At 50.5% G+C, this 57956-nt stretch overlaps 2 protein-coding genes across 3 annotated transcripts; one reads left to right on the top strand and one right to left on the bottom strand.

Annotated features, from left to right (window-relative positions):
* Positions 1 to 238: 238 nt before the first annotated feature.
* UNK (unk zinc finger) lies at positions 239 to 44899 on the bottom strand. 2 transcript variants are annotated; one of them, XM_030923058.1, is made up of 17 exons: positions 44691 to 44853; positions 27252 to 27329; positions 16279 to 16488; positions 14033 to 14209; positions 13736 to 13866; positions 13111 to 13246; positions 12451 to 12568; positions 10778 to 10862; positions 9129 to 9271; positions 8511 to 8711; positions 7870 to 7935; positions 7222 to 7396; positions 6257 to 6358; positions 5934 to 6122; positions 3386 to 3567; positions 2523 to 2780; positions 239 to 1778 (listed from the first exon to the last, which is right to left on the bottom strand). In XM_030923058.1, the coding sequence occupies exons 1-17, from the start codon at positions 44792 to 44794 to the stop codon at positions 1623 to 1625; spliced, it is 2511 nt and encodes an 836-aa protein (XP_030778918.1). In that variant the 5' UTR covers positions 44795 to 44853; the 3' UTR covers positions 239 to 1622. The 2 variants fall into 2 exon arrangements, with proteins under 2 accessions (XP_030778918.1, XP_010385875.1); XM_010387573.2 differs by lacking the exon at positions 27252 to 27329 and having other exon boundaries at positions 44691 to 44899.
* A 3215-nt stretch (positions 44900 to 48114) lies between these two features.
* Positions 48115 to 50929, top strand: LOC104681297 (histone H3.3). The gene is made up of 4 exons (XM_010387576.2): positions 48115 to 48716; positions 49185 to 49322; positions 49406 to 49559; positions 49646 to 50929. Exons 2-4 carry the CDS (start codon positions 49195 to 49197, stop codon positions 49772 to 49774), a joined length of 411 nt encoding a protein of 136 aa, XP_010385878.1. The 5' UTR covers positions 48115 to 48716; positions 49185 to 49194; the 3' UTR covers positions 49775 to 50929.
* The last annotated feature ends 7027 nt before the right edge of the window (positions 50930 to 57956 follow it).

Below are 57956 nucleotides of genomic sequence, written 5' to 3'. Positions count from 1 at the left end.
CCAAGGCTAAGTGTCCCTGTGTCATCAACCCCTAGGCCTAGGTCGGAAAGCACTTGAACTGTTTTGGGGCCCAATGGGTGCAGGAAGCTTCCAGGCCTCTCCAGCTGCCCTACCACACCTCAGGGATATGGGCACCAACTGTTTCCATGGCTGAGGCAGGGCTCCTGGCCCACCTCATAGTTCAGAGGCCCTCTTTTGGGACCCACTCCCCCTCACCCCCATGTAAACAAGCTACCACTGCAAGTTCATATTTTATTTCCAATAGGTTTGGAGCTTTGTTGATTTTTGCATTTTTGTAAAAAAGGAAAAAGTTTTCACTTAACTCATTGAAAGCCCTTTCGTGCTGAGCCCAAGGGGGAGCCTGGGCCAGGACCAGACCCTCTCAGCCCTCTTGCTCCTACCCCAGACACCCAGTGCTGGGGGTGTGGCTGCTCCCCTCCGCCCACTCTGCCCTCCCGCCCCTGCTGCATCTCTCTCTGTACAGAACAATTTTTAAAATGGAAGCTAAGACACAATATACACTGGACAGGCACACACACACGCACACAGGCATCCGCCCAGAACAGGGCGGGACACCAGCTGCACTCAGAGAGCACCAAGGAATGCATACAGAGCCCCTCCGGCTAGGAGGGCAGGGCCTGGGCCCCCTTGGTCCTCAGTCTGCACTCCTCCCCGCCAATTGCCCTGCTAGCTGCCAGAGAGGGGAGGGGGCAGGGAGAGCTGGGGGCAGCTGGTAGTGGTCGGGGGGGTGGGGAGGTCATAGAATGAGTGCCAGCCTGGTAGGTGGCCCTGGGGCCAGGAGGCTCTTGTGGGGAGTCCAGGGGGAGAGGACTGAGGGTGGACCCTCAGGAACCTGAGGGCTGGAACTCCTGGGCCTTGCCCCTCGAGGAGCTTCAAGGGCCCAGATGTCGGGAGTGGGGCTGGCCCTGCAACGCTGGCCTCCAGCCCTTACTCTTCTCCCCAGGACTATACATTTGGTAAACCTAGGAGCTAAGCCAGCTGAGACCCCCAGCACAACCCCTCAGGCCTCCCTGAGGCCCTCACAGCTGGGGGCCAGGCCTGCTCTGGGGGACCCACGTCTTCCACACTCCACCCTTGCCCTGGCAAGGAGGTAGGGGGAGCAGGGCCTGCCCTGAGGGTTTCTCCCCTCCCCTTAGTGCCTTCCAGTCCCACCCTTCCCTGCTCAGGCCCCAGGAAGAAGTTAAAAATAGTTAGTTCCTACATTAAAAAAGAGACAGAAACAGATTATCTGCCAAAAGGCCAGTGGGAGAAGAAGGGATGTCGTCTCTGCGGTAGGAAGGGCAGGGAGTGGGTAGGGGAGGACTGCAAAATAGTTTCTTCTTTTAAAAAGTGCTTGGTAAGTCTTTTAAAGTGTGTGTCTATATCTATGTACAGATATACACACAGACACTGTCCACACCACCACGCATACCTGCACACATACGGAAATGTATACATATACATAATCATATACATATACATACATACATACACATATATATATATATTCATATATATATTCATATATATATATATATATATATATATATATATATATATATATATACTTTAAAAAGTCCTAGGTGAGAAGATCTGGGCCAGGCTGGGCCAGGCCTGCAGGGTCACGACTGGAGGGTGTGGGCCCGGCCAGGCTGGCAGATGGGGCACTCGCTGCCCTCAGCACAGAGCTCACACAGCGCAGCATGTTGGCACGGCAGCACTGCCCGCTTCTGTTCCTGACACTTAAGGCATTTCACCGACTGCATGTGGAACACGGCCTGCAGGGAAAGGGGCATTGTGGTCACCATCCATGGGTCTGGCCCCAAGTTGAGCAAGGAGTTCCCTTGATCCTCACTTCAGCCCCCTTGGAATGGGGAAACTGAGGCACCAAGCTCAACAGTGTGCTCCCAGACCCCTGTTGGCAGGTGAGAGAGCAGGCTGAGCGTCCACCTCTGCATGGCGCATGGCCAGGCTGCCACAACGCCCACCCCTCACAGAGGTTTCACCCAGTCTCACATTTGACCTTGTAATCCCCAAATGGGGAAAATGAGGCCCAGAAAGGGCTGAGACATGCCCAGGGCCACACCTGGGGGCCTGGCTGCCCGAGAACAGAGGAAAGACAGCTCTTCCCACCATGCCACGTTGGCCCCTGGGACCCAGCAGCAGACCTGGGAAGGCAGGGGTAGCCCTGAGGTCCTGGGCCTCACTGGAAGGTCCACTGCTCCATGGAGTGTATACAGGAGGACGCATTTGGGGCCCAGACATTTGAGCGCAGCTTGGTCAGGGCTGCCCCCAGGGGTGCTAGGGGTGGCACCGATACGCCTCACCCCCAGCCTTTTCATGTTCCTCAGTGCACTCTCCTCACCCACTCCCAGCAGGCCGGCCTTTTGAGTGCTGGCCCAGTCCTGGGCACAGGCTCTCAGGAGGGTAGCCGTCCCCGGAGCAGCCTGGACCAGGTCAGAGTCCAAGCGCTGGCTGAGGCCACCGTCCTCCCTACCCAGTGCTCCCCGACCTGGGCTGACCTTGTCCACTTGTTCCAGATGGGCCCGCAGCTGCTTCTGGAGGGAGTAGAGGGTGGAGAGTGAGAGCGCCTCCAGGTCAGAGAAGGCGGGCAGGGCCTGGGGCTCGGGCCCTGCGTGTAGCCGCTCCAGCTCCTCCTGGAGTTTCTTCACCTGCACCTCCAGTGCATCCCGCTGCTCCCGGGCCAGCTCGCACTCGGCGCCCGCTGCACTGGCCCGCTCACCAGCCTCCTCCGCCTCTTTCTTCCAGGCATCACAAGCCTGTGGGCCCAGCATATAGTCTTATCACAATGGCCCTGCCCTGCCCCCTGTCCCCAGAGAGCACCATCTCTCAGGGGGCCACTCTGGCTGTGGGGCCTGCTGGGAAGCTGGGTTGGCTGTCTAGGAGGAGAGCAGGGAGGAAGCTGATGCTGTCTGCACAGAGGTTTCAGGACCTATAGGAGACTCTCCCCTCTGTGGCCGGGGAAAGGGGCCTGGGCCTAGCACAGCAGGGGGCACAGGATAGAGCTGGGATTCTGGCCCAGCACCCATAGGGTAGCCGGCTGCAGCTGGACAGGGGGCCCATTTCAGAACCCAGAACCTTGGACTTGGAACCCTGGAGAGGCGAGGCTACTGGGAGGAGGCAGGTGGTCCTGGGACAGACTACAAGCAGCTCGCAGAGGGAATTCGAAGGCTGCAACAACAGTAACCACCCAGGGTCCTGACTGGCAAGGCAAGTCCTCCCAGGGGGAGAGCGAGCGAACAAAACTAGTTTCTGCTCTGTTCTGCAAGCCCCCGCTTTCCCCCACCCCACGCCCGCTCTGTGAAGGAAGGTCTTGGGCTGGATGCCACCAGGTACTGGGGAAGGCCGATGTGGGGCCTGCTACCTGCTTGGCCTGCTTCCAGGACTCCTCCCACTGCTTGATGGTGCTGTTGGCTTCATCCAGCTCTTGCCGAAGTCGGGCCAGCTCAGCAGCCCCTGGCCCTGATAGGAAAGCAGGGGAAGTGCCCGGGGAGAAGCTTCCAGAGGCAAAGTGCTCCCAGATGCTGCTATTCATCCCGTTCAGACCTGCCCCAGGGAGGGGAAGAACATGAGCTTCAGAGGGCTTTGGGCCCAGGCCCTGGCCAGCCCTCCCTCAGGGGTTTGAGGGACTGGCTGTCCACTGGATGGGTGTGCAAGACTCCAGCTAGTGTCAGACCAGAGAATTTTACAGGGACAGGAAGGCTGTGAAGGTGCAGGTGGCATGGGCGGAGTCAGACGTAACCTTGAGTGCCACCTGCTACTTGGTGCCACTCAACTTCTGAAGCTCAGCATTCTCATGTGGGAAACGGGACTCCCATCGCTGGCCTCACAGGGTAACTCAGGGGACTCAGGAAGTACTGCATGTGGGAGTAGTCCCAGGCCCCCGATAGTGGCAATTTGTAATTGTGGCTTCACTTTTACGCTAGGGCCTTTTTGCAGCCTGATGTGAGGCCCAGGAAGAGATAAAGGGGAAGACAGGCCAGGGCCTCATCGGATGGCAGAGCTGGGGCAGGAAGAGCTCAGGGAGCCTTGGGGCCATCCCCCTTGTTTTACAGACGAGGACCCTGGATAAAATGTGTTACCAAGGATCACAAAAATTGTTAAGTGGTAGGGCCAGGACACAGAGAGGGAGTGTGGTTCCAAAGGCCTATGCTTTCCAGTCAACCATGCCGCATGCACAGCCAACCCAGCTGTCCTCTGCTCACTCGCTCAACAGATGTTTACTAACATCAGGTCCCCTTGCTCTGGCCCCCAGGACAGCCCCTGGCTTCTGAGAAGGACCCATATCCACCTCTGGCCTCACTCTGCCCATGTGTACTTTCTGGTGACTTCTTCCTTACTCCCTTTCCCACTAATCTAACCAGGATGTTCCAGAACCAGATTTAAGATTATTGCTCGGCTCTCTGAGCCACACAAGTGCACCTACAGAGGAGGGACTTGGTCCTGTGTGGGGACCTGTGGCATGCACTGTCTGAGCCATCTGCCCTGTCCCAGAGGAAGACCTCAGGGTCACTCCACCCACATGAGACCAGCCCTGTGGCAAGCTCTCCTGTCCCACCCATCTCTCCTCCTCCCTCGGAGAAGCTCTCCTGACTCTGCTGTCCAGGTAGGCCCCTCTACAATTCTCAGGAGGATCCCAATGGCTGGACACCTCTGCGTCCCACAATGGCCACAGCTGTTGGACAGCAGGGACTGTTGCACTCACGCCTGTATCAATATACCTGTGCTCAATAGTCAAAAGGTACAGGAAGGAGTGTGTGGCCAGTAAGTGGAGCTAAGTCAAGATACCACCAGAAGCCGGGCATGGTGGTGCACGCCTGTGGTCCCAGCTACTCAGGAGGCAGATATGAAAGGATTACCTGAGCTCAGGAGTTCCAGGCTGCAGTGAGCTACGATCACGCCACTGCACTGCACTGCACTCCAGCCTGGGTGACAGACTGAGACCCTATCTCGAAAAAAAAAAAAAAAAGATTCCACCCGAGTATGGGGCAAGTCCGAAAAATGCAACACCAAGCACCTAAAGCTAACAGAATCAACGTAACAGAGAACAACAGCCTCTTCAGCACTGGAAGGTGCTAAGAAATCCACGTGCTGTTCTGGGATCAGGAATGAGATAAGGGAAGCCACCACACCCAATCAGAACTCTGAAGGGCTCAGTCCCTGGGCCTGAGCAAAAGCTGGCACTCCCAGGGAGGGAGCTCCTGGTCTCTGCAGCTGCTGGGGGAGAGTGAGAGCCGTGGTGCCATGTGCTTCTCATCCTGCCCTCAGGAACATCCCGACACACACAAGAGGAGATGCACAGCTGACCTGTGGTGGCACAGGCCTCTGTGCCATTCTTCTAGCCACTAAACCTTGAAGTGCCCTCAGAAACCCCCAGTCCCTACCATTCTAATTCTGTGGGCAGCCTTCTGGGCCAGCCCTGGGCCTCCCTGGAGCCTCTGCCTGGCAGGAAGGGCACCCGGAGCCAGGGGTTAGCCTGTCTGGCTTCTCCCTTGGTCCCCTGTGAACCTGGCTGGTGTGAGCCAGCCTCTCGGAGCCTGGGGTGACTGGGCAGAACAGAACCATGCTTTGAAAGAGACCAGGCCCAGCCCTGGTGACTCTGAGACCCCTGCTCTCTCACCTGCACTGGCCTCGTGCCTAGCACTTCAACCCCATTACTCCATTCAATGCTCGCAACAATGTTAGGAAGTGGATGCTGCCATTATACCCATTTCACAGCACAGGAAACTAAGGCACAGAGGCTCAATCACTTGTCTAGGGTCACACACACAGGAGTCTCACTCTGCATCCTGGCCCAAGGCCTCTGCCCTAACCCCAAGCCTGGCTGATATGCCATAGACGGGGTGGCCAGAGGCACCTCTTAAAGGCCCAGGTTGCTGCCCCAGTTCTCAGTGAACCACTCCCCCTCTTACCCAAAGATCCATGTGATGCTGAGGTTCCCAAAAATGTGTTTTCCGACTGGCTCAGGTGGCCCTGGGGCTGCTGCAGGAAATGTGAGGAGAGGCTGACAGGAGGGGACGGGGATGCTGAGTGGAAGGAGGCAGAGCTGCCCAGGGAGCCGGGGATGTTCACGGGCGCAGAGCTCTGCAGCAAGCTGCCGCCTGCAAGAGAGGCCCGGGGAGGGTGGGCTGGGTGAGGGCAGCGGAAGCCAGGCGGGCCACATGGAGCAAGGGGCCTGGGCCAGGCGGGAACCCGAGAAGTCCTCCAGGCTGCCCTGCCCACCCACACCCAGTACCGATGGTGATGCTTCCTGGGTGGGGCACTGTGCTGTTATCGAAAGTCTTCTCCAGGGCGGCCACGCCAAACTCATTCAGGTCCAAGTCATCCAAAGCAGACTCTAGGGACAGAGAAGAGTGGGATGTGACCTCTCGAGGGCCCATCTGACCCTGACCACCTCGTTTCCTGCCCATGCTGCATCTTCACGCCCATGCTACGCTGGGTCTGTATTCTCCCAAGTGCCCTTCCTTCAGCTGCTTCCTATGCCTATCCTGACTCTTGACCTCTGATGCCGTCTGCCAGTCATGTCCAACCCAAATGCCTCTCCTTCCTGAATCCTTCTTTGACACTTCCAGGAGGAATCATATCCCCATCCAGGGTCCCTGCCTCAGACAGGGATCTTGTCCCCTGATGTTACAACTCGAGGGTCTCAGCCCTGGGCTCAGTGGGGGTGGGCGGGTCTCTGGGCCCTCCGTGGCTGGTAGATAGCAGGTGCTTGACACATGTCCACTGGGTGGGAAGTTTCCCTCTAGAGGGCAGGGGCAGCACGTTGTCATCTGTCTCCCCAGTGCCTGCCACAGGACCTGGCACAAAGCAGGCACCTAGAAATGAGGACTGAAAGAAAGGAGCCCCAACTTCTAGCACCAGGAATTCTGAGAACGCTGTGCAGGGTGTTCACTACACAAGGACACCAGTGAGATGAATGGGGACTGAATGACACGTCTTGGGGTGAGACTGTACTCGCCAAGGGGAAAACGCACCTCTTTCTAATTTGCGCAAAGGAGCTCTAAGGGCCAGTCTTGGCCCTACACCTTGGGGTCATTTCCCCTTTAGCTCGAAGCACGCAGAGTTCCCACCCCCTGATTTTCCCAAGACAGATGTCTAAGGGGTCTGGTGTGCTGATTTGAGACTTGCTTCAGAGACTGGGGGGGTCTCTGACCCCAGACCCAGTCCTGGGCCTGCAAACAGAAATGGCCTAGTTACCTATGACTGACTCTACCGTGTCGCTGGTGGGGTAGAAGGGCAGAGCGTTTGCATTCATGCCGGGGACGCTGCTGGTGCCCACTGGGCTAGGGGGGGTAGCTGCCAGGCTGGAGGTGATACTAGAAGAGATGCTTGAGGTCAGGGGGCTGCCTGCAGGGAGGATGCCCAGCATGTCCTGCAACGAGAGAGGGAAAAGGAGAGGCAATGGGAGGCCTGCATATGGAGGCCAGGACGAGAGGCTGAAGAGGGGCTGGGGACAAGGGAAACGGCCCGTGCCAGCTCTAGTCCTGGTGCCCCCATGCCCACATGGGCCCTGGCACACCCGACACCTTGCCGAGAGCATGGAGTTGGAGGTGCGGAGGTTGCCAGGCCCGCTCACCCCTACGATCCTGTAGTAGGGAAGAAAGAAGCAAGTACAGGGCCTGGCAGAGTGCAGAGGCTCCAGGAACACTTTCTCCACTGAGTCTAGGAGGTGAGGGGCTCCAGGGCCTGACCCCCTACTCTCTCTGGATTTGTGGCTGGGACTCCACTTTAGTCCTGCCCTCAGCTTTTGGGGAAAGTGGTGCCTCCCACTCCCCAAAGCCTCCTGGGGTTCTGGGCCAGTCCTGTCCACAGCAGAGGGGAGGAAGGGGGCTGAGAGCTCTATACCTGTTTGGGCTGAAGCAGAGGCTGCTCTTGACTCCTGGGCTCTAATGAGTGGGGTTTTAATTTGGCCTGAGGGAGAAAATTCAGGGAGTGGGTGAATGTGGTGCTGGGGCATCCCTGAGTCCATCTGACCCTGAGGCCGCAGGTAGCAGGGGGCAGGTGGTGGCAGACATGCAACCCCTCTTCACATGCATGCACACACCCCCTTCTTCCTCCCCACTCCTACTCTCTTCCCCTATCCTAAGCAGGGAGCTGCCTTTCTCCTCCAGGTGACACTAGGCCTCATGTAAGCCCAGAAGGTTTCTCTCCAGGTCCAGTTAGGGACCCCTGTGTCCTGCTCCCCCAGACCCTGCCTTTCTATGAAGGCAGCTCAGGGCAGGGGAAGGACCGCACCCAGGCGGGATCCGGCTTCTCTCCTAACCAGCTCTGCGGCCCCGGGAAGGCTGTGCAGCCTCCCCAGCCTTCCTGTCTTCAGCTGCAAATGGGCTGATACTGCTCCCTCTGTTCAGTCCTGAAGAGGCCGAGGACAATGGAGTCCTAGGTCCCAATCATCCTCCCCATAGCTGGACCAGGACACTCTTCCAAGATTCTCTTGCCCCATGCAGGAGAAGGCTAACCTCACTGCTGCCTCCCTCATCCCTTACCTGGCATTTGAAATTTTTCAGGTACTCGGCTCCCACCTGGTCTTCCCTCTCGAAGCCAGGAGCCTTCTTATAGCTGCCAGGGGCCAGGCCAGACTCCCCGGGGAAGACAATGCCCTCCAGGTTTGGGGGCTTCCTGATGGAGCCCGGCGGGGAGCTGCAGAGGTTAGACGGGCTGCCTAGGCTGCTGTTTCTACAGAGGAGCTGTGGAGAAGGAGGGGAGGGAGGGAGTGGGCCCGTGGGCACAGTGCAGGCTGGTGTGTGGCCCGCCCTCCACCCTCCTCAGAGGGAGTCTTCAAGGCGCTCAGTTCCACTTTAATCTGCCAACGAGCAGCAGCGACCACTCTGGGAGCCCGAAGCTCACGAGGGAAAGGGGGGTGACCTCAGGCTGTGTCCCTGCCACCAGTCCTACAGGCTCATCAGCACAGGCTCTGGAGACTGCCCTACCCCACCCCCGTGCCTGGGCTTTTGACGAAGAATGCTGAGATGGAAAAGACAGATCCCCCTGGCCCGAGGACAAATACCAGGATGACCTCCCAAGCCCAGGCTGAAAGGGCCTAGGAGGCAAGTGTTGGCTCTGTCAGGCATGGTGCCCACCCACTCCCCAGGATGGGCACGTACGGCACTGAGGTCAGGGGCATGCGGGCTGGAGGGGCTCACAGGCACCGAGTCTCCGGCAGCAGACGGCATGTACAGGACAGGACCCGGCTGGGTGGGACTGGACACAGCTGAGGAAGGCTGCAGGTCGTCACTTAGGGGTGGCTCTGCAAGAGTCAGGGGCAGGGGTCAGCAGGCCCGAGCCAGCTCTGTCCCTCCAAAAATGCTCTTGGGTCCCTTCCAAAGGAGACCACGAATCCCCCTGCACATAAAGGGAAGGCTCCTACGACATCTCTAGTAATGCCATGTCTGTGCATTTACTGTGTACCAGGTACTGTGCCAGCACTTGGCAGTGATTGTGAATCTTCACGGTGACCAGAAGATACCAGTAACATGGTCTCTGTTTTATAGACAAGAAAACTGAGGCTCAGAGAGGTCAGGTAAACCCACCAAAGTGACAGAGCTGAAAAACAGAAGAGCTGGGACTTGAACGCTGATCCACACAACTCCAAAGCCTGAATCACTTCCTTATGCTGTCTTAACCAGGCGGTCCCAATGCCCATGGCCGGGGACCACCTCCGCATCAAGAATATGCTTCTCCCTCCCAAAGCCCTCGATTTATTTTCCATTCTCATCTCAGAAATAGGGCCTGAGCCTGGAAAGAGGTTAAGGAGACCCAGGGCAGTATCTTGGAGTGGAAAGAGGTGTTAGCAGGTACAAACTAGAGCTCTGTCTCTGAGACTGGTGGCGGCCCACAGTATCATGCTGAGGATCCAGACCCACACTGTCTCACAAGGCAGCCGAAAGCCACACGTGGCTACTGAGTACCTGAAATAGGCTGGTCTGAATGGAAAGATCCTGTAGGCATTAAAATGCACATCAGATCTCACAGACTTACTACAAAAAAAGGTAAAATGTCTTGATAATTTTGTATATTGAAATAATAACCTTTTATATTGGGTTACATACAAATATGTTATTAAAATTAATTTAACAACATACTTTCCAATTAAAAAAATTTTTTTTTTTTGACAGAGTCTCACTCTGTTGCCCAGGCTGGAGTGTGGTGGCACGATCTCAGCTCACTGCAACCTCTGCCTCCTGGGTTCAAGTGATTCTCATGCCTCAGCCTCCCAAGTAGCTAGGATTACAGGCATGTGTCACCATGCCCAGTTAATTTTCATATTTTGCTATTTTTGTTAACGTGCTTAAAGATTTTAACTTTAAAATGACATGGGGTTTATATAATATGGGGGTTGCATTATATTATAACTGGCTAGCTCTGCTCTAGAGGCCTGAGCAGCACTCAGCAGAGAAGAGCTCCATGTTCCATTAGTGATATCTGTCATGGGTATGACATGGGGTGGCTGGTGGGATTTGCCAAGTCAGCTATGGAAGGCACAGTGCCTCAACCCTCCCTGGAACCATAAGTGCCCAACCAGGGGGACAATCCCTGCAATCTCTATCTCACTACTTTGGAACCTCTAGGCCGTCGAGGCTACTTCCAGAAAGGTGGGGGAATGGAGCTTCCAGTGGGGACAAGGCCCACTGCTGGCGGGCCGGAACTCCTGTGCAGGGCGTACTGCCAGGGGCCATCCCCGGCCTGAGCCTGAGCGGGCCAGGGAGGGAGGGGTGGGAGAGGGCACTGCCCTGGGGCAATGGGAACAGCATACGTTCTACGTGGGCAAAGGCGCAGAAGGGTCCTCGGGGACAGCTGCCCGACTGCTGCATGTCGTTGCATTTGGTGGACTTGTAGATCTGGAGGGCAGAGCAGAGGCGGGTCAGGCTCAGGCCCTGAGGGAAGGCTGGGCAGGCTCCCCTTCCTCCAGCATGGGTGGGCTCCCCTTCCACCCAGCTTAGTCATCTCCTGCCCTGTGTCCCCGGCCCCTCCCCTCCCCTCCACTATGTCTCTCCCTACCAGCTTCTTACTCAGACTCCTGAGGCAGCCCACCACCACTCCCCACTGTCACTGACAGCCTCCCTTCTGGGGTCACAGGTCCCACCAGCCCTCCCAAAGGGATCCCCCAGCAACTCTCCACTCACGGGCATGGCCAGGGCTGTGCCTCTGAGTGCGCCTCCTGGGCATTAAGAGAGCCACAATCTCAGGCAGCCACCCCTGCCAATGTGACCCCTGCCAGGATACCCTGGGTTGCAACCTATACTAAGTAACCTTCCACTGTTGTCTGCAGCTACATAAGGTAGTTTCTGTCCGCAGTGTCTACTTCAGGGTGTCATGGCTTCCATGGAACACCAAGGGCAGGGACTGCAGGTGCCTCTCTGAACCCCAGACAAGACCTAGGCACACTGATATGGCCCAGGCTACCTCACTGGGCCAGAAGGCAGGGGAACTGTGTTAGGGAGGTTACTGATAATCTAGGCCCTAATATGAGACAGGACAACGGGAAGCAGCTTATTTTTTCAATCCTTTTTTTTTTTTTGAGACGGATTCTCACTCCATCACCCAGGTTGGAGTGCAGTGGTGCGATCTCACCTCACTGCAAGCTCCGCCTCCCGGGTTCACGCCATTCTCCTGCCTCAGCTTCCTGAGTAGCTGGGACTACAGGCGCCCGCCACCACACCCAGCTAACTTTTTTTTGTATTTTTAGTAGAGATGGGGTTTCACCATGTTAGGATGGTCTCGATCTCCTAACCTTGTGATCTGCCCGCCTCGGCTTCCGAAAGAGCTGGGATTACAGGCGTGAACCACTGCGCCCGGCCCTTTTTTTTTTTTTTGAGGCAGTCTCGCTCTGTCACCCAGGCTGGAGTGCAGTGGCGTGATCTTGGCTCACTGCAACTTCCGCCTCCTGGGTTCAAGCGATACTCCCACCTCAGCCTCCTGAGTAGCTGGGGTTACAGGTGCTTTCCACCAAATCCAGCTAATTTTTGTATTTTTAGTAGAGATGGGGTTTCACCATGTTGCAGGTTAGTCGTGAACTCCTGACCTCAAGTGATCCACCCACCTCGGCCTCCCAGAGTGCTGGAACTACAGGCATGAGCCACCATGCTTGGCCCTATTTTTCCAATCCTGAGTCACTGGATTACAAGCACCATGAGTGGTGGAAAGCCCAGAGTGGCCAGGTTGCCCCACTCCATCTACACCTGCCCTGTCAGGAGGCCTGGGGGACACAGAACTGGAAGCAGAGGGCTGCTTGCTGAGTATGGGCTCAGAATAGAAGATGCCAAATTCAGCGTGCGGGGTTCCTCTAGGCACTGCCTGGGGAGAGCCGGTGGCCACAAGTCCCTCTTCCAGGATGGCATCAGGATAGGTTCTGCCAACATCTCCACTGACCCCGCCTGCCTCTCCTTACTTCCCAAAGCCACCCCCCAACCCTGCTGTGGGGCCCACCTCGGGGTGGAACTGCTGCTCAGTGCGGGTGTGGCAGTACTGGCAGGCATCTCCGTTCTCACACTTGCCCGGGTCTCCCCACTCATCCCCGTGCTTGACGTTTGGACATGGAGATGACCTGGCCAACAAGAGGGTGGGGTCAGATGGAAAAAGGAGATTGGAGCCTAGTGGGTGCCACCTGGATCCACCCTTATAGGCGTGGGCACATAAATGGAAAAGACCAGCTGCAGAGGCAGGGCCTTGCTGGTGCCACAAGCCAAGCTCTTTCTCTGGCCCAGCCTGGCCACATCACCACAAAGGATACTGTTTGATTCCCCTCGGCCAGGCCCTCCCACTAGTCCCAAGTAGGGTCAGGCTACAGCCACAACCACACTGTCCACACTGTGGCCTGGTCCTCATCCAACACATTCCCCTCAAGATCAGAAGCGGTGGGGCCTCAGAGACGGTCTGACCAGGGTCCTCATTCATGCAGGAGGTGAAGCTGGGCTCCTACTGTCCAGCCATCCTCACTATGCCCTCCCCTGGGCCCTGGGCTTGCAACCCTGTCATCCCCAGGACCAGCCTCCCCTCCTCCCAGAGAGCCACAGTGGGAGCAGCCTCTATCTGACCCCTTCCCTGCCACTCCTCCCTCCCATGGCTGGCCTCCTGGGGCCAAAGGACCTGTATTTGTGCTTCCGGGGGCTCCGCCGCCGGTCCTTGCTGTTGTGGTAGTAGGGACAGGCATAGCCTTGGCGGCACAGCCGCGGGGGCTTCTTGCAAGGCTCCGTCTTATAGTTCCCCAGCACATAAGCAGTCTCTGCACAGGGGGCCAGAGGGCAGGGGTCAGGTGAGAGGAGCTGGAGCACCCCAAGACTAGCAGGACTGGAGTGGAGGGAAGGAGAAGCCACTGGGAAGGAGTCCAAGACAGGAGGCCCCTGCGAGATGTGAGTAGGGCCCCTCCTCCCAGGCCACAGCACAGCCCCAGGTGCAGCAAGGACGACAGATGCTGTCCGTCAGAGAGACACTCACAGCTCACAGCGTGAAAGGGCACTCTTGCAGAGCTGAAAACATTTGCATGTGCACTTACGTACGTGCCTGTGCACATGTGAAAGCCTGAGGGGATCTTGGGAACATGATGTGTCAGAGAAAATGCCCCTGGAGGCGCCTTTTGAATGGTGGGTGTAGGGTGGGATGTGGGCCAGGTCAGGGCTTCGGCTACAGCAGGCAGTAGGTGGTGGTGAGCCAAATCCCCAGGGCAGCTATGAGCAGGACAGGGAGGGCGCGGCCGAGGCGTGGATGCCTGTACCTTGCCACCGAGGCTCCTCGCTGAGGATCTTTTCTATCATGGCGTGGCTCGCAGCCCCAGCCGACTGGCCCTCTATGCTCCCTTCTACTGTGGTCTGGCCATTCTGCAAGGCCTCCATGGCCTGAAGCTCCCTGGGAGGAGAGGAAAGAACAGAGAGGGTGGAGAGGGGGCATGAGAGGGCAAGAACCAGAGTGCCAGCCCTCCACTGCAGTCTGAGGTACTTACCGTCATCAGCCGCCAGGCCCCTGCCCTGGACCCCAGCCTACTGCCATCAGCCCAGCCCAGCACCCAGCCCACCTGATGTCGTAGACAGGGGAGCGGAGGTCATGGGGCCCGTGGGCAAAAGCGCAGTGCAGGCCGTTTTTGGTGCAGTTGCCTTTTGAGTCTGTCTCGTGGATGCAGATTCCAGTTTTGTAGTAACGAAGGTGGTACCTGCGCTCAGTGTCTCCTGTGGTTCTGTGCAGGAATGGGCACCTGGAACATGGTAGTGGGGGTCACTCAACTTTGCTGCCTGCAGCCTAGGCTTCCCTGTTTACCCCCTGCCCTTTCCCCAACTGTTTTTTGTTGTTGTTGTTTGTTTTGTTTTCTTTTTTTTGAGACGGAGTCTCACTCTGCTGCAAGGCTGGAGTACAGTGGTGCGATCTTGGCTCACTGCAACTCCGACTCCCTGGTTCAAGCAATTCTCCTGCCTCAGCCTCCCGAGTAGCTGGAATTATAGCTATACGCCACCACGCCCAGCTAATTTTTGTATTTTTAGTAGAGACGGTGCTTCACCTTGTTGGCCAGGATGGTCTCGATCTCCTAACCTCATGATCTGCCCGCCTCAGCCTCCCAAAGTGCTGGAATTACAGGCGTGAGCCACTGTGCCCGGCCTTTCCTTAACTGTTGAACGGCTTTCACTATGGCCTGGAAGGTACACTAGGAAGAAGGCAATGGCGAGCCCTCCTGCGGGGTAAGAGAACTGCCCTGCTGCTGCCTGCAGTCTAAATGGGGCCCAAAAGGGCCTGGCATTCCTGGGCAGGACAGACATCTGGGAGAACAAATGCTGCCCAGGCTTGGGGGTCATCAGAGAAGCAAATGATCTACTCAAAACCCAAGTACAGCCTTCATCCCCTGAGTGCTTCTTTAGGCTAGGGGTAGGGTCAGCAAGCCTTGGGCCTCTGTGAGAAAGAGGTGCTAGGCCAGGCCAGTAGCTCACACCTGCAATCCCAGCAGGGAGGCTAGGCAGGAAGATCATTTGAGGCCAGGAATTTGAGACCAGCCTGGGCAACACAGTGAAGACATCCCCCGACCCATCTCTACAAATTAAAAATGTTTTAAATCATGGCCAGGCACGGTAGCTCACGCCTGTAAATCCCAGCACTTGTGGGAGGCTGAGGCGGGTGGATCACCTGAGGTCAGGAGTTTGAGACCAACCTGGACAACATGGCAAAACCCCATCCCTACTAAACTAAAAAAAATTAGCCGGGCATGGTGGCCTGCGCCTGTAATCCCAGCTACTTGGGAGGCTGAGGTAGAATTGCTTAAACCCAGGAGGTGGAGGTTGCAGTGAGCTGACATGGAAGTGCTAGTGGAGGCAGGTGCCCACTCCAGCCTGGGCAACAGAGCAAGACTCCATCTCAAAAAAAAACAAATAAAATAAATGAACGGAAGCTGGGCATATTGGCTCAAGCCTGTAATTTCAGCACTTTGGGAGGCCAAGGAGGGCAGATCACCTGAGGTCAGAAGGTCGAGACCAGCCTGGCCAGCATGGTGAAACCCTGTCTCTACTAAAAATGCAAACTTAGCCAGATGTTGTGGTGCACGCCTGTAGTCCCAGCTACTTGGGAGGCTGAGGCAGGAAAATCACTTGAACCCAGGAGGCGGAGGTTTCAGTAAGCCAAGATCGCACTGCTGCACCCCAGCCTGGGCAACAGAGTGGAGTTTGAGGGTGCAGCGAGGATGGTGCCACTGCACTCTAGCCTGGGGGAAAGAGGGAGACCCTGTCTAAATAAATACAATTATACAAATTTTAAAAAAGAAAGAAGGCTGACGTAGGGAAGGTTCTATGAGACAAGCAGGGTCAGTGAATGTTCCATCAGTGACACTCCCAGGTGTGGCACCTCCTATGTCTGTCAGTGCTGTGCCCTATTTCTCTACAGAGATTTGCAGTAAGATATTTAGGGTCAGCAAACCTGGGCACCAGTGAGGTGCTCTCTCTAAACAGCCAGTTTTGGTGGGAACTGCATGGGATGTGGCAAGTGTACCTCCCGGATAGGGAGAGGGGCCCTGTGATCCCCATGGGAGGATGAAAAAAGGCCAGGGAGCCTCCCTTAGGCTTCGTGAAAGAAAGGCGTCTTAGGTTTCCTAAAAGTGGGAAAGGGAAATGGCAACTCCCCGCAGCCCACCGCCAGGGATGGTGGGGTCTGAGCCCAGAATTGGGCCATGGGCTGGGCTGCAACCAGTCCTCTGGATGGCTTCCCAGAATCTGTCCAGCCTACCCTGAGGGCATCTGACCCAGAAGGAGACATGGGGCTCCTCTGAGGACAGCCTGGGTCACTCACTCGTCGCCCTCCGGGCAGAGGCCTGTAGCCTCGTCGTACTTGGTGCAGTAGACGTCAGGGCTGTAATTGAAGGTGCCGTCCCGACGGCGGATGGACCGGCGGCGCCGCTGGTTCACAAAGTGCCAGTGGAAGCAGGTGTAGGGCCGATGCTGCGTGCATTTGTGTTGCACAAAGAGTGGGCACTGCTCCGTGCGGAATTCCTTCAGGTATCTGCAGAGACAGCCCCACGTGGGGCAGGCCGGGAGCAGAGAATAAAGTCTCTTGCTTCCCAGCAAGAAGTTAGCTGCCAAGTCCCCTGAGGGCCCTGCTCTGGGGTGCTAGTTCCACTGGGACACCAGGAGAGACCCAGAGCTGTAAGGCTACACCTCAGCTCTAGGATCCAAACCAACACCCCAGTCCCACACCAGCCTGAAAGGTAGGAACTAGAGACCACAGGGGCCTCGGCGGTCAGCTGTCTGCTGTGTTGACCAGCTGTGGCGTTAATCAGCAGCTTGGTTCTCTGAGCCCTTTCCAAGGTTTCCCAAGCCAAACCACTAATCACAGGCAAAGGGCTGCAAACAAGAGCATGAAGCGCCTCTGCCAAACTCTACAGGCCTCTGCTACCCAGGTCCACCTGCCTGTTGTTGCAGGCCTTGCCTGTAGCATGAGCTGGGTCTGTGGGCTGAGAGGAGGAATCTGCAGATAAGCACTTAGGCTTTTCAGCTCTGAAGCTGAAAGCCCAGGTCACAAGGCATCCCTCGGGACTACTGACTCAGTAATTACCGTCCTGTCTGCCCGCCTCCGCCCAGAGACATTTCCTAGCACTACCTAGATCTGTGCTTGGGGAAAAAAACTCATACTGATGTTCTGAAGAGACCTGCCCCCAACCCGCCCCTGCTGCTCCAGCCTATTCTGTCCCCAGTCATGTCACCTCACGTTGAATACCTGCAGCAGCCGGGCTATTTATGTCCTGGGGGCATGAAGCTGTCTCCTTTTGGCCGCCTCCTCCCAACCTTCACTGGTCTCTCTCCTCTGCCCTGCATGTGTAACAGCCAAGACACTCCCAAATCTCTTCTCCCACATCCCACCCAGTGGAAGGCCCCAGACCCACTTACCCCCTTACATCTGGGTTTTTGTTCGCTACATGTGTTCAGGTTGGGGGGTCTCCTAGATGGGCACCCCCGCCCCTGGCCCCAGGAAGGACAAGCAGTTAGTGTAGTTCTCTTTAGTCTCCCCAGCCTAACAATGCAAGCAACAAATGACTTGGGATAGGGCATCTAATGCCATTCAGAAGGATGGTGCCAGAGGCTTGGAGACTGCAGAAAGAAGCATGAAGGGAACAAGTCGATCCAAAAGAGGGATCCTTGACCCAGGATGGGATGCAGGAAGGAGGAAGGGGGAAGCGGGGAGGAGAGGTACTAGTGGATGAAGAATTTGAAGGTGTTTTCGAAACAGGAACAGTATGAGCTTAGAGACAGAGTGTGTCTGGTTCTAAGAGCTCCCAGTACCTTTGTGGATGTGCATGGAATAGGAAGGGAACAGAAACGAGAAAAGGAGGATGAGGTGAGGTGCAGGAGGCAAACTGCAAATTTCAAGGGCTTCATCTCTGGGCTCCAGGTACATCCTGAAGACCCCAGGCAGAAATCTGGAAGGCTCCCTACAGCCTGATGCTCTCCCGGTCCCTTTGGCATTTGAAGCAAAGGTTCTTCTCCTTTACTGTCTGGTTAGACAGAAAACTGTGCCCTGCTGCTGCACACACGTACCAAGCCTGGCACTGAGCTGGGATACCCATTCCTCAAACTGTTAGGACCATCCCTCTCCTGGGAGGTACATCCTCTTCCTGACTTTTTGGACCCACAAAGAAACTACCTCAGGAGGTAACAGAAAATGGGAGAGAAGGAACTTTCCTGAAAGAGGGAAGCTGGGCCCAGAGCCAGCAGCACAGAAGAGTGAGGCATGGTTAGAATGGGCAGATTAAGGACAGAACACTGAGTTAAACTGGAATCTCATATAAGCAATGAATAATATTTTAGCCTAATTAAGTCTCAAATATTACATGGGACATACTTATCTTAAAGAAATTATCTGTTTCTGTCAGGTGCGGTGGCTCACACCTGTAATCCTAACACTTTGGGAAGCTGGTGGGGGGGGGGGGGGGATCATCTGAAGTCTGGAGTTCAAGACCAGACTGGCCAAAATGGTGAAACCCGGTCTGTACTAAAAATATTAAAAAATGGCTGGGCGCGGTGGCATGAGCCCATGGATGCCTGTAATCCCAGCACTTTGGGAGGCTAAGGCGGGCAGATCACAAGGTCAAGAGATCGAGACCATCCTGGCCAACCTGGTGAAACCCTGTCTCTACTAAAAAGTACAAAAATTAGCTGGGCATGGTGGCCTGTGCCTGTAGTCCCAGCTACTTGGGAGGCCAAGGCAGGAGAATCACCTGAGCCTGTGAGGCGGAGGTTGCAGTGAGCCGAGATCGTGCCACTGCACTCCGGCCTGGCGACAGAGCGAGACTCCATCTCAAAAAAAAAAAAAAAAAAAATTACCCAGACATAGTGGCATATGCCTATAGTCCCAGCTACTCACGAGGCTGAGGTAGGAGAATTACTTGAACCCAGGAGGCGGAGGTTGCAGTGAGCCAAGATCGTGCCATTGCACTCCAGCCAGGGCAACAAAAGCAAAACTCCATCTCAAAAAAAAAAAAAAAAAAAAAGAGAGAAGAAATTATCTGTTTCTAATGTAACTGGCATCTTGTTTTGTTTTTAAGAGACAGGGTCTTGTTATGTTGCCCAGACTGGAGTGCAGTGGCTGTTCACAGGCTCAATCATGGTATACCACAGCCTCAAACTCTTGGCCTCAAGTAATCCTCCTGCCCCAGTCTCCAGAGTAGCTGGGATTACAGGTATGCACCACTATGCCCAGCTGGCATCCTTTATTTGCTACACCTGGTAGTTCTAAGAGTGACACATGCCTGCCTGGTGTCAGTGCCTTATGAAAGCACAGGGAGGCAGGAGGAGAAACCTAGGATATGTTCACCCTGCCTCTGGGCACAGTCTGTCCTGGAGAAGGAAAGATCCCCGAGGACAGGAGCTAGACCTGGTGAGCCTGCTGACTTGGGGCAGACATGTCCATAGTGCCACATGCAGATGAGACTCCACAGAGGCTCTAGCTGGCAGGGCTCTCATAGATCAGGACAGACAGTGAGCCACAGATTCCAGGTTAAGCCTCTTCACTTCCATTCCCACTGCCCTGGATCAGGGACTTAGGACCTTTTCCTAAACTGACCTCTCTGTTACTGGACTTTCTCTGTCCAGATGACACTGCATGGTGCTCAACCCTCTTCCTAGAGCCCGAATTTAACTCTTTTTTTTTTTCTTCTTTCTTTTTGAGACGGAGTCTCCCTCTGTCGTCCAGGCTGGAGTGTAGTGGTGTGATCTTGGCTCACTGCAACCTCTGCCTCCCAGGTTCAAGTAATTCTCCTGCCTCAGCCTCCCGAGTAGCTGAGACTACAGGTGTGTGTCACCACACGTGGCTAATATTTTTTTGTATTTTTAGTAGAGATGGGGTTTCACCGTGTTAGCCAGGATGGTCTCGATCTCCTGATCTTGTGATCCGCCCGCCTCAGCCTCCCAAAGTGCTGGGATTACAGGCATGAGCCCCTGTGCCAGCCAGCAAACTCTTCTTGTAAAGGACCAAATGGTAAATATTTCAGACTTTAGATTTCTTTTTCTTTCTTTTTTTTTTTTTTTTTTGAGACGGAGTCTCACTCTTTTGCCCAGGATGGAGTGAAGTGGCATGATCTCGGCTCACTGCAAACTCTGCCCCTGGGGTTCAAGCACCTCAGCCTCCCAAAGTGCTAGGATTACAGGTGTGAGCCACTGCGCCCAGCGGACTTTAGATTTCTTTTTGAGGGGATAACATTTTGCAAAGTTGGGGGATCCCTTTTATCAAAATGGATTACAAATGTTCATCGTTAATTCTGATTCTGTAATACATACATATATATTTTATATATATACACACCCAAACACACACCCACACAAATTTTTCTTTCTTTAAGGCAGGGGCTTGCTCTGTTGCCCAGGCTGGAGTGCACTGGCTCAAGCAGGGCTCACTGCAGCCTTGACCTCCTGAGCTCAAGTGATCCTCCCACCTCAGCCTCTGGAGTAGCTGGACTAGAGGCACGTGCCCCCATGCCCAGCTAAATTTTTTTGATTTTTAGTACAGACAGGTCTCGCTATGTTACCCAGGCTGGTCATGAACTCCTGAGTTCAAGTAATCCTCCCTGGCTTTGACCTGCCGAAGTGCTGGAATTATAGGTGTGAGCCACCACACCTGGCCTGCAATGAGATTTTTATGTATTTCATCTTTGAAAATGTCTTTTCACATACAGAGGTATTGCTAAATGTTGATAACATTCCACAAGCACATGGGCTTGTTTTTTTTCCATTTGAGACAGTCTCACTCTGTCACCCAGGCTGGAGTGCAGTGGTGCAATCACAGCTCACTGTAGCCTCAACCTCCAGGGCTCAGGTGATCCTTCCACCTCAGCCTCCCAGGTAGCTGGACTATAGGGGCCCGCCACCGCGCCCAGCTAATTTTTTGTATTTTTAGTAGAGATGGGGTTTCACCATGGTCTCGATCTCCTGACTTTGTGATCTGCCCACCTCAGCCTCCCAAAGTGCTGGGATTACAGGCGTAAACCACCACGCCCAGCCAAGCATATAATTTTTATTCAGGATATCCATCTCTTAGATGACAATTATAAAATTCTACTAATTTTTTTTTTTTTTGAGACAGAGTCTTGCTCTGTCGCCCAGGCTGGAGTGCAGTCGCACGATCTTGGCTCACCGCAACCTCTGCTTCCCGGGTTCAAGCGATTCTCCCTGCCTCAGCCTCCCGAGTAGCTGGGATTACAGGTACCTGCGACCACACCCGGCTAATTTTTGTATTTTTTGGTAGAGACGGGGTTTCCCCTTGTTGGCCAGGCTGGTCTTGAACTCCTGACCTCAGGTGATCCACCGGCCTCGGCCTCCCAACGTGCTGGGATTACAGGCGTGAGCCACCATGCATGGCCAGAATTCTATTAATACTTATCTTTTAATCACTTCCAGTTGAAGATATGTCGTAAACTCAATTGTGCAGATTTTTTATTTTTATTTTTTAGATGGACTCTCACTCTGTCACCCAGGCAGGAGTGCAGCAGCGTGATCTCAGCTCACTGCAACCTCTGTCTCCCACATTCAAGCGAGTCTCCTGCCTCAGCCTCCTGAGTAGCTGGAACTACAGGAATGCGCCACCACACCCGGCTAACTTTTGTATTTTTTTGGTAGAGACGGGGTTTCCCCTTGTTGGCCAGGCTAGTCTTGAACTCCTGACCTCAAGTGATCTGCCCACCACCTCCCAAAGTGCTGGGATTACAGGCGTGAGCCACCATGCCCACCCGATGGATTTCAAAATAGAGAAATTTCCTTTGTGTTCACATTGAGATGCAAAATCCCTGATAGAACTATAGCCTGCATTTGTAACATGTGTGTGGGAATGGAGAGCTTGCCTTTGTTTTCACTTTTGACAGCACAGGAAGTATACAACGCAGCTTAACATGACATAATGATTTAAACATTTGCTGTCATCAACATGACTTCCCTGAAGCATAGGGTTTGCATAAGCACTGTTTTACTTTGGAGTTTTAGGTTGAATTCATTAACAAATATTACCTAGTCTGCAGCAAAAGCTAATTTCCAAAGCCATTCAGCATTCAATAGTGGTTGAGAGCAACTCTCCTCACTCAGAAAATTTTCAATCTCAGCCCTGAGCTCAAAAAGTTGAAAGAAAACTACCACTGCTCAGCCATCAAACTACTGCATAGCAGGGCACATCAGAATACTCAGCTTCTATTTCGGACAAAAACTCATGGAACTGATGATTCACAAAACCAAGTAAAATTACTGATGCTAAGGGTTCAATAACACATGATAAATTAAAACATTTTCTGCAAAGTACCTGCTAATGAATAACACAATGAATAAACCACCTTACACTTTCACAAGTTTTGTAAATTTGTTCAATTATTTTTCTGCTGTACACATATTTTTACCACCACCAGTTGTAAAAGATACTAGCAGATTACACTTTAGGTTGTACTGAATTAGTATTTTCTTTTTTTTTTTTTTTTTTTTTTTTTTTTTTTTTTTTTGAGACAGAGTCTCGCTCTGTCGCCCAGGCTGGAGTGCAGTGGCCAGATCTCAGCTCACTGCAAGCTCCGCCTCCTGGGTTCATGCCATTCTCCTGCCTCAGCCTCCCAAGTAGCTGGGACTACAGGCGCCCGCCACCTCGCCCGGCTAGTTTTTTGTATTTTTTAGTAGAGACGGGGTTTCACCGTATTGGCCAGGATGGTCTCGATCTCCTGACCTCGTGATCCACCCGTCTCGGCCTCCCAAAGTGCTGGGATTACAGGCTTGAGCCACCGCGCCCGGCCTGAATTAGTATTTTCTTAGTTTTTTTGAAAACACTGGCCGGGCGCGGTGGCTCAAGCCTGTAATCCCAGCACTTTGGGAGGCCGAGACGGGCGGATCACGAGGTCAGGAGATCGAGACCATCCTGGCTAACACGGTGAAACCCCGTCTCTACTAAAAATACAAAAACTAGCCGGGCGAAGTGGCGGGCGCCTGTAGTCCCAGCTACTCGGGAGGCTGAGGCAGGAGAATGGCGTAAACCCGGGAGGCGGAGCTTGCAGTGAGCTGAGATCCGGCCACTGCACTCCAGCCCCGGCAACAGAGTGAGACTCTGACTCAAAAAAAAAAAAAATACTGTCACCTGTAATTGTTCCAAACAAACTATTCACAGAGGTTAATTCCTCACTCACTTCAAACCTGGCATCAACTCCATGAATAAGTAAAAACTAAACAGTAATAGTAACTAGCTGTGGACTCATCAACAGCCAGGAAAAGCCACATTAAATTGGATTTTTTTTTTTTTTTTTTTTTTTTTTGCGACGGTGTCTGGCTGTCACCAAGCTGGAGTGCAGTGGTGTGATCTCGGCTCATTGCAACTTCCACATCCCAGGTTCAAGTGATTCTCCTGCCTCAGACTCCTGAGTAGCTGGGACTACAGGCGTGGGCCACCACACCCAGCTAATTTTTGTATTTTTAGTAGAGACGAGGTTTCACCATGTTGGCCAGGGTGGTCTCAATCTCCTGACCTCGTGATCCGCCCACCTTGGCCTCTCAAAGTGCTGGGATTACAGGTGTGAGTCATGGCGCCCAGCCCGGCCTTCTTTTTTAATTGACTACTGATGTTGCTCCTAACATCCTCAACATTTTGAGACACTGTTCCTGCTGAAAAGCTAATACTCTCAAACAAAAGTGTGTTTTCTCTGGACACACTTCTCCAGCTCCTGCAATCAAACACAATTTAATTAACTCAACATCAGTAAATGGCTTTCCTTGCCTAGCTAACAAACAAGCCACTCAGAAACCTGCTTCAGTTGTAGCCTGCAATTGAAACTACAAAAATGTAGCTTTCATTCTTGTAAAGAAATTCTGCTGTAAGGAAATATCCCTAACTGCATGCAGTGGCTCATCCCCGTAATCCCACCAACTCAGGAGGCAGAGGTGGGAGGATCACTTGAGCCCAGGACTTTGAAGGCAACATAGCAAGACTCCATCACTAAAACATTTTTAAAACATAGGCCGGGCGCGGTGGCTCAAGCCTGTAATCCCAGCACTTTGGGAGGCCGAGATGGGCGAATCACGAGGTCAGGAGATCGAGACCATCCTGGCTAACATGGTGAAACCCCGTCTCTACTAAAAATACAAAAACTAGCTGGGCGAGGTGGCGGGCGCCTGTAGTCCCAGCTACTTGGGAGGCTGAGGCAGGAGAATGGCGTAAACCCGGGAGGCGGAGCTTGCAGTGAGCTGAGATCTGGCCACCGCACTCCAGTCCGGGCGACAGAGCGAGACTCCGCCTCAAAAAAAAAAAAACAAAACAAAACAAAACATAATTTTAAGAAAACGAAGCCAGGCACGCACCTGTAGTCCCAGCTACTTGGGAGGCTGAAGTGAGAGGATCACTAAACCCAAGAGTTTGAGGCGGCAGTGAGCTACGGTTGCACCACTGCATGCCAGCCTGGGTGACAGAGCGAGACCCTGTCTCAAAAAAAAAAAAGACATCTGTGCTGAAAAAATTCATCACCATTATCAGACGAAGCACTTATCACAATATTCCCAACTCGTAAGAAAGCAATGGTCAGAAAAAATGTTTTAGGTCAGGTGTAGTGGCTCACTCCTGTAATCCCAGCACTTTGGGAGGCCAAGGCGGGCAAATCACTTGGGGTCAGGAGTTTGACACCAGCCTGGCCAACATGGAGAATCCCATCTCTACCAAAAACAAAAAAAAATTACCCAGGCATGGTGAGTCACACCTATAATCCCAACTACTTGGGTGGCTGAGGCATGAGAATCACTCGAACCAGGGAAGTTGAGGTTGAAATGAGCTGAGAGCGCACCACTGTACTCCAGCCTGGGCAACAGAGCAAGACTCTGTCTCTAAAAAAAAAAAAAAAGAGGGGGGAGCCGGGTGCAGTGGCTCACGCCTGTAATCCCAGCACTTTGGGAGGCCAAGACGGGCGGATCACAAGGTCAGGAGTTTAAGACCAACCTCGCCAATATGGTGAAACCCCGCCTCTACTAAAAATACAAATTAGCCAGGTGTGGTGGCAGGTGCCAGTAGTCCCAGCTACTCAGGAGGCTGAAGCAGAAGAATCTCTTGAACCCGGGAGATGGAGGTTGCAGCGAGCCAAGATCACGCCACTGCACTCCAGCCTGGGTGACAGAGCGAGACTCTAGCTCAAAAAACAAAAAGGAAAAAAATTTTTTAAAGGAATATTCCTTTCTTTTTCTTTCTCTATCACCAGGCTGGAGTGCAGTAGTGTAATCACAGCTCATTGCAACCTCAACTCCTGGGCTCAAGTTGTACTCCTGCCTCGGCCCCCCAAAGTGCTAGGATTACAAGCATAAGCCACCATGCACAGTCACAGCTATCTTTATTATTAGATGCTTTGCCACCGAATGTGTTAACAAAATAATCCACATGCCACCGAGCCTTAAAAGTATAATATTTGAAGTGCACTTTTCTCTTCCTCTCTTCTTTTGACATAAGAGGTATGCAATGGTGATGAAGAATGTATAAAATGTGGTATGCTGGCCAGGCACAGGGGCTCATGCCTGGAATCCCAGCACTTTGGGAGGTCGAGGTGGGTGGATCATGAGGTCAGGAGATGAAGACCATTCTGGCTAACACAGTGAAACCCCATCTCTACTAAAAATACAAAAAAATTAGCCGGGCGTGGTGGCAGGGTGCCTGTAGTCCCAGCTACTCGGGAGGCTGAAGCAGGAGAATGACATGAACCCCGGAGGCGGAACTTGAAATAAGCCCAGATCGTGCCACTGCACTCTAGCCTGAGCGACACAGCAAGGCTCCGTCTCAAAAAAAAAAAAAAAAAGTGGTATGCTGATACGTGCAGCAATGTGAAGCAATGAGCATCACATATAGTCAGTCTCCTGTTGCAACTACTCGACTCTGCCATTGAAGGGCACAAGCAGCCAGGACAATAGAGAAACGAATGAGCACAGGTTCAAAGGAAGCTTTATTTATTTATTTTTTTAATTTTTGAGACAGAATCTCACTCTGTCGCCTAGGCTGGAGTGCAGTGGTGCGATCTCTGCTCACTGCAAGCTCCGCCTCCTGGGTTCATGCCATTCTCCTGCCTCAGTCTCCCAAGTAGCTGGGATTACAGGCACCTGCCACTGCGCCCAGCTAATTTTTTGTATTTTTGGTAGAGACAGGGTTTCACTTTATTAGTCAGGATGGTCTCGATCTCCTGACCTCGTGATCCGCCCAACTCGGCCTCCCAAAGTGCTGGGATTACAGGCGTGAGCCACCATGCCCAGCCCAAAGGAGGCTTTATTTAGGGACTCTTTGAAATTCATATAATCGTCACATCACGAAATGTCATTTTTTTCAGCCATTGAAAAAATGTGAAGGGAGGGCACAGTAGCTCATGCCTGTAATCCCAGCACTCTGGGAGGCCAAGGCGGTGGATTGCTTGAGCTCAGGAGTTAGGAAATCAGCCTGGGCAATGTGGCAAAACCCTATCTCTACCAAAAAAGTACAAAAATTAGCCAGGTGTGGTGGTGCACACCTATAGTCCCAGCTACTCAGAAGGCTGAGGCAGGAGGATTCTTTGAGCCTGGGAGGTCAAGGTTGCAGTGAGCCAAGACTGTCCTACTGTGCTCCAGCCAGGAGGATAGACTGAGGCCTGTCTCAAAAGAAAGTGAAAACAATTATTAGCTTGTGGGCCATAAAAAAAGCAGGCAGCAGGCTGGATTTGGTATGCAAGCCGGTTTGCCGACCTCTGCTCTACACTTGGGTATTTTTGTCTTCTTTTCCCCTTTTTGTGGAGAAAGGGGTCTCACTATATTGCCCAAGCAGGTCTCGAACTCCTGGGCTCAAGCTATCCTCTGGCCTCTGCTCCCTAAGTGCTGGGATTACAGGTGACCTCTGCTCTAAACAGTTGATATGCCCCATCGCATCACACCCTTACATCTCCATACTTTTGATCATGTTGTCCCCTGGGTCTAGATCACCCTGAGGGTTCCCTGACCCTGCCTGCCCCCTCTTCCATGTTCCTACTACACTATGTGAATACTGCGGGTACAGCCACCACAGTGGATTCTGACTGTTTTATACACTGCCACATCTATCATCTTTGTACCCCTGCACAGAGCTGACCCACAGCAGGTGCCTGAGAGGTGTGGAAGTGAAAAGAAAAGCAAAAAGCATACCAAGTGGTACAAGCCTGGTATAAAGCAGCTCTGCACGAACCCAATAAAACACAGAGAAGCAGCTCCAACCTCTGACTTAGATACTTCTGGCAATTAACTCAGCAAGCTCTCTATTCCACATCATGTCTGCTCAGCTTTGTTCCTCACCTGAACACTAACGTTGAGATCTTCCGCCTCACACACGGGGTCGGTTGCTGGCATTTGGCTCCTCTTTTGTCATTGGTGCTGGGAATGTGCAGAGACCATTACAGATCTACTTTTTCAAAAAAAGAGTCTCATTCTGTCACCCAGGCTGGAGTGCAGTGGTGCAATTACAGGTCACTGCAGCCTCCCAGGCTCAAGCAATCTTACCACCTCAGCCTCTCGAATAGCTGGGAATATAGGCACCTGCCACCCCACCCAGCTAATTTTTATATTTTTTTATAGAGATGACGTTGCCCAGGCTGGTCTCAAACTCCTGACCTCAAGCAACCCTCTTTAGCCTCTCAAAGTGCTGGGATTACAGGCATGAGCCACCATGCACAGCCACTACAGATTAATTCCTGTTTCTATTTCCTCCAACAACCAATGGGTATCATGATGACTACTGGCAAAAGCTGGGTACCAGTCAGACATGGTGGCTCATGCCTGTAATCCCAGCACTTTCAGAGGCCAAGGCAGGTGGATCACCTGAGGCCAGGAGTTTGAGATCAACCTGGTCAACATGGCAAAACCCCGTCTCTACTAAAAATACAAAAACTAACCGTGGTTTGGTGTAGTGCCACATGCCCGTAATCCCAGCACTCTGGGAGGCCAAGGTGGACAGATCACCTGAGATCAGGAGTTCAAGACCAGCCTGGCCAGCAGGGCAAAACTCCATCTCTATTAAAAATACAAAAATTAGGCCAGGAGTGGTGGCTCATGTCTGTAATCCCAACACTTTGAGAGGCTGAGGTGGCGGGGATCACCTGAGATCAGTTCGAGACCAGCCTGGCCAACATGGCGAAACCCCGCCTCTACTAAAAAATACAAAAATTAGCCGGGTGTGGTAGCATGCACCTGTAATCCCAGCTACTCGGGAGACTGAGGCGGGAAAGTCGCTTGAACCCAGGAGGCCCAGATTGCAGTGAGCCGAGATCCCCCTATTGCACTCCAGCCTGGGCGACAAGAGCAAGACTCTGTCTTAAAAAAAAAAAAAAAAAAAAAGAGCTGTGGTCAATCTTTTTGTGGAGTGCACGTCTGCATGAATGTCCACCCTGTATGTTTTATGTTTGTTTATAATCTGATTTGGATAAACCTACAGATTTGAGTACAGAGACATATAGGCAAGACAATGATGAACTCCAGACAACTAAGACGAGCCAACAGGGCCAGGCGTGGTGGCTCACGCCTGTAATCCCAGCACTTTGGGAGGCCAAGGCGGGTGGATCACGAGGTCAGGAGCTTGAGACCATCCTGGCTAACAAGGTGAAACCCTGCCTCTACTAAAAATACAAAAATTAGCCAGGCATGGTGGTGGGCATCTGTAGTCCCAGCTACTCGGGAGGCTGAGGCAGGAGAATGGCATGAACCCGGGAGGCGGAGCTTGCAGTGAGCCGAGACTGCGCCACTGTACTCCAGCCTGGGCAACAGAGCAAGACTCCATCTAAAAAAAAAAAAAAAAGACAAGCCAACAGAATGAGATGGCGCTGCAACACCAGATTTGCTCAGGACTTGGTGAATCCCAGAACAGTGAACAGCAAGATGTAAGCCCAACAAAAGGGACAAGAGATTGAGCCGGTAGAATAACTCACTCTGGATGCCACTCAGCCTCAGGACATGGGCCATGAGTTTTCAAGATGGAGTGGCCAGTGAGGAAGCACCTGTTCCTGCAGCTCCTGCTGCTCTCCTGGCCATTCCAGCCTGGGGGACAGAGCAAAACTCTGTCTCAAAAACAAAAACAAAAAACAAATATATACAAGCTTTAACTTGAATATAGGGTCTTTTTTAAATGCAAGACAAAATCCTGATCTTAAACATTCTTTATTGAAATCTAACCACAATATGATAGGATTCTGCAACTAGCACAAAAAGAAAAACAAAAAGCCAAAAAACCCCTGTCATTGTTGAAGATTATTTGTAGTATCCAAAGGCTCAAATAATGCTTCTCTGTAATCTCCCGTTTTCCATGTTAACACCTCCATGTACCTACTTCTTTCCTTCCCCCACATGTAACTCCTAAAAAGAAATGTAGTCACTGAGGCCATAATTCATGGCTTATCCATGGTTCTTTAAGTTTGAGAATAAAGGCCGGGCGCGGTGGCTCAAGCCTGTAATCCCAGCACTTTGGGAGGCCGAGACGGGCGGATCACGAGGTCAGGAGATCGAGACCATCCTGGCTAACACGGTGAAACCCCGTCTCTACTAAAAAATACAAAAAACTAGCCGGGCGAGGTGGCGGGCGCCTGTAGTCCCAGCTACTCGGGAGGCTGAGGCAGGAGAATGGCGTGAACCCGGGAGGCGGAGCTTGCAGTGAGCTGAGATCCGGCCACTGCACCCCAGCCTGGGCGACAGAGCAAGACTCCGTCTCAAAAAAAAAAAAAAAAAGTTTGAGAATAAAGTATGTTTTACCCTCAAAGAGCATATGAGCTGTAAATTAAAATTCTAATTATTCATCCAAATATGTATGTTTCTTACAAGCTGCTAAAAATCTTTCCTTATTTTTGCAAATCTGAAAGGTAAACTACTATCAGTTCTACATTCGATATTTATAAGGATATACGTACACATTCTGACACCAAACATGATGCAGAAACCATACAACTTTCTAACAATAACCACATTGGTGGGAGTTACTAAAAATGGCTTTCAGTTTAGGCTGGGTGCGGTGTCTCAGGCCCAGCACTTTGTGGAGCAGAGGACGGAGGACTGCTTGAGGTCAGAAGTTCCAGACCAGCCTGGCAACATAGGAAGACCCTGACTTCACGAAACAAATCTAAAAATAAAAAATCAGTCAGGTGTGGTGGTATAGGCCTGTAGTCCCAGCTACTCAGGAGGCTGAAGTGAGAAGATCATTTGAGCCCAGGAGTTCAAGGCTGCAGTGAGCTATGATTACATCACTGCACTCTAGCCTGGGTGACACAGTAAGACCGTATCTCCCAAAAAAAAAAAAAAAAGCTTTAAAAAATACGGGAAGGCCGGGCGCGGTGGCTCAAGTCTGTAATCCCAGCACTTTAGGAGGCCGAGACGGGCGGATCACGAGGTCAGGAGATCGAGACCATCCTGGCTAACATGGTGAAACCCCGTCTCTACTAGAAATACAAAAAAAAAAAAACTAGCCGGGCGAAGTGGCGGGTGCCTGTAGTCCCAGCTACTCGGGAGGCTGAGGCAGGAGAATGGCGTAAACCCGGGAGGCGGAGCTTGCAGTGAGCCGAGATTGCGCCACTGCACTCCAGTCTGGGCGACAGAGTGAGACTCCGTCTCAAAAATAAATAAATAAATAAATAAATAAGGAGCCGGGCGCGGTGGCTCAAGCCTGTAATCCCAGCACTTTGGGAGGCTGAGACGGGCGGATCACGAGGTCAGGAGATCGAGACCATCCTGGCTAACATGGTGAAACCCCATCTCTACTAAAAATACAAAAACTAGCCGGGCGAGGTGGCGGGCGCCTGTAGTCCCAGCTACTCCGGAGGCTGAGGCAGGAGAATGGCGTAAACCCGGGAGGCGGAGCTTGCAGTGAGCTGAGATCCGGCCACTGCACTCCAGTCCGGGCGACAGAGCGAGACTCCGCCTCAAAAAAAAAAAAAAAATAATAATAATAATAATAAGGGAAAATAGGCCAGGCAGCGGTGGCTCAAGCTTGTGATCCCAGCACTTTGGGAGGCCGAGACGGGTGGATTACGAGGTCAGGAGATCGAGACCATCCTGGCTAACACAGTGAAACCCCGTCTCTACTTAAAAAATACAAAAAACTAGCCGGGCGAGGTGGCGGGCGCCTGTAGTCCCAGCTACTCGGGAGGCTGAGGCAGGAGAATGGCGTAAACCCGGGAGGCGGAGCTTGCAGTGAGCTGAGATCCGGCCACTGCGCTCTAGCCTGGGCGACAGAGTGACTCCGTCTCAAAAAAAAAAAAAAAAAAAAAAAGGGAAAATAAAGCTATAATTGGTGGTAGGTAAATATTTGGATGGATCTGACACACTACACAGCTACAGAGATGTGGTTTCCAAATCTTCTAAAGTGATCCTGATTAGAATATTCTCTCTGATAGAAAAAGCAAGCTCAGGGAGTATTATTCAGGCAAATAAAGTAAGTGTCTAGTGAATTTATTTTTTGTTTGAGACGGAGTCTCGCTCTGTTGCCCAGGCTGGAGTGCAGTGGCCGGATCTCAGCTCACTGCAAGCTCCGCCTCCCGGGTCTAGGCCATTCTCCTGCCTCAGCCTCCCGAGTAGCTGGGACTACAGGCACCCGCCACCTCGCCTGGCTCTTTTTTTTTTTTTTTTGTATTTTTTAGTAGAGACGGGGTTTCACCATGTTAGCCAGGATGGTCTCGATCTCCTGACCTCGTGATCCGCCCATCTCGGCCTCCCAAAGTGCTGGGATTACAGGCTTGAGCCACCGCGCCCGGCCGTGTCTAGTGAATTTCTAAGTGTGTCCGAACCTTAGCCTTTGATCCCACACTGGCCTTTAGTCAGAGTAAATACAGTATGATCTTATGGCCACTATGAAGCTCCTAGATGCAATGAAACTCCCTACTGCACCTGTGCACACACGCATGTGCGCACACACACACAGCAACCCACAGTTCAAGTGCTACAGGCACTCAAGCAAGTCAGTGTTTTACAGTGGGGGAGCCAATCACTGGCAATTATTTCAGCCCACTTTTCACTGGGGCTCACTGGAACATTCTGATACCTGTGAGCTGTCTTGCCCCAAGAACCAGGAAGGGTGTGCAATTAGTCCTGTGTGTCCATGGTCCCTTCTTTCTATAATTGTCCCCTTGCCCTATGGGGCCTAGAGCTGGTGAAATTGAGGAAGGTTCATGTAAGGGTCACTCACATCACTGATTTTAGAGAATATTCAAGAGTACAAAAAAGCCCCGTTCATTCTCCCCCAAATCATATAATACCTTGACTTTATTCCTAAAGTTTTTCTGGCCGGGCATGGTGGCTCACACCTGTAATCTCAGCACTTTGAGAGGCCAAGACGGGCAGATCACTTGAGGTCAGGAGTGTGAGACCAGCCTGGCCAACAAGGTGAAACCCCATCTCTACTAAAAATACAAAAATTAGCCGGGTGTGGTGGTGTGTACCTGTAATCCCAGCTACTCAGGAGGCTGACACACTATAATCGCTTGAACCCAGGAGGCAGAGGTTGCAGTGAGCTGAGATCATGCCACTGTACTCCAGCCTAGGCAATAGAGTGAGACCCTGTCTCAAAAACAAACAAAAAAAAGAAACAAAATAAAACAGAACAAAAAACCCACAAAGTTTTTCTGTACATAGCTAGCCTGGAAAACCTCCAGTTCTATGACTTTAGTAATATGTTTAAACTAACATGTTCTTTGTACATTGTTTTCTGTACAACAAAGTATTTGGCCCTGAACTGAGTGGGTCAGTTTAGAACATACATCCACCATATAAGATACAAGCAGTATGATGGAGGCGCTACAAAGACTGGAGAATGAAATAAGAATTCAAGTGGATGTGGAAGAGAGAACTGTTCTCTGAAGATGCTGCTCCTCCGTGCGTGCCCCAGGAACTGAAAATCTATCTTAGTGTGGATTCAACTAAAGAAGGCATTCAATCAGGGCTGTTGAAGCAAGGAGCAATGCAACTGAAAGCAGTGACTACAGCCCAGTTCAAATAATGGCGAACAGTACCTACACTGTGCTAAGTGTCAAGCACTGTTTTAAGCACTTTACATATATGAACTCATTTATTTCACCCTTATAACAACCCCATGAGACAGGAAATATTCCTATTCTCAGGAAACTGATACACAAAGAGGTAAGTCACTTGCCCAAGATCTCACAGCTAGTCATTGACAGAGCTGAGCCTCAAATCCAGGTGGTGTGACCCTGGAGTCGGTACTCCTAACTACCATGCTGACTGTTAAAAAATGCTTAAGGGCCGGGCACGGTGGATCAAGCCTGTAATCCCAGCACTTTGGGAGGCCGAGACGGGCGGATCACGAGGTCAGGATATCAAGACCATCCTAGCTAACATGGTGAAACCCCGTTTCTACTAAAAAATACAAAAAACTAGCCGGGCGAGGTGGCGGGCGCCTGCAGTCCCAGCTACTCGGGAGGTTGAGGCAGGAGAATGGTGTGAACCCAGGAGGCAGAGCTTGCAGTGAGCTGAGATCCGGCCACTGCACTCCAGCCTGGGGGATAGAGCAAGACTCCTCTCTAAAAAAAAAAAAAAAAAAAAAAGAAATGCTTAAGTTCTTTTCTTTTCTTTTTTTTCTTTCTTTTTTTTTTTTTTGAGACGGAGTTTCGCTCTTGTGCCCAGGTTGGAGTGCAATGGCATGATCTCGGCTCACTGCAACCTCTGCCTCCTGGGTCCTAGTGGTTCTCCTGCCTCAGTCTCCCTAGTATCTGGGATTACAGGTGGCTGTCACCACGCCCAGCTAGTTTTTTGTATTTTTAGTAGAGACAGGGTTTCACCATGTTGGCCAGGCTGGTCTCGAACTCCTGACCTCAGGTGATCCACCCACCTCAGCCTCCCAAAACGCTGGGATTACAGGCGTGAGCCACCACGCCCGGCTAACTAAGCATTTCTTTTTTTTTTTTTTTGAGACTGGAGTCTCGCTCTGTCGCCCAGGCTGGAGTGCAGTGGCCGGATCTCAGCTCACCGCAAGCTCCGCCTCCCGGGTTTACGCCATTCTCCTGCCTCAGCCTCCCGAGTAGCTGGGACTACAGGCGCCCGCCACCTCGCCCGGCTAGTTTTTGTATTTTTTTAGTAGAGACGGGGTTTCACCGTGTTCGCCAGGATGGTCTCGGCCTCCCAAAGTGCTGGGATTACAGGCTTGAGCCACCGCGCCCGGCCAACTAAGCATTTCTTAACTGAGCTAAAGGAAAAATAAGAGTAGCAGCAAATAAGCCTCAGTGACCCTCTGAAAGCTGTTTAGAACATGTCGGAGAGTTTTGGACAGGCCATAACTACAATACCATAAAATAAGTTGATGAAATAAAAACAGAAATGTTCACGTTAGCATGCTCTACTGGATATTTAATATACATTTTTTTGTATTCATTGTAAAGTACTTTTACTTCAATAGTGAAAGAGAGGTTAGTTTGCTTTTAATCAGGAAATACAAGTACTGGTCTCTAATTTATACTATATTTAGATGGTCTGATTCACACAAATCCTGAAGCGGCAGGCCGCCAGATGCCTGGCACCTCTTAACAGTAGAAGTGACATCAGAAACATACAGTAATATTCTTACCAAAATTAATAAATGCTTAGATATAAGAATGACTACTTAAAACTTCTAAGTCACAAAACACCATGCTAAAGATTTTTATCAACCTCTTCTTTACAGAACATAACTACTTCTTTTATGTGGGGGTAGATTTGTGAATAGGCCAAAATTTCATAGGAAGGTGGGACATGGACTTTCCCCTCCTCATTAGAAGTCATTTTGTCAGGACTTATGGTGGCTATATGGTGTTTCAAATGCTAACAGGAAACAAATGAGTCAACTTATGCACATGAAAAGTAAACTGTGAATAAAGAATAATAAGGGGGAAGAAACAGTTCAATAAATTCAGTTACAACTTGATGATACTGTCACAGGCTGTCACAGGCCTCAGTATCTTCTTTATGTCCTAAAGAAATTGAGCCACCAACAGGAAAAAAGGTCACCTCACAGAGAATGCTGTGAGATTTTTAAGTTGCTAGACTCCTTTCCATCTTCTCCTTCTCCTCAGCTCTTGATACTGCTGTCAAATTCTACACACTGGCAAAGAAAAAAGGGGTGAAAGTTGAGGGATTTTATAGAGAAATAATAAAAAGTTTGTTGTGATTACTTGAACTAATATAGTATAGCCACTGACATCATTTTAAATCCCTAAAACACATGGCCTGTCCTTAAAGAAATGCCCAGGTAAACCTTAACACACTCACAATACCGGAAGAATGGACTCCATTACATTTTAGTAAGAGCAAACTTCTCTTCCGCTCCCCACCCACTCCAGGAAGTAGACGTGATTCATTTTACGAAGGCATTGGTAAAAATCTGCTTGTTCCCTGGAATGGCTATCAAGTTGGAAATGAGATAAAGTATAATTACCAACACCTAGGAGTCTCAAACTTGTTTTCTGAATACATATCTCTTATCTCAAAACATCTCCACAGACTTACAACATGAGGGCATTCAACTAGAATAGACACACAGGGCCTAAGCCACTGAGAAAGCTGGGGAAAGGGCACCAAGGAGTTTTGTGCAAACCACAGGCTTTCCCACACTATTGCTGCTGAGCCTTGGCAATAGGCCATGCACTTGAAGCCCTCTCTCTTGTAGGAGGGACTCATATACACTGATTTTTTTTTTTTTTTTTTGAGGTGGAGTCTTGCTCTGTCGCCCAGGCTGGAGTGCAGTGGCCGGATCTCAGCTCACTGCAAGCTCCGCCTCCCGGTTCCCGCCATTCTCCTGCCTCAGCCTCCCGAGTAGCTGGGACTACAGGCGTCCGCCACCTCGCCCGGCTAGTTTTTTTTTTTTGTATTTTTTAGTAGAGACGGGGTTTCACCGTGTTAGCCAGGATGGTCTCGATCTCCTGACCTCGTGATCCACCCGTCTCGGCCTCCCAAAGTGCTGGGATTACAGGCTTGAGCCACCGCGCCCGGCCTACACTGATTTTTTAATTAACTTTTTAAAAATTTGATATATAATTCAGAGAGCACACAAACTCACCAATTGTAAGTGTACATTTCAGTGGTTTTTAGTGTATTCACCCATGTTATGTAATCTTCACCATATCTAATTCCAGAACATTTCCATCACCCCAAATATCACCTTGTACCTATTACCCCATGCACTTTCTCCACAGATCTGTTGGCTATGCAGATATTTTAACATGACTGGCTGGGGTGAATCTACAGAGTATCCATACGGTAAGAAAACAGAAGCTACACTGTCCAGAGGGATACTAAACCGAAACTCTCGGCATTGTTAGCAATTAGGCTAATGTAATTTTTATAGATTGGCTAAGAATGGCAGAGAAACTTACATTCAACATCCATCTTCACATAACAATTAGTGTGACCCAAATTCATCCAAGATGTTAAAAGAAGGGAAGACAATCTACTAGGATTAGCCATAACTGTCCATAGTTGCAATTTCAAAACATAGAAGATGCATACGGATAGTGGGAAAACCTCCTTTAGTATCAACCATAGCTGGATTAAAAAAAACAAAAACAAAAACAAAAAACTTAATCATTAAGCAAATATTGCCCAGTGTGGGAAAATAATCACTAGACCAGTCCACTATTTAATGTAATGCAGCTTTAAATGTAATCTTACTGTCATCACTCTTGACCAGGAGTCTCTCCTAATGAGAAAAATTACCTTTAGGCAAAGGTCTGGCAGGAAAGCCTGCAGATGTGTGCTGTGCTGCTCAGGTTGTGGCAGGGCTCTAGTTACCTAAGCGTGCTCATGGCTTCTAAGACACACAGGAAAGAGACCTCACCTTCAGGCATCAGGGTGTTGAAAAGCGGGAGGACGTGTAGGTCCACGAGGGTATCTTGCTTTTGTGCACTTATCTGGGGTGCTATTTGCAGAGAAGGAGCTCCTTTATAGAGTGTGCCCAAGATGGATTTCTCTAAGTTGCTCTCAGAGTTGTCCAGCTGCCCTCACCAATAAGTCACAGTCTTTGTAGGATGATAGAAACCACCAGTCAAAGCAGATGCATATGGGTTGTGGGGAAGCCTTCTTTAGTATCTAACATAGCTGGATTAAAACAAAAAAACTTAACCATTAAGCAAATCTTGACTTTAATAATTTAGATAACAGCAAATATCAACTAGGTGTCAAGCTTAAGAATCTACCCTTAGCAAGGGCACTTAACACTTGTTAACAGGGATTTTGTGGGATTAAATGAAGGCTACAATGAGCTCCTAATTTCTGTCCTGCAAAAAATCAGTTCTACTTGATAAACAAGTAAATAAGATCCAGAAGTGTTTCTTGGTAATGTAACTCGCTCTCGCTGAGGTTGCTTAGTAACGCTTCCAATGACTTCTGTTGTGCAACAAGTAGTACTCTACTAACCCTTGTACAATTGTATTGTAATTTGCAATAATGACTTAAATACATGTTCATGTCCAGGATTTTCCAAAATACAATCAGATGCAATCAAGTGAAGTTAATGACATTTATATAATACATAAACTGAAAAGAGATCTATGGAAGTATTGCTACATTATCTTTGTTTAATTCAATGCCCAGGAAACCAGTCCTAAATTGAAATGATGCCTAGATAGATGAGGCTATAAAGTATTTATTCTCTACCTATAAGAAATCACCAAGTGGCCAGAAAACTCCTGCAAACCTTCACTAAACTAGAATTTCATTTCCTTTAACATGAGGGCATTAAGAAGTCTGAGAATCAACTGCAGTCACTGCAGTTGAAGGCATGAAGACATGATTGGTCCCTGAGGTATACTTCCTCTCATGGAGTGAAAACAATGAGGTCAGAAACTCAGAGAGTCTAATATTTATTTATTTATTTTTATTTTATTATTATTTTTAAGCCAGAGTCTCGCTCTGTTGCCCAGGCTGGAGTGTAGTAGCGTGATCTCGGCTCAGTGCAACCTCTGCAACCTCCACCTCCTGGGTTCAAGAGATTCTCCTGTCTCAGCCTCCCGAGTAGGTGGGATTATAGGCATGCACCACCACGCCCGGCTAATTTTTGCATTTTTAGTAGAGATACAGTCTTGCCATGATGGACAGGCTGGTCCCGAACTCCTGACCTCAAGTGATCCGTTCACGTTGGCCTCCCGAAGTGTCGAGATTACAGGCGTGAGCCACCACGCCCAGCCAATTATTTATTTATTTTCAGATAGGGTCTTGTCACCCAGGCTGGAGTGCAGTAACATAATCTTGGCTCACTGCAGCCTCAATCTCCTGGGCTCAGGGATCCTCCCACCTCGGCCTCCTGAGTATCCAGGACCACAGGCGCACACCACCACACCTGGCTCGTTTTTTTAATTTTTAGTAGAGAGGCAGGTCTTGCTGTGGTGCCCATGCTGGTCTGGAACTCCTGGGCTCAAGCGATCCTCCCACCTCAGTTTCCCGAGTTGGGATTATAGCTACCACACCCAGCTGGATATTTCAGATGGTAGTTTTTCTGTGACCTTTCAAGAATACACTTTTTTTCTTTTTTTTTGAGATGGAGTCTGGCTCTGTCGCCCAGGCTGGAGGGCAGTGGCGCGATCTCGGCTCACTGTAACCCCCGCCTCCCGGGTTTAAGCAATTCTCCTGCCTCAGCACGCACCACCACACCCAGCTAATTTTTGTATTTTCTTTTTATGTTTTTGTTTGAGACGGAGTCTAGTCCTGTCGCCCAGGCTGGAATGCAATGGTGCGACCTTGGCTCACTGCAACCTCCGCCTCCCAGGCTCAAATGATTCTCCTGCCTCAGCCTCCTCAGTAGCTGGGATTACAGGTGCCCGCCACCACACCCAGCTATTTTTTGTATTTTTAGTAGAGACGGGGTTTTACCATGTTGGCCAGGCTGGTCTCGAACTCCTGACCTTGTGATCTGCCTGCCTCGGCCTCCCAAAGTGCTGGGATTACAGATGTGAGCTACTATGCCATGCTCAGCTATACACTTTCAATAGTATAACTGTTAATACAGCAAAAAGCCAAAAGGTAGCTAAACTTGCAGATACATTTTGAGATGTGATTGCTACAAAAGTTCTCCTCATTTTTAAACGTTTTTATAAAACTCTTCCAATATACAAGTCAGTATGTTATTATAAATAAAGCTGAATTAAATTCATCCTTTGTCAAATGAAAAGACAAACTGTTGGCTGGGTGTGGTGGCTCACGCCTGTAATCCCAGCACTTCGGGAGGCCTAGGCGGGCAGATCACAAGGTCAGGAGATCGAGACCATCCTGGCTAACACGGTGAAACCCCGTCTCTACTAAAAATACAAAAAATTAGCCAGGGCTGGGCGCGGTGGCTCACGCCTGTAATCCCAGCACTTTGGGAGGCCGAGGTGGGCGGATCACGAGGTCAGGAGATGGAGACCATCCTGGCTTACACAGTGAAACCCCATCTCTACTAAAAATACAAAAAAATTAGCCGGGCGTAGCGGCGGGCGCCTGTAGTCCCAGCTACTCCGGAGGCTGAGGCAGGAGAATGGCGTGAACCTGGGAGGAGGAGCTTGCAGTGAGTGGAGACTTGCGCCACTGCACTCCAGCCTGGGCAACAGAGCTAGACTCCGTCTCAGAAAAATAAATAAATAAATAGGCCGGGCGCGGTGGCTCAAGCCTGTAATCCCAGCACTTTGGGAGGCCGAGACGGGCGGATCACAAGGTCAGGAGATCGAGACCATCCTGGCTAACACGGTGAAACCCCGTCTCTACTAAAAAAATACAAAAAAACTAGCCGGGCGACGTGGCGGCGCCCGTAGTCCCAGCTACCCGGGAGGCTGAGGCAGGAGAATGGCGGGAACCCGGGAGGCGGAGCTTGCAGTGAGCTGAGATCCGGCCACAGCACTCCAGCCTGGGTGACAGAGCGAGACTCCGTCTCAAAATAAATAAATAAATAAATAAATAAATAAATAAATAAAAATTTTTAAAAAAAGAAAAAGAAAAGACAAACTGTCTAGTGAAAGGAGGTCACAGGACCGGGCACAGTGGTTCATGCCTGTAATCCCAGAACTTTGGGAGGCCGAGGTGGGCAGATCACGAGGTAAGGAGATCAAGACCATCCTGGCTAACACAGTGAAACCCCGTCTCTACTAAAAATACAAAAAATTAGCCGGGCGTGGTGGCGGGCGTCTGTAGTCCCAGCTATTCAGGAGGCTGAGGCAGGAGAGAAGGAGAGAACGGCTGTGAACCCAGGAGGCAGAGCTTGCAGTGAGCAGAGATCGCGCCACTGCACTCCAGACTTGGTCTCAGAAAAAAAAAAAAGAGGTCACATAGTTTTTGTCTTGGAAGAATAATAATACATACACATTATCGTGTTTTTTTTTTGGTCTTTTTTTTTTTTTTTTTTTTTTTTCCTTTTTGTGGAGAACAGGGTCTCGCTGTATTACCCAGGCAGGTCTCGAACTCCTGGGCTCAAGCTATCCTCCCGCCTCTAGCCTCCCTGAGAGCTGGGATTACATGCGTGAGCCACCGCGCCCGGCCACATTATCATTTTACTAAGTGCTAAGCAAATACTTGGGGCTGTACAATAGAGGAACTTCTGACATAACTGTTTCCTAAAAGGACTGGATTCCTCAAGTCCAGCACAAGTGCCTGCTACACCAATTTTCCCTTAAAGTTTCCTTTATAGTTCCAAAGTTTCCCTTAAAGCAAGATTATTCAAGAGTTTAGAAAAAAAAAATGAACAAAATTATCCTTCAGACTATGTTATGAATAATCCTCTTGGTTTAGGAAAAGGAGGGCTCAAACTGAGAACTTCAATTTCAGCACAAGAATGAAGGGGCAAGAAAGGGAAACGAATGGGAAAGTAATTTTTTGCTTGGTATATTCAACTGTGTTTGCCAAGATTGCCGTTATGGTAAGTGAGACTCAATTATCACACAAGTGTTTCTGGATTATTGCAAAGACTACTGCATGTTACATAATTTCAAATAACATCAGGTATAAAACTATACAAAATTAATTTACATATAAGAAAGGCCAAGTGAAGTGGCTCACACCTTCTCAGACTCAGGCCTTCCCATGCCACTGTACACCAGCCTGGGTGACAGAGCAAGATCCTGTCTCTTGCTCTGTCCAACCAACCTGGGCGACAAAAATAAATAAAAAATAAAAATAAAAGTGGCTGGGCGCGGGGGCTCACACCTGTAATCCCAGCACTTTGAGAGGCTGAGGCGGGCAGATCACGAGGTCAGGAGTTCAAGACCAGACTGACCAACATGGTGAAACCCCATCTTTACTAAAAATACAAATAAATAAAAGTTTAAAAAGGTAAAAAAATTGACAGGTGGACGGGCACAGTGGCTTACGCCTGTAATCCCAGCAGTTTGGGAGGCCAAGGCGTGCGGATCACAAGGTCAGGAGTTTGAGACCAGCTGGGCCAACATAATGAAACCGTCTCTACTAAAAATACAAAAATTAGCCAGCCATGGTACCGTAAGCCTGCAGTCCCAGCTACTCAGGAGGCTGAAGCAGGAGAATCACTTGAACCCAGGAGGTGGAGGTTGCAGTGAGCTGAGATCACGCCACTGCACTCCAGCTTGGGCAACAGAGTGAGACTTCGTCTCCAAAAACAAAACAAAACAAAACAAAACTGACAGGCAAAAACACAAATATTCAAAAGGGATCTATCTCTGTATTCAAAATGGGATAGATTATTATCAATGATCAATTATTATTCCACTCTGTATGTCCATGTGTACCCACTATTTACCTCCCAAGCAGCTCAAATTTTCATTTAAAATCAAAATCAAAATGCTCTCGTCCCCTAACTCCCAGGGGCAATAAATGAATTCACCTTATGGGGGTGGGGGGAAGCAGGTAAAGAGGTATGTGCCTGTAGTCCCAGCTACTCAGGAGGCTAAGGCAGGACTGCTTGAGCCCAGGAGTTCAAGTCCAGCCTGGGTAACATAGTGAGATCACATCTCTCTTTTTTCTTTTTTTGGACAGAGTCTTACTCTGTCGCCCAGGTTGGAGTGCAGTGGCACTATCTCGGCTCACTGCAACCTCCGCCTCCTGGGTTCAAGCGATTCTCCTGTCTCAGCCTCCGGAATAGCTGGGACTATAGGTGTGTGCCACCAGGCCCACCTAATTTTTTGTATTTTTAGTAGAGACAGGGTTTCCATGTTGGCCAGGTTGGTCTCAAAACTCCTGACCTCAAGTGATCCACCCACCTCAGGTTCCCAAAGTGCTGGGATTACAGGCATGAGCAACAGTACCCTGCCCATGTCTCTTTTAAGAGAAAAAAAAAAAAAAAGCTGGGTGTGGTGGCCTCCCAGCATTTTGGGAGGCCAAGGCCCAACAGTAGACGGCTTGCGCCTGCTTGATCACAGGAGTCTCAGACCAGCCTGGGTAACATGGCAAAACCACATCTCTACAAAAAATACCAAAAAAAACCATATCCAGGTGTGCCTGTAGTCCCAGCTACTCAGGAGGCTGAGGTGGGAGGATCACTTGAACCAGGGAGGTTGAGGCTACAGTGAGCTAAGATCATGACACTGCACTACAGCCTGGATGACAGAGACCCTATCTTAAAAAAAAAAAGAGAAAAATCAGAGCCAGCAAGTGTGCTGGTTCCATCATTTGTGTCCTCATGCTCCCTGCACCTCAGCCCTAGGACAACTAGGGGATGAAGTATTCCAAGTCATCACAGCTTCTGAATGCTGGTAAGTCTAGCAAGAAAGACCACTGATTTCTATCTCTGATTTCTGGAAATGAAAATATAAAAACACACATACATACGAACAAAGAGCTAAGAACACCTACAACCTCCCATCAAGCTTGGCTATTTTACCTACTCCTGTTGATTTCCTAAGACACCTCAAGAGCCAGGTCCCATTACTCTGTACTTACCCACAAGGAATGGAAAGGCAGGGTTTTTTTGTTTTTGTTTTTTGAGACGGAGTTTCACTCTTGTCGCCTAGGCTGGAGTGCAGTGGTGCGATCTCGGCTCACTGCCACCTCCGCCTCCCGGGTTCAAGCGATTCTCCTGCCTCAGCCTCCTGAGTAGCTGGGATTACAGGTGCCCACCAGCACACCCAGCTAATTTTTTGTATTTTTAGTAGAGATGGGGTTTCGCCATATTGGGCAGGCTGGTCTCGAACTCCTGACCTCAGGTGATCCGCCTCGGCCTCCCAAAATGCTGGGATTACAGGCGTGAGCTACCACACCCGGCCTGAAAGACAGGTTTTAAACAAATGAGCATCAAGAAGACAAAGACTCAGACGCTGACATTTACTCAGCTGTTCACTAGTTTCACCTGTCAATCCCAAAATAAGAAAGTCTTTCTAATACACATTTCATAGTATGCTCAATGACAACACAACACAGAAACACAAGTTGCTGAAACCAAGACTCTCATGACTCAAAATGTGTTTATTTTACTAAAAACAGCGATCTGAGCAACCAGAGAATATAAAGAAGTTCCAATTACGTGAAGTTTCCACATTCGAAAATCAAGACTACACCATTCAACTAATCAGTAGTCTTTGAGCTAAGAACATCTCACCAAAATCAATGGAAAGACTGCGAAAGATCTCCAGTAAGAAAGGACCAGGAAAGCAACGTCCACATCAGAAAAGGAATGGTTAACGTGAGTCAGACTGTAGTCAAGAAGCTTAAATGATTTCAGCCAACAACAGAGAATCCCACAAAGAAACCGTACACTTCCTATAACCAATGTTCCCCAACCCCAGAACAGTTTCCCAAGGTCTTCTATATAGCAAGAGTTCCTCCTGTCTGGTTTGAGTTCTTTCTACTCCAACAGATGATTCTGTTCTTCGTTCACCGAACAACTTAGCTGTTCAACCCCCCAGGTTCCAAAACCTCTCGCAGCTGGGGACCCTTTTAAAGATGCACATCACTCAGAAGCCCATGGGGATGAGAGGCAGTCAGAGCATCAGGGAAAACGGAAAGCAACATTTTGCTTAACACGAGAAACCGCCCCTTATTCATCTTTCTCCCACATCACCTAACTAGGGAATGCTTAATGTGACTTGAAGGAAATGAAGACAGCGACCTAAAAGCACACAGATGCAGACTTCCAGGAAGAGGTTTTCCCATCTTGCTGGACCCTGTAGTGTCGGTATTTGGGGGTCCCTCTAATGCCACATTTCTGCTGAGCCTGCAGACATACTCGGAACCCATCACCTTCGGGCTCCCAGACTCAGGCTCCGCACAGCCCGCGAGGGAAAGGGTCATGGGCACGCACCGACACGTTTCCATCTTTGCATGTTTATCTACGTCGACTGTGAATTCAAGCAAGGGTGGCCCTCGTGGACAACCTACGACCCTTAGGGACACAAAAGGCTTCCTGTGCAAATTGCATGGAATCTCCTGACAGGATTTCGCGCTAATGATCATTCAGAGGTGGGTTCCGGGGCTGGGCCCCACGGAACTCGTCTTGGTTGTGTCTTGGACTTCTCACTGCCCCAAAGGAGCCTACTACTGTGATTTTATGGTCTGAGGAACAGTTAGGCCTCGAAGGCCTGGCCTAGGGAGAGTGCACTCTGCATCCCGAGCTCCCGCCTTCCCCACTCAGCGGCCGGAACCGAGTTTCCCGCCCCACAGCCCGACCAGAGGTTGGTGGCAGTTGGAGGCAGTTGGGACCGGCCCCAGCAGGTTGGAACCGGTCTGGGCCGGGCCGGAGGAGGAAGGGGGGGAGGAAGAGGCCGCCTCGCGCTCTCCCTGCGCGCGTGACTCACGCTGGCCGCTGACGTCAGGCGTGCGCGCGCGGCGGGGGGGGGCTCTACGTACGTGTAGTGCTGCGGTTTCTCGGGCTGTGCCTGCAGCACCTGAGCGGTAGCGGCCGGGGGCGCCGAGGAAGCTGCGGAGCCGCCGGGCCCGGGGCCCTTCGACATGGTCTTGTCTTCCTGCCTCTTCGCCGCTCCCCTTTTATTATTCAGTCTGCGCGGTCCGCGCCGAGGACCCAGTACGCCTGCGCCGCGCCACGAGAACGTGAAGACCCCCCACACGGCAGCATGGGTAGCTGGGAGTTGTGGTTCTATGTCCGACTGGAATTTTACCGTCGGCAGAGGGTTGCTGGCACAGCGCGGGACCACAATACCCAGGGATCCGTGCTGCTCGTGTCCCGGATGCTGAGGGCCTGCGACGGCTTCTGGGAATTGCAGTCCGGTCGCGTTTATCCTTCTTACCAGCGCGTTTTCAGTTTCAAAGGGAAGCCTTTCCATGAAACTGGAGCGCCTGGAGGAGAAGGGGCCCAGAGCTAGGGAGGCCCTAGCGACTTCTGCGAAAGAGTTCCAAGTATAGTTTCACTGCCAACGGTGTCATAACTACTTTGCCTTTGTACTTAGTATTATCTTGGGTCGGTTCTAATGCCAGCTCAGAGCAGTGCCTCCAAACAGGGCTTAAGAATCTGTATTGTCGGTTCTTAGTTCTGGGCCCTGTGCTGCAGGCACCTGCAATCCGACAGCAACCCCTTCGTCCCTGCGGCGGGTCTAACCTGAGAGGGATTGAAAAAGCTTTGCTAAGGAGAGTTTCCGCGCCTTTGCCGAGGCGCTTCATTTACCTTTACTAGCCTCGACACCTGGAACTCCACTTGTGTGCCTTCTCAGCCTGACACCTGGCCTGACCAACTTGTTTCCAGTACATTAAGGGCCAAGGACGAATTTAATCTCCGCCTAGAATAGTCTCTGAGGTACATTGACAAGTTGCAGGCAACTTATCAGTGTCGAGCAGCATCACAGTGTCCAGAGGAAAGGCCTGAGTTTGACTAGGGCGTTCCCGTGTTTGTCCACTCTAGTTTTCTTCTCTGGACGTCAGCCTTTTAACTTGGGATATTATCTTTCCCATCTCTGCTTCCCACCAGTCAAGCAAAGTTCTTCACTTTGTAAAATAAGCCAGATGCCCCAGACCTAGGCATTTGTTTCTGTGAGTTTTAGAATGTTCTCCGTAGAGATTTTAACAGTTGTCATTTAACTTTGTTTTTCATATTGAATCTATTTTAAATCCACTGGTTTTGATTTGTATTTTCTTAGATGGGATTACATTAGCAAATGATTATCTCATTAAAGAAACACATTCCAAATAACCTTAGGGGTGAGGGGTGGTGGGGCTAATGGAAAATCGTTAACGTTTGAGTGACACGTACTTGTTTTATTTAGCTCCAAGTTCCCTCACATCAGAAACCACATTACAAAGTTGAGAAACTGGTATTTCCTAAATAGGCTAAATCGTTTAGCCACTAGGGGCGTTTGAAAATGAAAAATTACAAAAGGACAAATACAAGTTGTAGTATATTGCTTTAATCCTATGATTAAACGCAACTTAATTGGTTTATGTTAGCCTCAGAATACTCAAGTGTGATCTGACTGAAGAAATAGAGGTCACAGCACCAGATTTTAAATAATGGATGTATACCATGAGCTTTAGAGGAAGTGTGTACTGGGAGAATTGGGAGATGATCTCATCCAAACTGCTTAATTGACAAAAGAGGAAACCGAAACCCAGAGAAGCTAAGTAACCGCACAAAGTTACTCAGCAGGTTGGTAACAGAAGAGGAATTAGGACAGTAGCCTACAAGGCTACATCACATTCGCTGTTGGGTTTTGTTTGTTTTCTTTTTATTCTGCTATTTTTTTCATTGTATAGAGGTTTTTGGTTCTTCCTCATTTCCTGTGTTGCTTTTCCTCCCTTGTACCAATCTGGAAAAAGTGAAACATACCTGTGTGACTACCAAGTAAGAGAGACAGACTTTTTTTTTTTTTTTTTTTTTTTTTTTTTTAAACGGAGTCTCACTCTGTTGCCCAGGCTGGAGTGCAGAGGTGCAATCTCAGCTCACTGCAACCTCCACCTCCCAGGTTCAAGCGATTCTCCTGCCTCAGCCTCTTGAGTAGCTGGGATTACAGGTGCATGTCACAACGCCCAGCTAATTTTTGTATTTTTAGTAAAGATGGGATTTCACTATGTCGGTCAGGCTGGTCTCGAACTCCTGACCTCATAATCCGCCCTCCTCAGCCTCCCAAGTGCTGGGATTACAGGCGTGAGCCACCGCACTCGGCATCCTATTTCCACGAATCATACTTAAATGGATAAATGTAAGTCCATACCTTTTTTCTCTGGGTAGCTTTAGTTTCTAATAATTAGCAAAGCTGGAAAGAAAATGACTGCCCCTCCACATGGAGGCATGGAAATGACATGATTCTGTGTAACCTAGAAAAATCGTGAAACACAGCCGGGCGCGGTGGCTGAAGCCTGTAATCCCAGCACTTTGGGAGGCCGAGGCAGGCGGATCACGAGGTGAGGAGATGGAGACCATCCTGGCTAACACGGTGAAACCCCGTCTCTACTAAAAATACAAAAAATTAGCTGGGTGTGGTGGCGGGTGCCTGTAGTCCCAGCTGCTCAGGAGGCTGAGGCAGGAGAATGGCGTGAACCTGGGAGGTGGAGCTTGCAGTGAGCCCAGATCGTGCCACTGCACTCCAGCCTGGGCGACAGAGCGAGACTCTGTCTCAAAAAAAAAAAAAAAAAATTAGTTGAAACCTATATATACCTGTTTCTGCTACTTTTTCTTTTAGTAGTTTGGAATATTTGTTGAACCAAGCATCAGAACTATAGAGTGGAGTAGAATGCCCAAGGCTGTATTTCAATTTTCTGGGCTGTGCTTGGCTAGTCTTAACCTTAAGCCTGCTATGGTATTTAATATACTTGAGGCAACTGAAGAACTGACTATTGCAATCTACCCAAGACATTTACTTAGGCAAAGGTAGGGATTAGCATATTTACACATTTGTCATGTTTCTTCAGAAGTAATACCGGCCAGGATATGCTATTAAACAAAAGGGCACATATTTAGTTATCTTTCGTTTATTCTTCATGGACATACAAATAGTATAGTAGGACTACTTCCTTTCTGGCTGTAGTCATTTCATTCGGTTGAAGTACATAATTCAAGTAACATGTTGCTTAAGTTACTTCTTGTTTAATCACGGAAATCACAAAATATTTTGTGACACCTTAAAAACATACGAAACAGTTCCTCTAATTTATTAACATGTTTATTTGTATCTGTTATTTACCCCTTCCCACCCCACCAAGGGACCTGCTTTTGGTTAAAAATGTATGTGCATGATCATTGAAATACTTGATAATATGATTTACTGAATTCTAATTCTCACACTACGCACTTAACGATCAAAATATTATGAAAGGTAAATAATCTAGGGAACACATTTTATTTTACATCGGAAAATATTTACAAAAAATTTGTTAAAGTAGCCTCTCTGCGTGCATAGCATTCGCTTGATGCCTGTAAGTTTAGACTCCTGCTCATCCTGATAAGAGACCAATGCAATTCGATTGCATTGACTTTCTATTGCAGAGCTTTGGAACCAAGGGAAGGATCCAAACATAGCTCCATTTTATCCAATCAGAAGGGCCGCTCAGTGCTAAACTCTGATTCGTCCATTCCTCTTTGCATCCATCCAATCATTAGGCGACTTTAACAGCCAATCAGCGGCCTAGATATGCACCAATCATGGAACAGTGCCGAAGCACGGCCTTTGTGTCGGGGGATGTCAGCGCGTCGGCGAAAGCGCCCACCAATAAAAAAAGTCGTTGGTGTATGCAAATAAGGGTCCTATGACGCAGAGACGCAGCGTGAAGCGTGCCTATAAAAACGGCGGCGTCGAGGGGGCCTGGAGCGCAGAGCGGTTTGGTCGTTCGTTGGGCTTGTTTCGGTTCTTGGTTCGGCGATTGCGGCTGTTCTTCGGGCAGCGGAAGCGGCGCGGCGGTCGGAGAAGTGGCCTAAAACTTCGGCGTTGGGTAGGCGTTCGTGGGGTTGCCCGCGGCTGCAGGCTCTGCCAACCGTTGCCGCCGCGGGCCGCGGCCGTTGGGAGCCGAGCGGCGGGGGCTGTTCGGGCCGCTGGTGTCGTGTCGGGTGTGGGGTCGGGAGGTTTCCCCTTGGGGCTTTGTTCCGGAACCGTGTCCCCGCCTTTTCCTGGCGGTGATTCAGAGGTCCCGACGCCGGATTCCGGGCAGTCGGGCCTCCGCCCGTCAAAGGAGGGAAGTGACTCCTCCCTGTACTCCCCCTCCCGGGGGAGGCTGCCGCTCCTTGCAGCCTGAGTCATTAGGGGAGGGGGAGGAGGTTGGCGGCCCTCGGCCATCTGCCGCCGCGAGGTGGGGCACGGGGAGGCGGGAGGCCCGGCGGAGGGGCCAGGGCCTGTTCCCCCACAGCCCCGGGGTGCGGCCCGGGTGAGCGCGGCGGCATTATCTTCGGGGCGTCTTTCTTAGGTGAAAGAAAATGGCCCGAACCAAGCAGACTGCTCGTAAATCCACCGGTGGGAAAGCCCCCCGCAAACAGCTGGCCACAAAAGCCGCCAGGAAAAGCGCTCCCTCTACCGGCGGGGTGAAGAAGCCTCATCGTTACAGGTAGGCCGGGCGGGGGAACAATGGCCCGCCGGTGGACGGCTTTGTGCGGCGGCGTTTGCTCACCCCTCCCCTGCTCGCTGCAGGCCCGGGACCGTGGCGCTTCGAGAGATTCGTCGTTACCAGAAGTCGACCGAGCTGCTCATCCGGAAGCTGCCCTTCCAAAGGTTGGTGAGGGAGATCGCTCAGGATTTCAAAACCGACCTGAGGTTTCAGAGCGCGGCCATTGGTGCGCTGCAGGTAAGACAAAGGCCTGGAGTCGGGGGAGGGCTGGGCGGTTTCCGCTCCCCGAGGGGGATTAATGGTGTGGCTCTTGTCCTCAACAGGAGGCTAGCGAAGCGTACCTGGTGGGTCTGTTTGAAGATACTAATCTGTGTGCCATCCACGCTAAGAGAGTCACCATCATGCCCAAAGACATCCAGTTGGCTCGCCGGATACGGGGAGAGAGAGCTTAAGTGAAGGCAGTTTTTATGGCGTTTTGTAGTAAATTCTGTAAAATACTTTGGTTTAATTTGTGACTTTTTTTGTAAGAAATTGTTTATAATATGTTGCATTTGTACTTAAGTCATTCCATCTTTCACTCAGGATGAATGCGAAAAGTGACTGTTCACAGACCTCAGTGATGTGAGCACTGTTGCTCAGGAGTGACAAGTTGCTAATATGCAGAAGGGATGGGTGATATTTCTTGCTTCTCATGATGCATGTTTCTGTATGTTAATGACTTGTTGGGTAGCTATTAAGGTACTAGAATTGATAAATGTGTACAGGGTCCTTTTGCAATAAAACTGGTTATGACTTGATCCAAGTGTTTAACAATTGGGGCTGTTAAGTCTGACCATACATCACTGTGATAGAATGTGGGCTTTTTCAAGGGTGAAGATACAAGTCTTAACCACAGTGTAACTTACAGTTTCCTTTAAAAAAAAAAAAAAAAAAAAGTAAACCTGGCAGCTATAGAATACACTATGTGCATTTATAATAGCTATTTTATATATTGTAGTGTCAACATTTTTAAATTAAATGTTTTACATTCACAAGTGGTGGGGAGTCTTGTCATTAAGGTGTGTGTAATTTAGAGTCCAGTTGGTTTTCTTCTGACTGCACTTGTTCTCATAGTAAAATGCTATGCGCATTTATACCTTGCATAAGTCCTCATTCTACCACGTGTTAACTAACCCTCTAGCTGATAATGCAAACACTAACTGGGGGATTTTATTTATAAGGGCTCTAGAAAAAAATACAAGTTATTCACACCAGCATCATCTATTAACTAATATTCTGAACTAGTTAGTGCAGCTTTTCATTGTGTTGTGTGGTTGGTCTCATAACTAGGTTGAGTTTTTCTCCTCTGCTAAGAGGAAACAGTACCGAAGTTCTTTTTCTTGTGGCATTTGTATTATAAAAACTTGCTGTGGGGGAGGAGCATAAAGCTCCAGCCCACTGAACCTCTGCCAATTAAGATGGTGTTGGGTTAGGTTACATCTGGTTACTGTCCTGGGAAAATCATTTTTATAGAGATGGCCTTCCAAGTGGTTTTAAAATTTATTGAAGTTTTTAGGTCAATTATGTATGTTGACTAAATTTACAAATAAACTTGTTTATCCAACTAAGTGTCCAAAACCTAAATTGAATGTGCTAAGTTTTCACATAGGTCCTTGTATACTAATGTTTTGAGCTTAGTTCATTTCAGGTGTTGCTTGGTAGACAAAGGAACCTTTTATTTACAAAGATACTGTAGAAAGCATGTGAACAGCTCTCTGCTTTATTAAGATGTCATAATATTGCCGTATTTGCAGTGTGAGTTAAGACAAACTATCAATAAGCTTTTCCCCCCACTCCCGTTCCATAGCATAGAAGCCCGCAGGTGTAGAACTCACTTTGGCCACAAAAGCGTAGTATGTGGATGTCAGCGAGACAGCATGAGAGCCAGCAGTCATCAAAGCATACCCGTTTGAAGCTAGCGACTGCTTAAAGTTCTGCCCCATTAAAATTGCTTTCTCAAAAGTTTGGGTTAGTTTCAAATTTAAGATTTTAGAGGGAAGATAGAGTAGGTACCTTTCAGGTCGTGATAATGAGGTCCTATGAAAGAATGTAATGTAGTGACCCGCTTTTCTAGAAGATTCATAATCAGCTCTGGAACAAGCACTCTGATTCCTCACAGTGTGTTTCAGAATGAGATTAAGATCAGACGTTGGAATGTGCTATGCTCTGGAGTGTCTGGAAACAAGTACGGAAACCTGGCTATGGTGATGAGTTAGCTTCTGTTTACTATCTGTGACAACCCAAGTGGGTGACACTAGTGAACCTTCTCCCGTAGTCTGCAGGCTGGCATAGAAGGTTCTCGGATTATATTGGGCAGCTTGCCTTTCCACACTTGGCTTGAGCACTCAACCCAGAAGGCAAAGATAGCTTTTGGTTGCAGGCAACTGCCTGTATGGGATATCCCTTGGTAAGGGTAAAGGAGCAAAGTAGAGGTTGGGGCTGATGCAGGTATCCTGTGCCCTTGATGGATGAGACTAAAATAAAATTTTTGAAGTTAAGATTTTCTCATTTTGTCAATGGTTTTCATTCAAATGATAATGTCTTTTAAAAATTTTGGGGAAATGTCCAAAAAGCACTCACTTCTGATTCAGCTGGGGCTGGGATGTGCGCCTTCAATAGTAAGGAAGCTCCCTATTGAGGTGACCTCAGTGACAGTTTCCCCGGGACAGTGCCAATCTGTGCCTGTTGAAGTGATGTATTTATTTTGAGGAGTCTCTGTTGCCAGCCTGGAGTACAGTGGTGCGATCTCAGCTCACTGCAACCCCCGCCTCCCAGGTTCAAGCGATTCTCCTGCCTGAGCATCCCGAGCAGCTGGGACTACAGGCAAACACCACTATACCCAGCTAATTTTTGTGTTTTTAGTAGAGACGGGGTTTCACCATGTTGGCCGGGATGGTCTTGGTCTCTTGACCTTGTGATCCGCCCACCTCGGCCTCCCAAAATGCTGGGATTACAGGCGTGAGCCACCGTTCCCAGCCAGTGTATTTACTTTTTAGAAACGGGGTCTCCCTATGTTGCCCAGGTTGGTCTCAAACTCGAGCTCCCAAAGTGCTAGGATTACAGGTGTGAGCCGCTAGGCCCAGCCTGAAGTGTATTTAATAGTGCCTCTGTTTACTGTCCTCTGTCCCAATTTGGCAAATTATGCGGTCGGTCTACCTACCCGTAGCATGGTGACATGAGGTGGGGACCCAGTGAATCTTGTGTAGGGACATGTCTCAGGAAAATAAGGTCAAATTGCTTACCCACCAATATTCTAATTATACCACCTTCAATCTGAAAAGGGGACGTAATTTGTTTTGTCCCTTAAACTTCAATTATCTGGTCCACATAGTCAGTTTTGGGATGAAGCAGGGCTGTTTTACCCAGCACCAGGGGTCCACAGTGTAACTACAAAATAGGGAAAAGGAGGGGTAAAGAGGAAGATGGGAGAAATAAAGGGCAACAGGTGTTCCCTCACCAAGAGTAGACCCGGCTTCTGACGTGCAACTTCATCATGAACAAGTGGTCTTCCAGCCACCTTCCCAAAGACAGGCTAAGGGCTTCGGGACAAGTGAAGTGGCTTGGTTTTCAGAATTTCTGGGGGCCAGAGTCCTGTCAGGACCTTGGGTAATTTTAGCACCTGGCCCACTGGTCCTAGCCTAGGGACCATCAGCCAAAGGGAAGAAGAGGCCCTGAACTGACTGCCTGGATTGGAAGTTAAGTTTCCCACTCATCGATTCACTGGATGATTCCCCAACAGCGGTCTCTGCTGCTCAGCTCCCCCTGACTGGCTCCTTGCACGCACTGCCTGGCGTCAGGTGTCAGGGTGGGGTCTTGCAGCCCTGGGAAAACAGTCCCTTTCTCCTGAATCACCTTCAGGTAGGTCAGTAGAGGGAGGAACACTGCGGAACACCGGTCAGCTGCCTGCAATTCAATCAGCAGGAAACAAGGGCTTGCCCTATGGTTTCTGCAAGATGGTCCTGGCCTGTGTTCAGATTCAGAGACTGAGGCCTATGGCCAGTCTAGCCCGCCATAGAGAAGCATCAGGTGGGGAGTTTTCACCCCTTCTGCAGTTGTCTTACGGGGGTGCTGTGGTCCACCAGGCATGAGATCCTTGAGCCCCTATCCTGGGCATTCTCTCCCCATCCCTTGGGGCGGGAGCATTTTAATCATCTTGCTAAAGGAATCGCAGCCCACCTCTCTCAGCCCCACCCCAGGCACTGATCAGTCCCACTGACGCTGAGCTGGCTGCACCTTGCCCAGGCCCTCACAGCCTCTTCCCTCACCCCTATGGTGCTCCTCCTGCTTCTGTGGGCATTCCTCAGGGAGATGCCTTGATCACAAGGATGTCACCAGCCTGAACCACTCTTATGAAGCTGGGCCTGGCTTCTGACCAGCAACAGCTGCACAAAAGCTGGCCTTCCAGCGTCCTCCTCCAAGGCAAGGCTAGAAGAAGGGGAGAAGGGGTAGGCCCCTGTCGGGTTGCCAACCCAAATTCTACGGCACCCTCAGAAGACTAAGGATGCCCTCTTCTTGGGCTGGGTGGCTGCCCTTTCCCTCCCTGATCCCTTTGTCAGCAGGTCTGGGAAATGAGGGAGGCTGCAGGCCAAGGTGGGTGCAGCTGAGACAGCTCTGTGTTTATGCACAGAGGAGTTTGCACAAGGCCTCTACTGCGAGGGGCTGTGGTGTGAGAAGGGGCTGTGGAGTGAGAAGGGGCTGTGGAGTGAGAAGGGGCGGTGGAGTGAGAAGGGGCGGTGGAGTGAGAAGTGGCTGTGGTGTGAGAAGGGGCTGTGGTGTGAGAAGGGGCTGTGGAGTGAGAAGGGGCTGTGGTGTGAGAAGGGGCTGTGGAGTGAGAAGGGGCAGGGTACTCCTGCTCTCTGTGGTCCTGCTGATGGCCCAGTAGCCCCTGGCTATCAGTGATCCCACCAGACACTCTCCCTCCAAGCAAAGAGTCACAGGATTTCTCTGGGATGCACCCCAACATGTCCTAGTGTCTTCATCTGAGCACTATGCCCAGTGGCCAGCAGGGGCCAGTCTTGCAGATCACGCACACCTGGGAGCAGCGCTTCTTAGCTGTCTCCCGAGCAGAGGTCTCTCCACTGGAGCCCAGCCTGCCTCCTACTTCATGACCCCTTCCCATGGAGAAAGCTAAGAGGTCCTACAGTCACCCCCTACTGGGAAAGCAAGAAGTGGGGGCTTCAGTGAGGCTGTAGCTCGTGGAGGAGCAGTAAGGCCATGTGTCATCTGGAAAAGGGTGCAGAGAGAGGGACATGGTGAGGCAGCCAGGGTCTGGGGCCTTCTCGCTGGCAGTTGCTAGCTCTCATCAGGAAGCTGCAGTTCTGGGGATACACACAGTGGGATGGAGGGTGGGCAGAAAGGGAGAGGTTCATCTCAGACATCACCAGGACCAGGGACAAGAGGGCTCCGGGGAAGGAGAGGGAGATGGGCTGCAGGCTTAGGGCAGGGGGCCTTTGCTGAGGGGTGTGTGAGGGATTGTGCCTGTCCCCATGGAGGTGGAACCTGGGCTTCGTTAAATCCCTATTCACATATCACTTCCTACGTTGGCCACACTTTCCCTCCATAAGCTCCTCTCTGCCAGGGACTGAGCCAGGGGGCCAAGCAGAGGGGTCAGGAGGGGCTTGGGTCCAGCAGCCCAGGCATCACGGCTCACAGGGCTCTCCCTCCCCAGTTCTGCACCTGCAGCTAGTTTCAATCCACCTGCCCACTGCCAGCGGCCTGAGGCGTGGGCAGCTGCAGTGCCAGCCAGCAGCTTTCCAGTCAGTGTGAGGCGCAAGAGGAGACAGCCTCGGTCCTAAGCTGTCAGCTGCACCTTGTAGGTCTGGACATGCTCCTTGGCCAGCAGCAGGGTGGTTGTCAACCTAGAGGGCGGAACTTCAGGGACAGAGTTGGGGCAGCAAACAGAGACAAGACCTGCAGCTGGGTTATCTGAGCAGGGGCATCTGAGACCGGAGGGGGACGAGCAGCTCCGGTGCTCCGAAGGCAGGGAATGAGTGTGTCTGCCTCTGGAATCATGCCTGTCACATAGCAGAAGTTCCAGGAGTGACTGCTGACCAAACCAAATGGCCCCAGCAGCCCCCAAGCACAGCTGGCTGGATCTGCTTCCAGTATTGGTGGCAAAGAATCAGTCTGGTTCCCAAAAGCTTTGGTTACTGGCCTGGTTTCCAAACCGATAGTGTTTCGTGTAGGAACTGAGTCTGAGAGAGCAGCTGCCCCTCCTGTCCGTCACCAAGAGGCTGAGCTTTAACTCTTGACACTTTCGTAAGCAGAAGCCAGTAGAGCGGGGCTGCAGGAGTACAGGAAACAGGCTGAGAAAATGGACTCGGGCTGGGCGAAGTGGCGCACGCCTGTAATCCCAACACTTTGGGAGGCTGAGGTGGGTGGATCCCTTGAGGCTAGGAGTTCAAACCCAGCTGGCTAGCATGGCAAAACCCCATCTCTACTAAAAACTCAAAAATTAGCCAGGTGTGGTGGTGCATGCCTATAATCCCAGCTACTCAGGAGGCTGAGAGAGGAGAATTGCTTGAACCTGGGAGGCGGAGGTTGAAGTGAGCTGAGATCACGCCACTGCACTCCAGCCTGGGCAACAGAATGATACTCCATCTCAAAAACAAAAACAAAAACAAAACCCCAAAAAAAACAACGGCTGGGCGCGGTGGCTCACGCCTGTAATCCCAGCACTTTGGGAGGCCAAGATGGGCGAATCACAAGGTCAGGAGATCGAGACCATCCTGACTAACACGGTGAAACCCTGTCTCTGCTAAAAATACAAAAAATTAACCAGGCATGGTGGCGGGCGCCTGTAGTCCCAGCTACTTGGGAGGCTGAGGCAGGAGAATGGTGTGAACCCAGGAGGCGGAGCTTGTAGTGAGCCGAGATCGCACCACTGCACTCCAGCCTGGGAGACAGAGCAAGACTTCGTCTCAAAAAAAAAAAAAAGCTGGTAGTAAACAAGCACTGCTGCCCCGCAGGTGCATCCTGGTGAGATAACAGCCCTGCGATCTGGGCTTATTATGGGCTCAATATTATTATCAATAGTCCAGACACTGTTATGAATATTATAGAAGGGCAAAGGGAGCCCAGATCAGGAAATAGGTTAACCCTCTAGAGGAAACAATAAAAAGAATCTCCCAGAACGGGTGAGATGGTGAGCCATCTGCTGGGAGCAAGATGTCAGTCTCTGAAAACACTGGGAGCCTTGGACCTAAGTCCATCAGGGAATCAGACTGTGACTGCAATGCAGAAGCCAGGGCTGCATCAAGTGTATAGTTCTGTGAAACATAAACAAAGGTCAAGTTGAGCAAGGAGGGCACAAGGATTTGGTTTTTGTGTGGAAGACAGACGCTGACTCTCATGGAGAAGAGGCATTTTGGAGTGCCTGTCCTCAGTGGTAGGCCAGGTTTGCCACGGCCTGGACAAACATTGTTAGAGCTGGGTGCAGTGGCTTACCCGTGTAACCTCAGCAACTTGGGAGGCTGAGGTGGGAGGATTGCTTCAGCTCAGGAGTTGAAGGTTTCAGTGAGCTGTGAAGGTGACACTGCACGCCAGCCTGTGTGACAGAGCAAGGCCCTGACAAAAAAAAAAAAAAAACATGGCCGGGAGTGGTGGCTCACACCTGTAATCCCAGCACTTTGGGAGGCCAAGGCAGGCGGGTCATGAGGTCAGGAGTTCAAGACCAGCCTGGCCAACATGGCGAAACCCTGTCTCTACCAAAAATATGAAAATTAGCTAGGTATGGTGGCACGTGCCTGTAATCCCAGCTACTTGGGAGGCTGAGGTAGGAGAATTGCTTGAACCTGGGAGACGGAGGTTGCAGTGAGCCAAGACCACACCATTGCACTCCAGTCTGGGCAACAGTGAGATTCCATCTCAAAAAAAAAACAAGGGCTGGGCACGGTGGCTCATGCCTGTAATCCCAGCACTTTGGGAGACTGAGGCGGGCAGATCACGAGATCAGGAGATAGAGACCATCCTGGCTAACACAGTGAAACCCCATCTCTACTTAAAAAAATAAAAAAAATTAGCCAGGGGTGGTGGCAGGCGCCTGTAGTCCCAGTTACTCGGAAGGCTGAGGCACGAGAATGGAGTGAACCCAGGAGGCGGAGCTTGCAGTGAGCCGAGATGGCGCCACTGCACTCCAGCCTGGTCTAGGTCAGCAGACACCTGGCTGGCATGCATGGCATTCCCACCACTGGCTAGTGTGTCCCTGTGGTGGATATAACCCGGAATTCTATCCAGACGCCTCAGCCCTACCTGATAATCAGCAAGATACAAGCAAGTTTCTCAGCCAGCAGAGCACAGGACAAACCTCAGGGTGAAGGGTTTCCATTACAGTGCCACCTCCCCGCTAATCCTGAGACATCTGGCCAGGAAATGGGGGGAATGTCAAAGGTCAAAGGAGACTTCAGTAAACAAATTTCAGTAACACACTAGATGGGATTTTTAAAAAACAGTAAACACATTTCCCAAATACAATCAATGTTTCAGAGTCCATCTGGAACAAACGGACATGCTTCCCCTTACGCCAAAGTTTTTTTTTCCTTTTTTGAGACGAAATTTTACTCGGCAGCTCAGGCTGGAGTGCAGTGGTGCCATCTC

This window comes from Rhinopithecus roxellana, chromosome 19 (assembly GCF_007565055.1).
Source record: "Rhinopithecus roxellana isolate Shanxi Qingling chromosome 19, ASM756505v1, whole genome shotgun sequence".
Classification (NCBI taxonomy): Eukaryota; Metazoa; Chordata; class Mammalia; order Primates; family Cercopithecidae; genus Rhinopithecus; species Rhinopithecus roxellana.
The sequence above is the reverse complement of the archived record's forward strand: the minus strand, read 5'-3'. Positions and strand labels throughout refer to the sequence as shown.

What these genes read in the sequence shown, in the direction of transcription:
- UNK (XM_030923058.1), bottom strand. Translation starts at nt 44,794, where the DNA reads ATGTCGAAGGGCCCCGGGCCCGGCGGCTCCGCAGCTTCCTCGGCGCCC. An exon ending in CTCTGCTTCAGCCCAAACAG is followed by an intron (nt 7,397 to 7,869) that starts GTATAGAGCTCT and finishes CTCTCGTTGCAG; the next exon opens with GACATGCTGGGCATCCTCCC. An exon ending in CCCAGGAAGCATCACCATCG is followed by an intron (nt 6,123 to 6,256) that starts GTACTGGGTGTG and finishes CCTCTCTTGCAG; the next exon opens with GCGGCAGCTTGCTGCAGAGC.
- LOC104681297 (XM_010387576.2), top strand. Translation starts at nt 49,195, where the DNA reads ATGGCCCGAACCAAGCAGACTGCTCGTAAATCCACCGGTGGGAAAGCC. An exon ending in AAGAAGCCTCATCGTTACAG is followed by an intron (nt 49,323 to 49,405) that starts GTAGGCCGGGCG and finishes TGCTCGCTGCAG; the next exon opens with GCCCGGGACCGTGGCGCTTC. An exon ending in CGGCCATTGGTGCGCTGCAG is followed by an intron (nt 49,560 to 49,645) that starts GTAAGACAAAGG and finishes TGTCCTCAACAG; the next exon opens with GAGGCTAGCGAAGCGTACCT.